Source organism: Siniperca chuatsi, linkage group LG7, assembly GCF_020085105.1.
Source record: "Siniperca chuatsi isolate FFG_IHB_CAS linkage group LG7, ASM2008510v1, whole genome shotgun sequence".
Lineage (NCBI taxonomy): Eukaryota > Metazoa > Chordata > Actinopteri > Centrarchiformes > Sinipercidae > Siniperca > Siniperca chuatsi.
Genome location: NC_058048.1, coordinates 31304502 through 31375909, shown reverse-complemented (window position 1 = coordinate 31375909; position 71408 = coordinate 31304502). Strand labels below are relative to the sequence as shown.

The window sequence follows — 71408 nt, the reverse complement described above, 5'->3', positions numbered from 1 at the left end:
GGTGTGTAACTGCTGTGGATCACAACGTGTCGGTATGGGATTAACCTGCAGATGCTCCGGTTCAAGTGGAGAGGTCAGCCTTGTTTTTAGCCTCGCAGTTGCTGAAGGCTTGCGGCTGGTTAGGAGGAGTGAGAGTCAATAAAATCTACCCTTCCCGGGCAAATTCAGTGTTCGTAACGGGCTCATCAAGGCGAGGAGGGAGAGCCGGTGACGAGTCCGATTTCTGATTCTGAGGAATTCAATTCTAATGACTTTTTAAGCACTTGTTAAAAAAGGGGCTTTTTTCAAGGCACTTGATTTGTGAATACTGCTATACCAACATAACAACCAACCGTCGGCGCGGCCGTGTGGCTCAAAGACGATGGGCAATCGGTATCTAGCATGAACACAAGAGTTCACATCAGTAACAGCTCCTCTGGTCTCCAGACGTTTTTATCAAACCAGGGTCCATGTTAAAACCACTTCTCCTTTTCTAGACAGGAGACACTCTGCTGCACAGGCGCTTCCTGTTGGAGGCTGTGACTGCAGGGTTACATAAAACCATCTTCATGCCCGCCGCATCTGCAGCAGAGCAGCCTCACGAACATGTTGTCGGGGCTGAATAACCACGAGATCTGCTCCGAGTGATGAAACGCTCACTGAGCCTGCAGCTATCAACACTATCCGGCACTCCGGCAGCGTCCTCTCGTACTGCGGCTGCTGATGATTCACTCATCGCTTCACATCTAATCTCACTGTGAAGAATTGTAGCCTCAGGTGAGTCGACAGCATCCAGAGAAAACTGATCCCAGTTCTGTGCACAGGTGGCGTGGTGGCTGACAATGACGAGCTGTTTTAACAATAAAAAGGTGTCAGCTGACTATACACACTGTATCTAATTACATTTAAGATATCTACAGATGCATTTTGACAAATATGACTAGAATACACCAATTTTCATTATCAATTAATCTGCTGATCATTTTCTCGATTAATTGATTCATTGTTTGGGCTATAAAATGTCAGAAAACGGTGAAAAACGTGTCCAGGCGACGTCTTTAAAGGTCTTGTTTTGTCCAAAACCCCAAAAGATTCAGTTTACTGAGAAAAGCTGAAAATGTGAGACACTGGAACAAGGAAATATTTGGCATTTTTTGCTTGAAAAGCAACTTAAACAATTAATTGTTTATCAAATTAGTTGCAGATTAATTTTATCATCTATCAACTAATTGATTGATGAACTAGCTGTCTCAGCTCTAGAGTAGCCTGAATGAAAATAATGATAAATAATGCTGAACTATAACTGGTCGTTTGCTGTCTGGGGAGAGGTTCAGTGAATAGTTATATTACAGTTATGTTATCTTAACTAGTCAATAATTCAAGAGTCACTAGTGCTGAGCAGCAGAAGCAGCGTCTTGTGGCCGTTAGAGGAACTGCAGCTTAAAAAGAAACAGCTTTTTTAAACATTTCTGCAGCAGTGTGACTCTCACTTCCAGAGATCATCATCTCTGACGTCCGTCCAGAATAAACCTCCATAACAGAATAGAAAAGAGCTGCTGCAGAACCTGCCTGAGAATCCTGCTGTTTCTAAGTTTCCTTCAGTCTCACAGTGATCCAGAGACAGCTGTCTGTCCGTCCACGGGTCCACTGCAGACAGGAGCTGCTGACTGCTGGTTCGGCTGCTCTGATGGGGACTAGTTGACTAAATGTGAACAGATACAGGCTAAAAAACATGGCTGAAAAGAGACTAGCAGCACCGACCTGCAGCTACCATCATATTGGTTCCCAAATAGGCCTATATGTTGGTGTTAGCATGTTTCCATCTGTCAGATTAGCAGAAACATTTTTGACTTCCTTCATTTTCACACTAGAGTCAAATTTGAGCTGATTAAAAAATGATGGAAATGATGGAAAAGGACGTCGCTCCGGACGGGATTTAAATGAGGAGCAGCCAGAAACACAGGAGGTCATGGTGGCTGTAATTATTACTGTTAATGTTAATGTTACCGTTAAAATCACCCCATTTCCCCTACAAACATAAATCCAACTAACGGGGCTTCTGTATATTTTAGAAACATTTCCCCAAAATTCAGCCTGACGTATCTGTTATATTTCGTCATGTGACTTTTCACACCACCAGCAGCCAATCACGGCTAAGTTACCACAGTTACGGAGCTTTTTAGCCTCTTTTTGCTCCTAGTTTTGGTTTAAACTCACATGCAGAAACTCCAGGTAGATTTATTTCACCTCTGCAAGCGATCCCACTGTAATTAAATGATGTTTGCTGTTTTAAATGTTGGTGCGATCGGGCCTTAATTATCTTTTTTGTTTCTCCCCATGCAGCTGAACTGTAAGCTGCCATTTTTGCTGGCAGCGGCTGAAAAGTTGATCTAGTTATATCACTGCGATAATGACATTTTAAAGCCTGATTCTGCTCTCATGTTGTCATGAGGTTTGGAGAAGGCGTCTTTGTTTGAGGACACATGACAGTCTTCATTAAGCGTAATCCTGCTGCTTCTCAGTGGGATGATCACGTCGCTCTGTGTCTGCTGGATGTGGAAGCAGGCAGCTGTTTGCTAACATGTTAGCATCCGCTACTTTATAACATGATAATATCTCAGAGCTGTGAATCTGTCAGCTTGAAATGTGAGTTTCTGTTCTTGTTTTTAGGATCTGGAAGCAAAAATGAAACAGAGCTTTAACAGTGACATCACTAACATTTACTGAACCAGTCTGACCTGATGAAAAGCTTGAAACGTTGTGATTAAACTGTGAGAGTTTCAGCTCTGGAGTCGTGTGATGTGTGAACACTTTGAAGCTATTAAAAACTAATCCTCCACGTCTAATCGGTTTGTTTCTGGGCCCGAGGCGGACGGTTTCATGTCCTGCTGACAGACTGAACTAAACTGAAGCTGAACATCATCACATCACTAACCAGGTCCTGCGTCTGTCGGAGCAAGTGGGGAACGTGTCAGTGAACGCACCGTCGTGCTGAATGTAGGCCTCCACTCCCAGCAGAAAAACCAGGTCAGCGTCTTTAATTACTGACGAGTATTTGCGTCCTTGTACCTGCACACTGGGACTGAGAGCAGAGAGGAAGACCATGACAAACATCTTCATCATTTACTCTGATCACCAGCTAAATCCTGTCAGGTCCTCATGGTGGTCTCTCAGTCTGTCCAGGTCTTTAAGGTCCGGTCACACCAGGATTTCAATTCAGTCCAGTGAAATCACTGCAGTCTGAGTATGGAGGAGGTGAAATTAATCAGCGCCAGTGTTCAATGTAGAGTTCAACTTTGGTGAACTTTGACACGCAGATTCGTTGACCAATAGTAACCCATTTTGACAGAGCCGACCTTTGAGGGGACGGAGAGCCGGAGGGTCCAAAATGGAGGAAGCTATCGTAGCTTATTAGCTCAGTGTCAGCATCCAGTTTTATTGAAGCTCCTCTGTCAGAGTTTAAACTGCTCCACCACAGAGATGGTTCACACACAGTTATTACACATAAACACAATATTCAGTACCATTTTTATGCAGATGACATGCGCATTTACATTTACCTCCTGTGTTTCTATGAACTGGCTGCTCCTCCTGTCATTTAAATCCTGTCTGGAGTGACGTCCTTGTATTTTAAAGTGGATCTCTGACTTTCTCCCACAGAAGAGCTGCTTGTTCTTTTCTTTTTAGCTCAATCTGAAACTTGACTTTTGTGTAAAAATGGAGGAAGTCAATAATGTTTCTGCTAATCTGGAAACATGCTAACACCAACATATAGGCCTATTTGGGAACCAATATGATGGTAGCTGCAGGTCGGTGCAGCTGTTCTCTTTTCAGCCATGTTTTTTAGCCTGTATTTGTTCACATTTAGGCAAACTGCCCCATCAGAGCAGCCGAAGCAGCAGTCAGCAGCTCCTGTCTGCAGTGGACCCGTGGACGGACAGACAGCTGTCTCTGGATCACTGTGAGACTGAAGGAAACTTAGAAACAGCAGGATTCTCAGGCAGGTTCTGCAGCATCTTTTTTCTCTGGTGTCTAAGTGGATTTCTGGAGGTTTATTCTGGACGGACGTCCTCTGGAAATGAGAGTCACACTGAATGATTCAATATGTTTTTTCACGTCTGTGAGTTCAGATCTGACTGAGTTATGACTCTGAGAAGGAGTGCAATTTTTGACCTCAATTCACCTCACGCAGTATCTTTGCCTCCCCTTCAGCTCTCCGGCGCCCCCCTGGGGAGGCTTCGGTCTTTCTCTGTTGTCTTTGTCCTGCTGAATGTCCACGTCTGCTACACACCAGGTCATTTCACCAGGGTTAAAATGCTGGGGAGCAGAGTGAAGATTTCTGTGATGTTAATTCTGTATAAATGGTTCTTCTTCATGGTTTTTAACAGGACACATAACCACCAAGGAAGTTCACAGGTGGAGACCCATCCTGGTCTTATAGTCTCAGACTCCAGAGAACATCTGCTGAATAATGTCAGTCTGATAACTTCATCTCTACGCACACACCAACTCTAGCTGGGTGTTAATGAGCCGTGGGATCGATTTTGGTGCAGCCACAGATGATTTCCTGTCCTTCAGTCCTGGACTCTCCCAGTGTGTGTGTGAGTGTGTGTACAGTTCAGGTATGTTTCCTGATCAATAGACAAACTGCCTCATCAGAGGGCAGGAGAATGTCAGCAGGACATGAAACCATTAAACCACCACAGACTGAGAAGTACTCAGTACTCGCAGCACACTCGGAGTACACGGAGTACTGGTGGTACTGGTGGGTGTGGTCACCTCACAACAGTTGAACTGAAGAAGCCTTTCAGATGAACAGTCTTCAGTCTGAACAGGGATTTAGACTCTGATGACTGAAACAGTCCTTTACGTACAGATCTAATAAACTAACAAGGTTGAAGTCTGGCAATAATCTGGATTTTTCTTGTTGTTAACAAATCGTACCACGTGCAGAGCCAAACCAATGGGAAGTATTGTGTGTGTGTCTGTAGAGGTGTGACGTTGTTGTGACCAGTTTATTATAAATTCCTGTAAAATCCTACAAAAGAGCTGCTGTCCTGCTGCTCCCAACGCACACTAGAGCACCACATGTGGATTCATCCGCCGCTGAAAACAGTCCCCAACAGATGCTCTGTTTCCTCCTGTTTGTTTGGTAAAAACTACAGCGAGCAGCTGTTTGAGGAAACTACCTTTTACTAAAAAAAAAAAAAAAAAGGCTCAGTAATTTCCTGTGAGTGTTTTTAAAGATTTATGTCTTCAGCATGTCTTCGTCATTGTCGGTCTGCACACCAGACTCGCACTTTAAAAACAACAAATTTAAAAGCACAGACACCTTACAGCGTGTTATACCGAAGCAGAGGACTTGTCACTGATTCCTTCATCTATTCATTCAGCTTATAAACCCCCACACACACATTCACACGCTGCAGCTAAACCCAGAAACAGAAGAGAGACGGAAAACAGTAACAAACAGCGGTGTGGGCGGCACAGAGGACAGCAGCTGGATGTTCAAACCAAACAAAGACGCTCGCTGCATGTTAACGGCATCACCAGCAGAAAACGCTGTATTGTTCCACCGTCTATTGTTATACGCCAAACATATATACAAAATATATTTTTATATCAAAATCTCTCCGTTTCTCCTCCTGTACAGAGTCCAGCTTCTGCTGATGACTCATCTCACATCGCAAATAGAAAAAATAATCCCTCCATCACAGGAATCCTGCAGGACCGTCTTCCTCCTTAAAGGAATAATCAAACACCTGTGAAAACATGGACGTCAGCAGTCGGTGTCCGCAGCTGCTCGGAGGTTCAACTTTTACATATAAAGCCAGTTTTCACTGAGTGCAGTTTCATCATCACTAAACTAAAACAGCTCACTAACTAGTTCTCACGTTGAGATCAGTTGTTACTAAATGTTTACAGCCACTAACCGCAGGTGTAGCTGTCGCTAGCTAACTGAGCCAACTGACAAAGCTAGCGCTAGCATGCTAACATCTGAGCCGTTTAGAGTGAAGAGTAAAAGAGGTGATGCGGAGCACGGTCTGGAAGATTTTAAATTACATTTCACTAAAATAACACAAAACACCTCAAATTATGAAACGTTATGCTAGCTAGTTAGCTTAGCATAATGAGATATTTCCCTCTCATTATAAACTGTTTTCACCAATAAGTCTGAAACACTGATTTCAGACAGAAATAAAACAAATACCTGCATTTACAAAGATTTTTCTTTTGAGCCTCTAAAACTGCTCATTTCTGGACGTTATGCTGAAAAATGAAGCCAACAGGAAGTGCCGAAAACTGCAGTATTTACAGAGACCCAACAAATCCCACCGTGAGCAAGCACTTGGCGACAGCGGCAAGGAAAAACTTCCTGTAAGAGGCAGAAACTTCGAGCAGAACCAGACTCAATGGGGGGGGAGAGGGGGTTAATATGAAATGGGATGAAACGACAGCATAAAGTTTTATTCAAGGAGGTGAAACATAAACTAAATAATCACAGAAGTAGAAGAGAAGAAGAAGCTGCAGAAACACTAGAAGTCATTTCCAAATATCAAAAGCGAGGCTATAAATGAGTGTGGGAGTTATGATACACGTCTTTAATACAGAGGGAGATGTTTTTGCACATAAAAAGTTCAAGTCGACTGTTACAGTAGTTCACGTCTGATGACTCCAGAGTTGTTTTAATAACTAACAGTGTGGATTATGTTTCTAACAAAAGACAACAGAGGGTTTTGTTTTGTATTTCTAATGATTGTTACGTCTCCTCGTGTTATTAGGAGCTGCAGTGGTGATAGAAGCGGCAGCTCTGGACTCCGGTCTGCTGGTCAAACAAAGGAGTGCCTTCAGCGGAAGACTCATCCCCCCACAATGCACCACAGAGCGCCACAGGAAGTCATTCCTGCCTGTGGCCATCAGACTCTTTAACTCCTCCCTCTAAGTGTCAGTCTGTGTGACCCGAAGTCACTAAACTGGACATTAATCATTAACATCTCTGCCATAATTAATAATAAGTGTGCAATATTCTGTGTAATACCTCCGTGCAATATTAGTTTTCCCATGTTAGTTTTTATCTTATTTATTGCTACTGATACTATATACCTCAATTACTCTTCGACAGTACATGCACCTCCGCTTATTAATATTATTTATTACATAAGGAGTTACATTGTATTCTAGACTGGACTTTCATCATCAACCAGTAAACCCACTTGGTACTTGACACTTAGTTTATCTTATACTTATACCGACCTGATACTTAATTTATTTCTGACCTGTTTTATAGTTTTTATAGTGTATTATATTGTTTGCTGGTACTTTCTCCTGTGTGCGCTGACGTAAAGGCGAGCTGCTGTAACACAGAGTTTCCCTTCGGGATCAATAAAGTGTTTCTGATTCTGATTCTGAAACAAGCAGCTCTGATCGACACTAACTGCTGTTTGTTAGAAGCCTTGAACAGCAAAGTGATGCTGCTGATATATAAAGATATGTATTGCTCTTTATTACTGGTCACTTTATTGCAAACTCAGTACTTTTGTCCCCGCCAGGACCCCGTAGGACCGACGAGCTCTCATTAAATCACCCCGAGCAGCTTCCTCAGCTCCGGGTCTGACAGAAGACTGGAGGCACACCGCCACCTGCTGGACGTGCGCACACCTGCAGGCTGGAGGCTGAAACCATCCCTGCCTGCAGACCGACGCGTGGTGGACTAACACAGTCTGATCACAAACCCTTCAAATGATCAATATTTACAGTTTAAAACACACACTGGTGTTTGGACGTGTATCCGTGCACGTGCTGTACATAAACACCTTCGTGTACAGAACTCAGACTCTGTATGTCGTTGCTTTCATATATTTCATATTTCACCTGCTTGTATGAACCGATGTGTTCACATACCAGAGCTGATTCTGATCACATGACTGCCTCCACACACACACACACACACACACACACTGCCGCTACTAGCATCACACACCCCAATCTCACACCCTGCCAGCTGTCAGAGCTGCATTGTGGGTAATGTAGGCGGCAGGTGTTGACGAGGAAGAGGAAACGCAGAGCGGTTCCAAAGAGAACCAAACCTGATCAAATTACAATGATGATGATGATGATGATGATGATGATGCATGAAAAGGATGATGATCTAATATCTGATGACCACATGATGACACAGCGGGCTGTCAGGTTAACGCCCCCCCCCCTCGAGGCACCGATGCTGTTCATCAGTTCCGCTCTGCTTCACCTCTTTACTCCACTTCAGGTGTGTTGACGGACAGCGGCCGCCAGAGGGAGACGCTGCATTCACACCGACACGGGGCTGTGGGTGAGACCGGCTCCAGACCGGCTCCAGACCGGCTCCAGACCAGGGTGGGAGGCTGGACCTGAGCTGAAATGATACTACGAAGGAGAGAACAGACAGGAGCGGAGGAGCTGAAACTGAACTTCTCTCTGGAGTCTTGAAAGGGGGGCCGGACTTCATCAGCAGCAGAAACATGAATCCTGAACTTTGTTTGAGGATCAACTTTAAGATCTTGTTGATTCCTTTTAAGGCTCTTCATGGCTCCAGACTATATTTTAGACCTTGTAATCCCTTATGAACCTTCAGGTAGTCTGAGATCTTCGGCAGGGGTCTCCTGTCTGTTCCTGAGTCCAGGATGGAAACTAAGGGGGACAGAGCTTTGGCCATCAGGGCCCCGAGGCTCTGGATCAACCTGCCCGAAGACATCAGGCTGTCTGAGTCAGAGTCTTCGTTTAAGTCTCGTCTCAAAACACATTTTTATCTGAAAGCAGATCCTGATTTTACCTGAACTGTTTATTTTACTGCTTTATGTATTTCATCTTTCACTGCGGTGTTTTATTTCTCTCTGTGAAGCACTTTGTTTAGTTTGTGCTCTATAAATAAAGTTTTATTCTTACTTCTTATTATAAAATCATCAGATTATCTGTGAAATCTGCCTGTTTACATTCTTAGAAACGTCTGACACTTGTGAACACACTGTGGTCAGGAACAGTTTGCAAACCCTCTGATATTAAAATAACATTATGATTTATATATATATATATATATATATACACACATGTATATATGTGCTGGAGGAAGGACCATCATGGGAGGACAAACCCCTACATGGGATGTACCACCGGAACATAACTGAAGTGGCTGATATCAAGAAGTCCTACCAATGGCTAGAGCGGGCCGGATTGAAGGACAGCACAGAGGCACTCATCATGGCTGCACAGGAGCAGGCCCTGAGCACCAGAGCAATAGAGGCCCAGATCTACCACACCAGACAAGACCCAAGGTGTAGGCTGTGCAAAGAGGCCCCTGAGACAATCCAGCACATAACTGCAGGGTGTAAGATGCTGGCAGGAAAAGCATACATGGAGCGCCATAACCAAGTAGCTGGCATAGTGTACAGGAACATCTGCACGGAGTATGGACTGGAAACCCTGAGGTCAAAGTGGGAAACACCTCCAAGGGTGGTAGAGAATGACCGAGCCAAGATCCTGTGGGACTTCCAGATTCAGACTGACAGAATGGTAATGGCGAACCAGCCAGACATCGTGGCGGTGGACAAACAGCAGAGGAAAGCCGTTGTGGTTGACGTGGCGATACCAAGCGGTGGCAACATCAGGAAAAAGGAACATGAGAAACTAGAGAAGTACCAAGGGCTCAGAGAAGAGCTGGAGAAGGCCTGGAAGGTGAAGGCAACAGTGGTGCCCGTGGTCATCGGAGGACTCGGGGCAGTGACCCCAAACTGGAGGAGTGGCTACAGCAGATCCCTGGAAGAACACCAGACATCTCGGTCCAGAAGAGCGCAGTACTGGGAACAGCAAAGAGACTGCGCAGAACCCTCAAGCTCCCAGGCCTCTGGTAGAGGAGAGCTCGAAGGACGAGACCACCCGCGGAGGGTGAAGGACAAAGTTTTTTATATATATATATATATATATATATATATATATATATATATATATATATATATATATATATATATATATATATGTATATATATATGTAGTAAGTAAAGTTATTCATGCTGTTCACATGATGCCAAACGCTGCAGATTCACGAGGTGCTGACAGGAAACGCACAGCTGTTCAGACAAAAATACATGATACTGTAAATAAAATATCCCTGTCAAGGTCACACACACACACACACACACACACACACACACACACACACACACTCACACACACTCACACACACACACACACACACACTCACACACACACTCACACACACTCACACACACGAACACTCACACACACACAGTAACACACACACACACACACACGCACACACGCACACACACACACTCACACACACGAACACTCACACACACACACACACACACACACACACGCACACACGCACACACGCACACACACACACACACGCACACACACACACTCACACACACACACACGCACACACACACTCACACAGGTGTTTGGTACTTTTAGCAGTGCGTTCTGTTTCTGTCTGAACACGTCGTCCTCGCTGTCGACACCGAAGCTCCGTGGAAACCAGAACATCAACCTGCAAGGCCTTCTGGGTATTTCTGTGGAGCGATGTTTAGTAAATTCACATCCTTTATTAAAGATTATCACGGCGACGATGGCCGAACAGTAACTTTGTCTGCGCAGTTCGTTACTTCTGCGTCGCGATGGGAACTACGTAACACCTGCAGAGTTCGTACGAGAACTACGACAGGCCTCGGGTCGGTTTGTGACAGCAGAGTCCGGCGAGGCTGACCTCAGGTCCCACATGGGTCCAGGTCCAGGTTCACGTCCGCGTCTGTCGGCTTGTTGCAGAGTTCTGCTGCGTTTAACAGCAGCGGCCCGTGGCGTCGCTGCGGACAGTAAACAGGAAGTAGCTTCCTTTGAATGTAACATCCAGGGAGAAGCAGTTTCCTGTCACCGGGCAGAAGGTCGGAGGTCTGAGTGAAGGACAGCGGCGGCGGCGCTGTCCGGTTTATAGAGCGCCGCCTGGGAGTCTGTATATAGAGACGTGAAGAGACATTTGAGAAGGGAGACGTGGTCGGCCGTGAGCCGCTGAAGGTGTGAGACACCGAGAGCTGATATTTATACACTACTACTAACATCTGCCACACCGAGGGGAGGAGGAGGAGGAGGAGGAGGAGTATAGCATTACACCAGCAACACTTGACTTATTTATCGTTTAGCAGCCCTGAACAAACATACAATAAATGCTTTAGAACTCACTGTACCGCCGTTACGAGCAGGAGGACGGCCGCGGGGGGGTTCGGGGGTGTGCGACGTCTCCTGTACCAGCAGATCTGATATTATCACAGCCGTGTTTTACTGCATTACCATCAGCGCCTGTCTACGCGGCAGCCTCCGCTTCTCTTACAGCTGCTGACAAAGACGTTCCAGCGTATTAAAGACCGGCCGCCGCCTCTCCGTACGCCCGTCTCTGCCGTTATACACGATAACTTCACACACTGTAAACTGCGCTGCACCTTTTTATTCCACTCTGCATCGCTTCACTCTGTCGAACTACAATGTTTGGATCTGTATTCTCCTTTTTATACGATTCTACGTTTGTGTCTCCGTGTAACTACTGTCAGTGTGTACAGGCTACAATAAATACTCATATCAACAGGATACACGAGTCAGCGCCCAAAGGTTACATCCCTGCACACACACACACACACACACACACACACCGAGGTTAAACATGCAAATACACACATTACACACACTTGAATATTATTTGCATGTTCTTTGCAAACTCTTAGCAGCAAAGAACAGACTGAACCCTGTTTGAGCCGTGTTCTTCCTCTCGGCCCTGCAGGCCGCTGAAACACCTTCATACTCAGACTTTATATTTGTGCTGCAGGTGAAACCGAAGATCCGTCGGATAAATAATAAAAGTAAAACACGCGTGAATAACCCGACGTCCAACACACGTCTGTCCACTTGTCTTAACGCTCGTTACGTATGAATGTATCGCACATGAGCACACTGACTGTGTCACTGTGTCAATAGTTGATTCGAAGCCTTTCTAAGATTTTGCTTCTCTCAACGCTCGATTTCATTCTCCAAGTGTGAACTAATCACTTCCTGTCGTTCCGGCTCCCGGAGAGGTCGATTTATTTTCACTTCGGGCACAAAGATAACACAACCAGACAACGAGCGGACGCCTTCCTCTCGCACCACCATCACCGATCACCATCACCGATCACCGATCACCGATCACTTTTCAAACTTATTTTATCTTATACTCATACCCAGCTGGTACTTCATTTACTTTCTGACCTGTGTTATAGTGTATTTTATCATATCGTTTGCTAGCACTTTCTCCTGTGTGCACTGACGTAAAGACGAGCTGCTGTAACAAAGAGTTTCCCTTCAGGGATCAATAAAGTATTTCTGATTCTGATTTTAAAGACTATTAAAACTTGAATCACAACAACAGGAGTGCTGGAGGGGTCCGGGGGGGGGGGGGACTCACCCTGCTGGCTGCTCTCTCTGTGAGCGCTGCCCTCCTCCTCGTCTGCCTCCTCTCCTTTAGGCTCAGCGGACAGCAGACGACGAAACAGGCTGCAGTAACGGGTCATCGTGCCCAAACGCCTGACTCAGCTCACACAGAGACCACAGAGACCACAGAGACTACAGAGACCACAGGGAGTCAGTTAATCAGCCCGTCAGTCAGGACCCTAATCCATGAGTCCCACTCAGAGAGGATCAGAGTCTGTCCAGTCCCTCAGTCCGTCTGTCTGTCTGCACATACCTCCAACAGCTCACGCCTCCGTGTGACGACACACGACTCTGCTGCGGTCGCGCTGAGTGTAAACAGCAGCGAGCCTTCACACAGAACACACTCCTGTCCTTTGAGCCTGTCAGCCCGAAGCTCAGCGTCGCTGCCCTCACGGCGGTCTGTTTCTGCAGCCAGAGCGTTGTGATGAATTAGGATCCACGCTGGCACGAGCGCCGATCCTTCCGGGCGCCGCACTCCTGCCTGGACGAGTCACAGGAAGTGGGCTGAAGGGTCTGAGTTGTGTTTACAGTCACAGGAAGACGCTCAGGCTCGCTGCTGTCTGGTTTGTGAAGCAGCAACCAAAGTACAAGGAGCTCAACAACTGAAACGGTAAAAAGACCGAGAGCGGCAAACGCACATTAAAGGGTAACTACACAGCACTGGTCGTGACGTCACTTCCTGTCCAGCCTCTGTTCCACTAGTGTCTGTAACTCAATAAATATCTCATTCAGCATTTCGTTCATCGGCCTTTCTGGAAAACACAAAAAAACGGCAACGAGCTCCACTACAGCAGCTCGACTGTCCCACCGTTATTACAGACACGTGAACTAACCACAGCTATTACAGACACATGAACTAACCGCAGACGCTCGACTGTCCCACCGTTATTACAGACACTTGAACTAACCAGTTATTACAGACACGTGAACTAACCGCAGACGCTCGACTGTCCAACCGTTATTACAGACACTTGAACTAACCAGTTATTACAGACACATGAACTAACCACAGTTATTACAGACACGTGAACTAACCGCAGACGCTCGACTGTCCCACCGTTATTACAGACACGTGAACTAACCACAGACGCTCAACTGTCCCGCAGTTATTACAGACACGTGAACTAACCACAGACGCTCAACTGTCCCACCGTTATTACAGACACGTGAACTAACCGCAGACGCCGACTGTCCCACCGTTATTACAGACACGCGGAACCAGCGCGCAGACGCCGACTGTCCCACCGTTATTACAGACACGTGAACTAACCGCAGACGCCGACTGTCCCACCGTTATTACAGACACGCGTGAACTAACCACAGTTATTACAGACACATGAACTAACCACAGTTATTACAGACACGTGAACTAACCACAGATGCTCAACTGTCCCACAGTTATTACAGACACGTGAACTAACCGCAGACGCTCGACTGTCCCACCGTTATTACAGACACGTGAACTAACCGCAGACGCTCAACTGTCCCACCGTTATTACAGACACGTGAACTAACCGCAGACGCCGACTGTCCCACCGTTATTACAGACACGTGAACTAACCACAGCTATTACAGACACATGAACTAACCGCAGACGCTCGACTGTCCCACCGTTATTACAGACACTTGAACTAACCAGTTATTACAGACACGTGAACTAACCGCAGACGCTCGACTGTCCCACCGTTATTACAGACACTTGAACTAACCAGTTATTACAGACACATGAACTAACCACAGTTATTACAGACACGTGAACTAACCACAGACGCTCAACTGTCCCGCAGTTATTACAGACACGTGAACTAACCACAGACGCTCAACTGTCCCACCGTTATTACAGACACGTGAACTAACCGCAGACGCTCGACTGTCCCACCGTTATTACAGACACTTGAACTAACCAGTTATTACAGACACATGAACTAACCACAGTTATTACAGACACGTAAACTAACCGCAGACGCTCGACTGTCCCACCGTTATTACAGACACGTGAACTAACCACAGACGCTCAACTGTCCCGCAGTTATTACAGACACGTGAACTAACCACAGACGCTCAACTGTCCCACCGTTATTACAGACACGTGAACTAACCGCAGATGCTCGACTGTCCCACCGTTATTACAGACACGTGAACTAGCCGCAGACGCTCGACTGTCCCACCGTTATTACAGACACGTGAACTAACCGCAGACGCTCGACTGTCCCACCGTTATTACAGACACGTGAACTAACCACAGTTATTACAGACACATGAACTAACCACAGTTATTACAGACACGTGAACTAACCACAGACGCTCAACTGTCCCACAGTTATTACAGACACGTGAACTAACCGCAGACGCTCGACTGTCCCACCGTTATTACAGACACATGAACTAACCGCAGACGCTCAACTGTCCCACCGTTATTACAGACACGTGAACTAACCGCAGACGCTCGACTGTCCCACCGTTATTACAGACACGTGTACTAACCACAGTTATTACAGACACATGAACTAACCACAGTTATTACAGACACGTGAACTAACCACAGACGCTCAACTGTCCCACAGTTATTACAGACACGTGAACTAACCGCAGACGCTCGACTGTCCCACCGTTATTACAGACACGTGAACTAACCGCAGACGCTCGACTGTCCCACCGTTATTACAGACACATGAACTAACCACAGTTATTACAGACACGTGAACTAACCACAGACGCTCAACTGTCCTGCAGTTATTACAGACACGTGAACTAACCGCAGACGCTCGACTGTCCCACCGTTATTACAGACACATGAACTAACCACAGTTATTACAGACACGTGAACTAACCGCAGACGCTCGACTGTCCCACCGTTATTACAGACACATGAACTAACCACAGTTATTACAGACACATGAACTAACCGCAGTTATTACAGACACATGAACTAACCACAGTTATTACAGACACGTGAACTAACCACAGTTATTACAGACACATGAACTAACCACAGACGCTCAACTGTCCCACAGTTATTACAGACACGTGAACTAACCGCAGACGCTCGACTGTCCCACCGTTATTACAGACACATGAACTAACCACAGTTATTACAGACACATGAACTAACCGCAGTTATTACAGACACGTGAACTAACCACAGTTATTACAGACACGTGAACTAACCACAGTTATTACAGACACGTGAACTAACCACAGTTATTACAGACACGTGAACTAACCACAGACGCTCAACTGTCCCACAGTTATTACAGACACGTGAACTAACCGCAGACGCTCAACTGTCCCACAGTTATTACAGACACGTGAACTAACCGCAGACGCTCGACTGTCCCGCAGTTATTACAGACACATGAACTAACCACAGTTATTACAGACACGTGAACTAACCACAGACGCTCAACTGTCCCACAGTTATTACAGACACGTGAACTAACCGCAGACGCTCGACTGTCCCACCGTTATTACAGACACATGAACTAACCGCAGATGCTCGACTGTCCCACCGTTATTACAGACACGTGAACTAACCGCAGACGCTCGACTGTCCCACCGTTAATACAGACACGTGAACTAACCACAGTTATTACAGACACATGAACTAACCGCAGACGCTCGACTGTCCTGCAGTTATTACAGACACGTGAACTAACCACAGACGCTCGACTGTCCTGCAGTTATTACAGACACGTGAACTAACCGCAGACGCTCGACTGTCCTGCAGTTATTACAGACACATGAACTAACCACAGACTCTGAATCATAGGAACAAAAGATGAACAACTGGGAGAAAATATCTGGTTCTCTGCTAAAAAGTCAAAGCTACACAGGTCTGGGTTCAGGTCTGGAGTCCTGCTCTGTGTTCAGGTCTGGAGTGCTGCTCTGGGTTCAGGTCTGGAGTCCTGCTCTGGGTTCAGGTCTGGCATGCTGCTCTGGGTTCAGGTCTGTGTTCAGGTCTGGAGTGCTGCTCTGTGTTCAGGTCTGGTGTGCTGCTCTGGGTTCAGGTCTGGAGTGCTGCTCTGGGTTCAGGTCTGTGTTCAGGTCTGCCGAGAACAAATAAAACACTTGGAGCCAACAGAGATACTCGTCAGGACGCGTCAACCTAACATGGACGCACCCGGCTGATTCCTGTGTCTGCGCGGTGCGATGGACGCCACTGATCATCCTGGAATGAAAGAAGTTTTAATTGTTTTGTTTGTTTTCAGATTTCTCACACAGGTCAGATGAGCGTCCGTCGGACAGACTCTGAAGGTTTAATCATCTCGGAAACGCTTTGTTAGTGGGGAATGAGCGAAACGCAGTAATGGCTCTAATGGTTGTAAAGTGATGATGAATATTTCAAACAGGTGATAAAAAATCAATACCTGAGCAGCGGTTATTGCTCTAATGTACATTTCAGCTTCCGTTTATTGATATTTCAGAGTTTTCTCACTTTGTCTGGAAGTAGTGTTTGTTCTGTGTCCTCCAGTTATAAAGAGGCAGCGCGTGTTTTATCAGTGAAATCAGGTGCGTTGGTTTCCTTTCTGCGCTGCCTTCTGATCTGGTGAACATGACCTTCATATGATCTGATCTGGGTCCACAGGTGACACACGTTGTTTCAGACTGAAGCACAGAAACCGTGTGTGTCACTGCAGTCTGTTCTGCGTCTGACCAGCGGGGGGCGGCGAGCAGCAGCACAGAGGCGTCGGGGCGCGACAGAGAGGAAGAGCTGCAGCAGACAGAGAGTGAATGACAGAGGGGGAGTCTTAGTCCGTCCCACGAGGACGTCAGGAGAGAGGAAGCATGTTTTTAGAGAAATGAGATGTTCTTTTCTGGATCACAGCTGAGTCACAGCCTGATCACAGCCGGATCACAGCCGAGTCACAGCCGGATCACAGCCTGATCACAGCCTGATCACTGCCGAGTCACAGCCGAATCACAGCCGAATCACAGCCAGATCACAGCCGGGTCACAGCCAGATCACAGCCGAGTCACAGCCGAGTCAAAGCCAGATCACAGCCGGGTCACAGCCGGATCACAGCCGAGTCACAGCCGGATCACAGCCGAGTCAAAGCCAGATCACAGCCTAATCACAGCCTGATCACTGCCGAGTCACAGCCGAATCACAGCCGGATCACAGCCGAGTCACAGCCAGATCACAGCCGGGTCACAGCCAGATCACAGCCGAGTCACAGCCGAGTCAAAGCCAGATCACAGCCGGGTCACAGCCGGATCACAGCCGAGTCACAGCCGGATCACAGCCGAGTCAAAGCCAGATCACAGCCTGATCACTGCCGAGTCACAGCCGAATCACAGCCGGATCACAGCCGAGTCACAGCCAGATCACAGCCGGGTCACAGCCAGATCACAGCCGAGTTACAGCCGAGTCAAAGCCAGATCACAGCCGGGTCACAGCCGGATCACAGCCGAGTCACAGCCGGATCACAGCCGAGTCAAAGCCGGATCACAGCCTGATCACAGCCGGATCACAGCCGAGTCACAGCCGAGTCACAGCCGGATCACAGCCGAGTCACAGCCGGGTCACAGCCGAGTCACAGCCGGATCACAGCCGAGTCACAGCCTGATCACTGCCGGATCACAGCCGAGTCACAGCCGGATCACAGCCGGATCACAGCCGGATCACAGCCGAGTCACAGCCGGGTGAAATGGTTTATTAGCACAAATGTTTTAGGAAAAGTGGGAATTAAGTAAACAACAGACTCTCCTCCTCTTCCTCAATTTATTATACTTGATACAGATTAAAAAGGGGAATAAAAGATGAAGAAGAGCGACATCCTTGTAAGGAATGAAGCAGTTAACACAGATCCACTGTCTTTAACTAGATGGTGAATCACAAAACAAATAAATCAAAGTCGGTTTTGGGGTGAACTGTCCCTTTAAGACGGACTGGCTTCACACACACACACACACACACACACACACACACACACACTGATATCCAGGCCTGAGTCTCCACCTGTGAAGGAATGTATTGATACTCAGGTTATTGATAATCCCTCATGTTGGGTTGATCACTGTGGGATCCCTCTGATCACCTTTACGCTGTGGGCGCTGTGTTTGCATGTTGCCGTAGCAACCTCAGCCACGTGGGTTTGTGGGTATTTGATGTCATTTGCATTGTTTCCTTTGTTTTATTAACAGAAACAGCCAGAAACTGGAGGCGCTGCGTTACTTCGAATCCTTTCCTGATGTGAACACTGTAACAACGAGACAATGCTGTGATCGTTACCGCGATATTGTTTGGGTCCAAACTGCCCACCCCAAATGGTAACCATGGTTACTGCTCCATCCTGCATCACTGCTCTTCAGCGTCTTCATCATCTCACGGGTGGCTCTTCATGTACTCAATGTACTGCATCGTTTTATACGAATGTATACAGTACGTGTGTCTCTGTGTGTGTGTGTGTGTGTGTGTGTGTGTACTCCATAAACTCACACCTGGAAGCATCCAACCACACACACACACACACACACACACACACACACACACACACAAGCGCACACTGGAAAGTACATGAGAACTTAAATCAGCATGAAGTCCACAAACAACGATTTCTATTTGTGCTGCGTTCACTTACCAACACATAACTCTGTATTTCCTGTCGCTGCTGGGAGAAAGTAAAGCTAACAGGACTTTCTACTCAGGAGGCTGTTGGTGTTTTCTCATAACAAACAAACATGGCTGACCACACAGACAACAAGTATTACTGCACTCACATGCAGCGACGGTGGAAATGGTGCTTTTCACGCTTTTAACATGAACAAACGCAGAGTTACGTAACTTTGGAAGGAAACAAACATTCAGGACGTCAGATTACTGCAACTGAATCCAAGCAAATGTAAACTAGCAGCGTCAGACTACACTGACTGTGTTTTTGCGCCACCCACACGGCTCCGTGGCTACTCTTCCAAGAAACCACAGAAACCAAACAGTAAGTCATAAATATATATACATACAGCAGAGTGAAAAAGTGTTTGCCCCCTTCCTGATTTCTTATTTTTTTGCATGTTTGTCGCACTTAAATGTTTCAGATCATCAAACAAATTTAAATATTAGTCAAAGATAACACAAGTAAACACAAAATGCAGTTTTTAAATGAAGGTTGTTATTAAGGGAAAACAAAATCCAAACCTACATGGCCCTGTGTGAAAAAGTGATTTCCCCCCAAACCTAATAACTGGTTGCTCCACCCTTAGCAGCAACAACTGCAATCAAGCGTTTGCGATAACTTGCAGTGAGTCTTTTACAGCGCTGTGGAGGAGTTTTGGCCCACTCATGTTTGCAGAATTGTTGTAATTCAGCCACATTGGAGGGTTTTCGAGCATGAACTGCCTTTTTAAGGTCACGCCACAGCATCTCAATAGGATTCAGGTCAGGACTTTGACTAGGCCGCTCCAAAGTCTTCATTTTGTTCTTCTTCAGCCATTCAGAGACCCCACACCAACATCCAAAGAACTGCAGGCCTCACTTGCCTCAGTTAAGGTCAGTGTTCATGACTCCACCATAAGACAGAGACTGGACAAAAATGGCCTGCATGGCAGAGTATCGCAAATGCTTGATTGCAGTTGTTGCTGCTAAGGGTGGCCCAACCAGTTATTAGGTTTAGGGGGCAATCACTTTTTCACACAGGGCCATGTAGGTTTGGATTTTGTTTTCCCTTAATAATAACAACCTTCATTTAAAAACTGCATTTTGTGTTTACTTGTGTTATCTTTGACTAATATTTAAATTTGTCTGATGATCTGAAACATTTAAGCGTGACAAACATGCAAAAAAAAAAAGAAATAAGGAAGGGGGCAAACACTTTTTCACACCACTGTATATATACACATATAACCAACATACACTGGCACATATACTGTAACGTACCTACATATATTCATCGACATGTGTTCACATATACTGCAGTACCAATACACACCTACTGATAATTCAATAGTGTGATGATAACTTCATCTTACACTCAACAACCTCCGTCCTGTAGTTACGTTAGTGTAATGAATTCCATTTAAACCGACTGCTGTCTCACAGGCTCTACTACTGTGGGCCATCCCATAATAATATGTAGTTCACTCCCTCCTTTTTCAAAGACGAGCGTTCTTGCTGCCTTGTTTAGCGTGATCTCATGTGTCTCTGAGCAATAATTAATGCGACGGTAGGTCAGACTATGAGATATTACCTTAAGAACCTCAACCTTTCAGCCATTTCCATCACTTTTAGAAAGATCTGTAATATGAGCCGGAAAGATTGTTTGTATTTTCATTTTAACTGGAGGTCGCAGACGGCCGACACGCAGCGATCGCAGGATTTTACTCACTGAAATCTCTCTAAACAAAATGCCAAAATGCAGAGGAGACGAGGCTACGTAGATGCTATGGCTCTTCCTCTCTCTCTGACCTCCAGCCTGAGAACACCTGCAGACAAAACTCAGGGATGTAAAGCACTTCAAACTCCTCTGCGTGTTTTTCCAGTAAAAAAAAAAAAGATTTAATGTGTGTTTTTATTTATAGTCAGTATTTTCCTAAACGGACACATCAAACATCAGGCAGTGACGTTTAATTACACCACAGTTTACAGTTTTTAACTTTAACTATTAATTTGGAAAGCCGTCAGTATTAATCCGCCGATGAAAGTAGTCCCCAACAGACGCACTACTTCCTCCTGTCTGATAAAAACTACCTTTTTCAACAGGAAACTATATATATCAGTGTTTTTAAAGATTCACGTCTTCAGCAGGAACCAATGGGCTCGGAAGTGAGACGGTGCTGAGAGACACAGCGACGCGTTGGTTAGTCTGAACATGAGGTTTGACAGCAGACCGGTCCGTTAATGTCATGTACAAACAGGTCCGAGGCTTCAGGTCGGGACTCGTCCTCTGACGAGGTAAATGCTTCCTCATGCCAGATCACAGCCGAGTCACAGCCGAATCACAGCCGGATCACAGCCGAGTCACAGCCAGATCACAGCCGAGTCACAGCCGGATCACAGCCGAGTCACAGCCGAGTCACAGCCGGATCACAGCCGGGTCACAGCCGGATCACAGACGAGTCACAGCCGGATCACAGCCTGATCACAGCCTGATCACTGCCGAGTCACAGCCGGATCACAGCCTGATCACTGCCGGATCACAGCCGAGTCACAGCCGGATCACAGCCGGGTCACAGCCGGATCACAGCCGAGTCACAGCCGAATCACAGCCGGATCACAGCCGAGTCACAGCCAGATCACAGCCTGATCACTGCCGAGTCACAGCCGGATCACAGCCTGATCACTGCCGGATCACAGCTGAGTCACAGCCGAATCACAGCCGAGTCACAGCCGGATCACAGCCTGATCACAGCCTGATCACTGCCGAGTCACAGCCGGATCACAGCCTGATCACTGCCGGATCACAGCCGAGTCACAGCCGGATCACAGCCGGGTCACAGCCGGATCACAGCCGAGTCACAGCCGAATCACAGCCGGATCACAGCCGAGTCACAGCCAGATCACAGCCGAATCACAGCCGGATCACAGCGGGATCACAGCCGAGTCACAGCCGGATCACAGCCGGGTCACAGCCGGATCACAGCCGAGTCACAGCCGGGTGAAATGGTTTATTAGCACAAATGTTTTAGGAAAAGTGACACATCAAACATCAGGCAGTGACGTTTAATTACACCACAGTTTACAGTTTTTAACTTTAACTATTAATTTGGAAAGCCGTCAGTATTAATCCGCCGATGAAAGTAGTCCCCAACAGACGCACTACTTCCTCCTGTCTGATAAAAACTACCTTTTTCAACAGGAAACTATATATATCAGTGTTTTTAAAGATTCACGTCTTCAGCAGGAACCAATGGGCTCGGAAGTGAGACGGTGCTGAGAGACACAGCGACGCGTTGGTTAGTCTGAACATGAGGTTTGACAGCAGACCGGTCCGTTAATGTCATGTACAAACAGGTCCGAGGCTTCAGGTCGGGACTCGTCCTCTGACGAGGTAAATGCTTCCTCATGCAGGAAGCGGTTGGCGCTGCGTACAGTCATTGTTGCAGTGTGTGTAGTTGGAGGCTGATGGGGGTGTTAATGCAGCGCTGCAGCACTCAGACATCCACCCTGTTCATCTGCTGCAGCCGCATTACATTAGACCGTTCATCAACCCAGCTACAGCAGGGAGTGTGTGTGTGTGTGTGTGTGCGAGTGTGTGTGTGTGTGTGTGTGTGTGTTGCAGAGACCATTTGCAGAAGAGCCTCATAAATAATTGAAAGGTCTGCTGACTGACTCTCTCTCTCTCTCTACATGACTATACACTTTAAGGTTATGCTCGCTCGCTCGCTCCCTTATTCTCTCATTCGCTGTCTCTCGCCCCTCCACACCGTCTCCATGGCGACACTCTTAAAGGAACACGCCCCGTTTTTGTAGACTGTCCCGCTGGTCAACACGGAGGTTACATCGTGAGAAATTAGACGACATCATCATCCATCAATGCATCCATTAGCTACATGCTAACACTTTAGCATCGATTATGTTGAGTGATATTAGGCTCCATGCTAGTACTGAAACACACTGAGAGGAGACATGATATCACCTTTATATTCGTTTAGACTAAACATTTCATTAGAAACACATCTTTCAGAATGACCACAAAGCTGAACCAACATCTCTCCAAAACAGTTTAACAACTATTTTTCTGACCAACATCGTGATTATCTTCCTGAAATTAAACTCCAGGTCTGTATTTGTGATCTGCGTAGTTTTAAACAAGAAAGGTTTGTACCGAACATGTTGAGGGTTCAGACCAGAGAGGAGTCAACATAGTTTTCTACTGAAAAATGTTTAGCTCATATTTGATTAGTTACTAAAGTTACGAAAAGCTAAAGCTACACCAACGGTTATCCGTGTTTGTCCTCGGCGTCCATCGCTTCCTTGTTTTTAGCAATCCTTCGTCTTCTGTGAAACTTTTCTTGGACTCTTCTTAGGTTTTGCTCCCAGCGGCTGCAGGCCACTGCGTCGCTGCGGTTGCTCCAGAGCCGTGTAGAGAGAGAGTTGCGTCAACTCTGTTCAATTTCAATTCAAGTGGCTTTATTGGCGCAACTGCAGACAATACAAGGTTGCAAAGCAGATTAATACAAACTATACGATCATAAGAAACTAAATACACAGTAAACAATTCTCAATAATAATACGTTCTCTCCAACTGACCTTTGTTTTTATAGCAATGGCTCCTGACGGACAAGAGTCATAAAGTGTACGACCACTAGGAGGCGCTGTCAGTGAAACAGACGTCGTCTTTCTTGCACAGCCTCGCGACAGTGACGGCACACAGAGCTGCGGCTGGTTTGCAGTAACGCTAATTGTCACCAAAATGACCACATTTGTGGCGTTTGGCCCCGAGTTTGCATCGCGTCAAACAAACTTTCACCTGCTTAAGGACGGAAATATTTTAGCTGAGCAGGAGCTTCTTAGGGGAAGAAAACGGCTGAACTCACTGACTCGCACTCTACAGTACGACTTCACGTCCTCTGGGAAGCTCTGGGTTTGAATAAAGTTTAAATTAAATGCAACTAAGTAAGTTATTATGTCCAATATCGATTAACCTGCCGATTATCTTTTAATCGATTCATTGTTTGGTCAATACAATTCAGAAGAAAATCAGAAAAATGCCCACCACATAAAACAGAGACTATGACACCAGATGGAGGGAGTTTTTCTGTCAATCAACCGATCGATTAATCTACTGATTCAAAATGGCTTACTGTTAAATTGTGTAAAAAGCCTTAATTCAGACGTTTCCTTGTCAGCAGCCCCCCGGTCCTGAAGCACCTGCTCCTTTAAATGGACATGTGCATGATGTCATGCGCCATCAGCTGTTGGATGGTTTTAGAATCAGGCGTATGTGTTGTTTTCCTCTGTGCGTTTAAATAAAGTTGAAATGAAATCAAATACAAACACAACCGCCTCTCCGAGGAGAGCTGCTGGGAACGATGGAGACCAGAGAAACCAGTAAAGAGAACAAGCGGCCATAAAACAGGGAGGGCGCACACACACACACACACACACACACACACCCCTGGGAGGTGAACATAAACAGCACGAGATGCTGAGCTCAGCACAAACAGGCCGATGAGTGTGTGTGTGTGTGTGTGTGTGTGCGTAGTTCATTTTTTGACACATCAACATGGCCGACACTGGGAACACTTCCTGGGATTAACTGATTGTTTTCTCTTGAATCCTGACGGACGCCGGTGTTTTAAAAGGCCGGTGCGTGCGAAGCAACAAAAGAACTGCAGCTCTTGCAAAGCCGTCATCATATGTTGATTTTAAAAACACGTATCCCATACGGCCGTGGATCATCGCTACCAGAGACTGAACTGGAGCGCATACTGTCCGCCCTGGCTGTTAAATCATCCCTCCCCAGCACCGCGATGCGGCCGGGGATAAATCTGAGCCGAGACCGTTTCCACAGGACTGCGCATCAAGGTCAAAGGGCCAGTAATTCCATTCCCCACAGTGACGGTGTTACACTCTGTCATCCACTCAGAGACAGCGGGAAGGTCCACCTCGCTTCTTTACAAAATATGAGATAGAGTTCTGCACGGCCCTTAAACCGAGACCTGAACCCGGCCCGTACCTGCACCTTTCAGACCCGACTGAACCCGCCCGGTATTTGAGACTCGACCCGAGACAGAGGCTGCGTTTCGAAGACAAAGTTATATGCAGCTTCGGAAAGACTTTCTCACAAATAAAAAATAAGTAATCTGACAGCAGAACACGGCTCGTCGGCACACTGCAGCCAACTACCAGCATGCAACACTGCAGCGCCTGCCCGACGGTCCAATCGTTTGTAATCCAGAACAGACTTTGACTCCAGCACCAGGCTCTTTAATAATAATACCAATACATCTTGTTTAATGGCGCCTTTATGGCACTTCCCAAGGTCACCTTACATCATACAAGACCAGTATTAAAACATACAATAAACAACAAAACACCAGAACAACATCAGTGCAACCAACAGAGCGCGGCTCAGCAACTCGACACTGTGGTATGAAATAAGATGCAGAAGCAGTTAAAGAGGGCGAGCTGGTTCAAAAAGCTGGGTTTTAAGGGCAGTTGTGACTTCTGTAATGTGGACTCCAGTAGACCTGCTGATGAAGACCGCAGGGAGTCTGAAGGAGGGCTGCGAGATCAGGACCTTTAAATGGAGCCAGTGTCGTTTTTACCTGCTGTCACAACGAACGCATAATGTTTCCTCCCTGAGTCACTGGCGGTTAGCTCGCCAGGCTAACGCAATGCTAACGCAACACATTGGCTTCGCTGTCTGTCCTCCTGCTTCCCAGCAGGCAGTGCGCATCTACCTGCGACACATGACACGCATCGACACATACGATTGGCCGAGTCAGAGAGAGACAGAGCGAATTTGATTATTAAGTAACATTTGAAAATAATCCAAACCGAAGCTTTACGCAACAAAACGGCCCGCCGGCTTCAAACGCTCTGTTGTGGTTATAGACTGTAAACTCTGAATTCAAACTAGATTATTACAGTTTGAATTCAGAGTTTGGTCCCACATTCGAACAGAAGTTTGAATTTGGAATAAAGAGCGGAGGGAGGATCCTTTAAATAAGTTGTGTTATTATGTTGTGTGTTTTGTGTCTGACAGCCAGTACACACACACACACACACACTGACTCAGACAGTGTTTGGGTGTTTCTCAGCTGATCAGCAGAAACACAAACACAAATCGACAAGAAATGCAAACCTCATCTGGGACACTGTGTGTGTGTGTGTGTGTGTGTGTGTGTGTGTGTGTGTGCGTGCGTGCGTGTGCGTCCATTCAGTCTCTCAGGTTTCTCTGTTCTGGGCAGCAGGTCACTACAGTCCTGAATCGTGTGGATCTGATCCCAGAATCAATACAACACGCTGATCTGACTGCTGTAAACAAACTGTGCTCGACCTGCAAACACACAAACACATTACTGTTCTCCGCGGTAGCGTTAGGCCACGCCTCTTTAGGCCCCGCCTCCTGTCAATCACATACCAGTAGATCCAGCAGACGAACTCCTCTACCAGCAGCTGGAAACTGGAACTCTCGTCAGTCTGAACTAACTGTTGTTAAAATAGAGAAAATGTAGTATTTTCTCAGGCGATGGTTCCTGGAAACCTCACTGTTGACGACAGGAAGTCACTGCTCCCGGCCAAGAAGCGGTCCGGCACGTAACCCCCGTAAAACCACAAACTGTCATTTCGCTTTGTTTTTGAGCAGATTAAACATGTGACATGTTCATCAGCGAGCTGTAGAGCAGCTGGTAGGAGGATTGTGTTACCTTTAGACAGAGCCAGGCCAGCTGTTTCCCCCAGCTTCCAGTCTTTACGCTAATATAGCGGCTCTAGTTGTGAAGACACAAAACATTCCCAGGGTTGCTCTCTGTGTCTGCGTAACATCACGAGCAAAGTCACTAAACACCCCACGCTAGCAAACATGGTCCCAACACTCGTATTTATGCATGAGAATAAATAAAAGTGCAGTTCTAAAACGCAAAAATGTCACCACGCTTGTTTAACTTAACATCACATGTGCAACAAAAGCACTGAGAGTAAACAGAGCGGAGAGGAAGTAAAGCTCACGGAGGATTGTGATACTTCCTGTTATTACACTGAACATTTCCTTTTATAGGAAGGCGTCACATATTCACGTGAAACCATGTTGACGCCCATAAAACATATTTGCAACATATTAAAAGGTGTGGTCAGCGATTCTACTCCAATACACGTCTTTTTGTCAGATTCAGCAAATATCTCCTCCAGTCCGCTAGCTGTGCGTTCAGTGTGAGCGCTGAAAACCCTCCGGTGTTCGTACTCTGTGAACAGGAAACACACAAAGAGGCTCGGACCGAGCCGCACAACACTGTTCCAGCCATGATTTGTGTGTCAGGTGACGTTAAACGACTTGCCCGCGGACATTTAGCTGACTTTCTAGTTTGCCAAGATCTGTTGTTGTTGTGATGTTAGCTGTAGCAGCAGGAGAGTTGTGAGCGTCGCTGTCTGGAGCTGCTGTGCTGCTCTGGGAAACCGTCTCGTCCTCTCTGGCTGTTAGCTTCGCAGCAGCAGCTGTAGCGACAGTTTGCTAACCCACAACCTAGCTAAGCTAACCAACAACCTGGCTAAGCTAACAACAACCTAGCTAAGCTAACCCACAACCTGGCTAAGCTAACCAACAACCTAGCTAACGTTAGTTACATTACTTGCTGTATCGTTGTTCGCTCTGTATCATGGTATTTGTCGTGCATACCCCGCCTTTAACTACATAATAGGAATAAGACGGTGTAGTCCCTCATTCGTCCAGCAGTGTTCTATCGTAATCTGCCCAAAGTTTACCACAGTGTATTAACACCGTGGTCAAGCCAATCACATGCTAATCAGGTACTTAACAGTGATGAGGGAGGTGCAGCCAGAAAACAATAGGCCTGATTACTGATTACTGGGCCATCATGGAAACTATTAGGTCAGTTTCAGGTGAAACTAGCTATTAACAGATACTCAGGTAGACTCCTTCCTGAGGGCGGGGCTTATGTAACACAGAGTAGCTTAAATTTCTGAGTTCTCAGACCATTTTCACAATTGAGAATGACTTCCGGATGGGAGCCGAAACGTCTCGATTCTGAAAACAGTGTCCAGATGACTACGACTGAAACCTTTTCTACGATACATAATAGGAACATAGGAAATATAACAGGAAATGTCAACCTGTAAAATAAAAGTGTCTGCTTAATCCACATAGGACAACGCCCTGTTCATATCATCACACTACTACACTAAGCTAAGCTAACAGGCTGCTATATTTACGGTACAGACATGAGAGTGGTATCAACCTGAACATCTGAGTCTCTGCAAGAAAGTACGTTTTTACCAAAATGTCCAACTATTCCTTTAACACACAGTCATGCAGATCGACGTCCAAAAGTCTCATGTGTGCCATGAAATGTTGAACTATTCCTTTAGTTATATCACAGTCGAGGCGGGCTGAACGCTGGGCCGCAGTGTGTGATATTACACAGCGTTTGTGTTACGAGCTGCCTCATGAGCAGCAGAAGGCTGACTCACTCCGGCTTCTAACTCTCTGCTCTTCATCACGGGCTGACATCAGCTTCCTCTCGCGGCCACGAGACTCCGCAGACGGGACGAACTACAGTCCCAAAATATCTGAACCAAAAGGAATTCAGCTTGTTATTTACAGCAGCAATAAGAGTCCGTTCACACTGAGTCACTTCATGCGTCTCGGGCGGAGCAGAAGCATTCGAGACGGGCTGAAATCTGATACTGGAGGGGGTTGGAGACTTCAACAGATGTTGAAAAGGTGTAAACGCATCGTCTCTCAGAGGCACATCTGTAATCTTTCCTCCTCCCACGGTGCAACTGAGTCAGTCAGCCATCACAGCTGCCACAGTTACGTTACAATCACACTCTGTGGAAGCTAACGGGGATCCACATAAAGAATAAAGTCACAGTTCAGAGGGGGGATGTGGGTCAATGCTTTGCTCAAGGGCACAACAATTTAAAACCAGCAATCAGACCAGCAACCTTTCAATTACTGACCAGTCTCTCTGTCACCTCGAACGTCTCCCGCCGCTGGACTGAGACCGCAGACCGTCTCAGAGGCCTGGACGTGTGTCAGTCTGACAGTTGTGGTTCAGCTACAACTGATTCCCTCCTCTGAGGCGAGTCTCACTGGAAAGAACTGCACTTCCCAGAATGCATTAGTCCTGGGCGGTACTTGTTTTGCGTACCTTCCTGACATTTCACCGGGGTTTACGGTATATTTACCGTATTTGTGTAAATTTATTTTTTATGAAACGTAAACGCTGAGCTGCTGCTGATAGAAGTCATCAGCACGCATGACGCCGAATGTCTTCTGTCAAGTTTCAGTGAAGTGTGTTTTACGATGAGTAAGACGCCGATACCGAACGCATCGCTCCGTATGGACCCAAACACACATAAAAACACTCTGTCCTCAAAGCTGTCTGTCTGTTTCTGTCTCTCTGACCCCCCGTCTGTCTCTCTGACCCCCCGTCTGTCTCTCTGACCCCCTGTCTGTCTCTCTGCTCTCCCGTCTGTCTCTCTGACCCCCGTCTGTCTCTCTGCTCTCCCGTCTGTCTCTCTGACCCCCCGTCTGTCTCTCTGCTCTCCCGTCTGTCTCTCTGACCCCCCGTCTGTCTCTCTGCTCTCCCGTCTGTCTCTCTGCTCTCCCGTCTGTCTCTCTGACCCCCCGTCTGTCTCTCTGACCCCCCTGTGTGTCTTAAAGCTCTCCTGTCTGTCTCTTTGGCGTTTATCAAACTTTCCTGTCTGTCTGTCTGTCTGTTTATTTGTCTCTCTGCCCTCTTTTCTGTCTCTCTGTAGTCTGTCCCTAACCCTCCCTGTCTTCCTCCCTTATTGTCTGTCTCTCTACCTCATACCTGTCTCTCTGCCCTCCTGTTTCCGAGCTCTGCTGTTTGTCTTCCAACTGTCCTGTCTGTCTCTTAGACCCCCGACCATTTGTCAAACATCCTGTCTGTCTCTCTGTCCTGTTATCTGTCCCTACCACCCCCTGTCCACGTCTTCTGTCAGTCTCACTGCCTTGTTTTGTCTATTTATGCTCTTACCTGTCTGCCTGCGACATCCTGTCTTTCTTTCTGGCTAATCACCTGTCTGTCTCTCCCTCAGCCCACCTGTCTGTCTCTCTTTCAGCCCACCTGTCTGTCTCTCACCTGTCTGTCTCTCCCTCAGCCCACCTGTCTGTCTCTCACCTGTCTGTCTCTCCCTCAGCCCACCTGTCTGTCTCTCACCTGTCTGTCTCTCCCTCAGCCCATCTGTCTGTCTCTCACCTGTCTGTCTCTCCCTCAGCCCACCTGTCTGTCTCTCACCTGTCTGTCTCTCTGTGTTTTTGCTGCATCAGGCTTCAGCGTTTCTGCTGTCTGATTAAAAACAAACACACACACATCCTCGTACTTCTATCTTTGTGAGGACCGTCACGGACATAAAGCTACCCTAACCCTTCAAACAGCCCTTTGAAGTTGTGAGGACCGGCCAAAATGTCCTCACTCTGTAGGTAAAACAACGTGTTTCAGTCCTCACTAAGTACACACACACACAGACACACCGCACACCATCCCATAATAACCACACCTATAAGCTATGGTGCAGCTGCATTCAGGATGTGAGCAGCAGGATACCGCAGTACACTTATACCCAACATGCATCACCCCTCCATCCCTCCATCACCCCTCCATCCCATCAGCATCTCCACCCCAACAGCACCAACTTCCTCCAATCCACCCCTACAGTGTCAGGAAAGTACCAATCATCCTCCATCAGTATTCATCCCTCCATCCACCCCTCCAGTCTCCTACCTGCCGGTGCCTTCTCTTTGCCCTCCATCTCCCGGTGCGGCTCGGCTCGGTTCGGTTCGGTGGTCCTCTTGCTTCCGTCACAAATCCACTTGCCTACTTCCCTGTCCTTCCCGAATCAGCTGTAGTCAACAAGCGTCGAGCCAGAGAAAATCTGATCGGTAATCAGCCGCTGATAGATCGATACCGGCGGGAGGGAGGAGGAAGAGGAGGAGGAGGGAGGAGGAGGAGGAGGCACCGGGAGGAACCGACCCGCGCGGATAAAAACAGAGTTTTCTCTGAAAGCCTCCTGGCAGCGGGGGCTCCTTCTTCTTCTTCGCTGTTCGCTTCCTCCTGCGGACGTTGAGGCTCGTGCGTTCACCTGTGCTGTGTCCGCGCGCTGCTGCTCTCTCTCTCTCTCTCTCTCTCTCTCTGCTCGCGCCGTGTTGCTGCAGCTCACGTGACGTCACCGCCGGAGGAGTTTTTAAAGGTGACATGATGCTGATGATGATGATGCTGATGATGATGGTGTGAGGAGGGAACCTACGGGAGCTTTTAATATCTGGGGGTTCCACCGCAAGGCATCACGGGAGGATACGCAGAAGGACTTGAACCCCCAACCTGTTTAATTGCTCTAATATCAGCGGTGCAGGAAGTCCTCAGATCCTTCACTGCAGTAAAAGTACTAACACTCGTACAGGACTCGAGTAAATGTACTTAGTTACATTCCACCACTGGCTGACATCAGTGTGTCCCGGGATCCTGTCCTGTAGGATCAGGGGTGGACTCAGTGATTCGGGGGCCCCCGGGGCAGAGAGCGGCCCCCAGAACCAGCCACTGATTTAACCCTTAAATGCTCAGGCCTTTAGCGAGCCTCTCACTTCACGTTTACATCAGCAAATATTCCTTTAGATGGAACGACGAGACTTTGACCTTCAGAATAAAAAGGTGGAGGTCAGAGAGCTCAAAGGTGTTAGGTCTTCTACTGAGCATAACAGCGGCCAATCAGAGCCCAGTATAAGTGAGACGCCGTGAACGCCCTTATTGATTATTAATGAATCATTTACATGTGAGGATAAAGGGTCGGGTCAGCGATGTAGTCGTGTTTCCAACTCGTGTTTCAAGGGTAAATGGACGGCACTTTCTAGTCTTCTGACCACATTCACCCGGTCTGGACTGGCCACCTGGCAGACCAGCACTTTCCCGGCCGACGTGCCTTCTGGGCATTAAACTGGTAGATCCCCCCCCCCGTCCTTTGGGCTCAGTGCCTTCATTAACGTGCGCATCTGCAAAAACAGAGTGCCAAAATTATACAAGAGCGAGACGGATGCGTCAGTTCTTTCCAGCGTTACCGCTACCTTTGTACTTCGCATTAACAAATGAGAGGCAAACCATTTTTCTTGTACAAGGATGTAATGAAGGAACAAAATCTACGACAATTAAACTGCTGTGCCGTCCAACGGTGAAAGTGGTATACTGTCATACAGCGGTGTGCAAAAGTGTTCGCCCCCTTCCTGATTTCTTATTTTTTGCATGTTTGTAGCACTTAAATGTTTCAGATCATCAATCAAATTTAAATATTAGTCGAAGATAACACAAGTAAACACAAAATGCAGTTTTTAAATGAAGGTTGTTATTATTAAGGGAAAACAAAATGTTTGAGAATGTCCGGCCATCTGTTCGTGACCTCAAGCTGAAGCGAACTCGGGTTCTGCAGCAGGACAATGATCCAAAACACACCAGCAAGTCCACCTCTGAATGGCTGAAGAAGAACAAAATGAAGACTTTGGAGCGGCCTAGTCAAAGTCCTGACCTGAATCCTATTGAGATGTGGCTGAATTACAACAATTCTGCAAAGATGAGTGGGCCAAAACTCCTCCACAGCGCTGTAAAAGACTCACTGCAAGTTATCGCAAACGCTTGATTGCAGTTGTTGCTGCTAAGGGTGGAGCAACCAGTTATTAGGTTTAGGGGGCAATCACTATTTCACACAGGGCCATGTAGGTTTGGATTTTGTTTTCCCTTAATAATAACAACCTTCATTTAAAAACTGCATTTTGTGTTTACTTGTGTTATCTTTGACTAATATTTAAATTTGTTTGATGATCTGAAACATTTAAGTGACAAACATGCAAAAAAATAAGAAATCAGGAAGTGGGCAAATGTAATTATATGAATATACTAACATTATATAGTTAATTATATAATAATTAGTTAATAATTTTCAGTCCGGCCCTGCATCCACACACTGATGTCTCACCATCTACGAGAGAAAAAGGGGATTGTGGGAATATCCGGGAAGATGGCGGCAGCGGAAACAGCTGATCAGTCACGCGAGTTAAACGTTCACTACGTCAGAATTTTCGGAAAAAGGTGTTTCCATCCAATGCGATACTTCAAAATGCACACAGAAACACGACGGACGTGCTGCGACTCACTTGTTGTTACTGTATTTCTACTGAAGTGTCGTCATTAACCAGTTATTTCATTTAGGCAGGAAAATGAAATACTGCGTTACACTGCTTGAAAGCTGGAAGGCTTTTAATGTGAAACATCTGCAGGAAGTGTTCATAGAAACATTCAGTGAGTGAGAGCAGTGTTATTGTTAGTTACAGCGTCTGGACTCTGGACATGAAACTGAGACAGGACAGGTAAGTCCACCTCGTCCCGGCTTTATTCGTCCCCCGCAGCAGGAGAGGCTGCGGTCCTCAGTGCGGCGGCTTGTTGTTGCCCGACCGGCAGCACAAACACCTTATGTTGAGTTTATATTTGGAGGATGATGGATGGTTTCTGGTTGGCACGGCGACGGATCTGATGACGAAGAGGAAGAACTGAGCACGAGCAAAACGCAGCAGGAAGCAGTGAGACGGAGAGAGGAGAGCAGGTGGAGGACAGGTGCTGAGACAACAGGAAGCAGGACAATACCACAGAGGGGGAGAGGAGAGGAGGAAACAAGGAGAGGAGAGGAGGAAACAAGGAGAGGAGGAAACAAGGAGAGGAGAGGAGGAAACAAGAGAGGAGGAAACAAGGAGAGGAGAAGAGGAAACAAGGAGAGGAGGAAACAAGGAGAGGAGAGGAGGAAACAAGGAGAGGAGGAAACAAGGAGAGGAGAGGAGGAAACAAGAGAGGAGGAAACAAGGAGAGGAGAGGACAGGAGGAAACAAGGAGAGGAGGAAACAAGGAGAGGAGAGGAGAAAACAAGGAGAGGAGAGGAGAGGAGGAAACAAGGACAGGAGAGGAGGAAACAAGGAGAGGAGGAAACAAGGAGAGGAGAGCAGGAAACAAGGAGAGGAGAGGAGGAAACAAGGAGAGGAGAGGAGGAAACAAGGAGAGGAGGAAACAAGGAGGGGAGGAAACAAGGAGAGGAGAGGAGGAAACAAGGAGAGGAGAGGAGAGGAGGAAACAAGGAGAGGAGAGGAGGAAACAAGGAGAGGAGAAGAGAGGAGGAAACAAGGAGAGGAGAGGAGGAAACAAGGAGAGGAGAAGAGAGGAGGAAACAAGGAGAGGAGAGGAGAAAACAAGGAGAGGAGATGAGGAAACAAGAAGAGGAGGAAACAAGGAGAGGAGAGGAGGAAACAAGGAGAGGAGGAAACAAGGAGAGGAGAGGAGGAAACAAGGAGAGGAGGAAACAAGGAGAGGAGAGGAGAGGAGGAAACAAGGAGAAGAGAAAAGAGGAAACAAGGAGAGGAGGAAACAAGGAGAGGAGAGGAGGAAACAAGGAGAGGAGAAGAGAGGAGGAAACAAGGAGAGGAGAGGAGGAAACAAGGAGAGGAGAGGAGGAAACAAGGAGAGGAGAGGAGGAAACAAGAGAGGAGAGGAGAGGAGGAAACAAGGAGAGGAGAGGAGGAAACAAGAGAGGAGGAAACAAGGAGAGGAGAAGAGGAAACAAGGAGAGGAGGAAACAAGGAGAGGAGAGGAGGAAACAAGGAGAGGAGGAAACAAGGAGAGGAGAGGAGGAAACAAGAGAGGAGGAAACAAGGAGAGGAGAGGACAGGAGGAAACAAGGAGAGGAGGAAACAAGGAGAGGAGAGGAGAGGAGGAAACAAGGACAGGAGAGGAGGAAACAAGGAGAGGAGAGGAGGAAACAAGGAGAGGAGAGGAGGAAACAAGGAGAGGAAGAAACAAGGAGAGGAGAGCAGGAAACAAGGAGAGGAGAGGAGAAAACAAGGAGAGGAGGAAACAAGAGAGGAGGAAACAAGGACAGGAGAGGAGGAAACAAGGAGAGGAGGAAACAAGGAGAGGAGAGCAGGAAACAAGGAGAGGAGAGGAGGAAACAAAGAGGAGGAAACAAGAGGAGAAGAGGAGGAAACAAGGAGAGAGAGGAGGAAACAAGGAGAGAGAGAAGAGAGGAGGAAACAAGGAGAGGAGAGGAGAAAACAAGGAGAGGAGAGGAGGAAACAAGAGAGGAGAGAGAGGAGAGGAGGAAAAAAGGAGAGGAGGATGAGGAAGGAGAGGAGGAAACAAGAGAGAGGAGGAACAAGGAGAGGAGAGGAGAGGAGGAAACAAGGAGGAGAGAGAGGAGGAGGGAGGAGGAAACAAGGAGGAGAGGAGAGGAGAGGAGGAGGAACAAGGAGAGGAGGAAACAAGGAGAGGAGGAAACAAGGAGAGGAGGAGAGGAGGAAACAAGGAGAGGAGAGGAGAGGAGGAAGAGAGAGAGGAGAAACAAGGAGGAGAGGAGAGAGAGAAGGAAGGAGAGGAGAGAAACAAGGAGAGGAGAGGACAAGGAGAGGAGAAACAAGAGAGGAGGAAACAAGGAGAGGAGAGGAAGGAGGAACAAGGAGAGAGAGGAGGAAACAAGGAGAGGAGAGGAGGAAACAAGGAGAGAGAGGAGGAGGAACAAGGAGAGAGAGGAGGGAAACAAGGAGGAGAAACAAGGAGAGGAGGAAACAAGGAGAGGAGGAGGAAACAAGGAGAGAGGAGGAAACAAGGAGAGGAGAGGAGGAAACAAGAGAGGAGGAAACAAGGAGAGGAGGAAACAAGAGATGAGGAAACAAGGAGAGGAGAGCAGGAAACAAGGAGAGCAGGAAACAAGGAGAGGAGAGGAGGAAACAAGAGAGGAGGAAACAAGGAGAGGAGGAAACAAGGAGAGGAGGAAACAAGGAGAGAGAGAGGAGGAAACAAGGAGAGGAGGAAACAAGGAGAGGAGAGGAGGAAACAAGGAGAGGAGGAAACAAGGAGAGGAGGAAACAAGGAGAGAGAGAGAAGAAACAAGCAGAGAGAGGAAACAAGGAGAGAGAGGAGAGGAGGAAACAAAGAGGAGGAGGAGAGGAGAAGAGAAAAGAGGAAACAAGGAGGAACAAGGAGAGGAGAGAGAGAGAAACAAGGAGAAGAAGGAGAGGAAAGGAGAAGAGAAAGAGGAAACAAGGAGAGAGGAGAGGAGAGGAGGAAACAAGGAGAGAGGAGAGGAGGAAACAAGAGAGAGAGGAGAGAAGGAAACAGGGAGGAGGAAACAAGGAGGAGGAAACAAGGAGGAGAGGAAACAAGAGAGAGAGGAGGAAACAAGGAGATGAGAGGAGGAAACAAGGAGAGGAGGAGAGAGGAAACAAGGAGAGAGAACAAGAGAAGAGGAAACAAGGAGAGAGGAAACAAGGAGAGAGGAGGAAACAAGAGAGGAGGAAACAAGGAGAGGAGGAAACAAGGAGAGAGGAAAGAGGAGAAACAAGGAGAGGAGGAAACAAGGAGAGGAGAAAGAGAAGAAGAGAGGAAACAAGGAGAGGAGGAAACAAGGAGAGGAGGAAACAAGGAGAGGAGGAAAGAGGAAACAAGGAGAGAGGAGGAAAGAGGAAACAAGGAGAGGAGGAGAGGAAACAAGGAGGAAAAGAGGAAAGAGGAGAGGAGGAAACAAGGAGAGGAGAGGAGGAAACAAGGAGAGGAGGAAACAAGGAGAGGAGGAAAGAGGAAACAAGGAGAAGAGAAAAGAGGAAACAAGGAGAGGAGGAGAGGAGGAAACAAGGAGAGGAGGAAAGAGGAAACAAGGAGAAGAGAAAAGAGGAAACAAGGAGAAGGAAACGAGAGGAGGAAACAAGAGAGGAGGAAACAAGGAGAGGAGAGGAGGAAACAAGGAGAGGAGGAAAGAGGAAACAAGGAGAAGAGAAAAGAGGAAACAAGGAGAAGGAAACGAGAGGAGGAAACAAGAGAGGAGGAAACAAGGAGAAGAGAGGAGGAAACAAGAGAGGAGGAAACAAGGAGAGGAGGAAACAAGGAGCGGTGAAAAGAGGAAACAAGGAGAGGAGGAAACAAGGAGCGGTGAAAAGAGGAAACAAGGAGAGGAGGAAAGAGGAAACAAGGAGAGGAGAGGAGGAAACAAGGAGAGGTGAAGAGAGTGTTATGCTGGACTCATGAAGATGACATCACCACAACATGGCGATCTTATAGTATTTTGTTGGCGGTCCGGTTTACGCTGGCCCCCCCAGGATGTAAAGAGGGATCTACTGGTTTTGAACCCTGACAGTGAGGTCACACCTTTGGAGGAAACAAGGAGAGGAGAGGAGGAAACAAGGAGAGGAGGAAACAAGGAGAGGAGGAAACAAGGAGAGGAGAGAAGGAAACAAGAGAGGAGGAAACAAGGAGAAGAGAGGAGGAAACAAGAGAGGAGGAAACAAGGAGAAGAGAGGAGGAAACAAGAGAGGAGGAAACAAGGAGAGGAGGAAACAAGGAGCGGTGAAAAGAGGAAACAAGGAGAGGAGGAAACAAGGAGCGGTGAAAAGAGGAAACAAGGAGAGGAGGAAAGAGGAAACAAGGAGAGGAGAGGAGGAAACAAGGAGAGGTGAAGAGAGTGTTATGCTGGACTCATGAAGATGACATCACCACAACATGGCGATCTTATAGTATTTTGTTGGCGGTCCGGTTTACGCTGGCCCCCCCAGGATGTAAAGAGGGATCTACTGGTTTTGAACCCTGACAGTGAGGTCACACCTTTGGAGGAAACAAGGAGAGGAGAGGAGGAAACAAGGAGAGGAGGAAACAAGGAGAGGAGAGGAGGAAACAAGGAGAGGAGAGGAGGAAACAAGAGAGGAGGAAACAAGGAGAAGAGAGGAGGAAACAAGAGAGGAGGAAACAAGGAGAGGAGGAAACAAGGAGCGGTGAAAAGAGGAAACAAGGAGAGGAGAAACAAGGAGCGGTGAAAAGAGGAAACAAGGAGAGGAGGAAAGAGGAAACAAGGAGAGGAGAGGAGGAAACAAGGAGAGGTGAAGAGAGTGTTATGCTGGACTCATGAAGATGACATCACCACAACATGGCGATCTTATAGTATTTTGTTGGCGGTCCGGTTTACGCTGGCCCCCCCAGGATGTAAAGAGGGATCTACTGGTTTTGAACCCTGACAGTGAGGTCACACCTTTGGTCAAACTCAGATTGGTCTGCAAAACGATTTGCCCAACGAACGGAGGCCTCTGACTCGCTGGAGCTGAAACTAGAGGGCGGGGCTAGACCAACCCAGTGCTTCAACAATCAGCGCTGAGACCAGTTGACTACTACGAAGCGAGATTAACGAGGTACGTTGAGCCTAACGCCAGAGTCTTCAATGTCACGAAGGTGGCTCTGTTTTAACCTGCTAGATCACCACGGTAACTTATGCTGCACACCTGACCCGCTCCGGAGGAGGTTGCGTTCAGAGTTTCGGATTTAAATCGGCTGTAAAAAAGCACCGCCCTTTCACTTTTCCCTCAGCAGCGTTCTGCCAGCATTCCTCTTCTGCCTTATTTGCAGCAACAGTGTTGCTATTTGCTGTAATTATTTGTTTTTATATTCTTCACAGCTCTTGACTGAAGTAGGCGGCACGCGATTGGTCCATTTTGTGTGGAAGAAGAGTAAAATGACGTGTTTTTTACGGCAACGCGCACAGAGCCTGATGAAGAAAACCTGCTTAACGAAGAAAGTTGATCACCGCCGTCGTGATACCCCCTCTGCCCTCGAATGACCTGGACTGAAAGTGTTCTGGACCGAGACTCAGGAACAATCAGACAGGAGTTTAAGTTATTTTATCAAGTGCTATTTACAACAGTAGTTACACATTACAGGAGGAGATAAAGTCACTGTGCGTCTACAGAGGGCAGCCGGCCAGATGACAGCTCCCTCCATCTTCATGACACTAATGTCTGACAGAGCTGCTGCTGCTTCTTCTTCTGCACAAATCTACTTTTCACACAGGTGGCAGTGAGCGGTAACTGCTTGAATATTGTCTACTGGACTTATTCAGGATTAGACTTTACTGATCCCCCGTGGGAAACATTTACAAAAAACAGAACAACACGTCTAAAGGTGGATTTGAACCACTGACCATTGAAGTTGAGCTTGCAAACCTCTTGGCTGAACCTAAATGTCTAAATGGCTATGAAATGAAGTTTCCATGACGTTTTCTGACAGGATTGTATGCTTTTTAAATACATCTGAGATAAATTTATCAGCATACCACTACCTTCACATTGGCTTTAAACATTAGCTTTAAATGGTAACTGTTAAACACTTACAGGCATCCATGTTTTTCCACTTTGACAGCTAAACTGACGTTAGCAGTGACGTGTTTCCCTTCTCTCACCTTAAACGAACAAAGAACTGAACCAGTGTAGTAACACAGGATTTATCATCCTGCCATGCAGAGAATTTGACTGATAAGATATAATTTTAACAGTAAGATTTAATCATTTCCATTGCCAGTACACTGCAGCACAGCAGATTGTATTTTTTATATATTGGGCGCACAATAAAGGAAGTGTAATATTAAGATTTTCTGAGTGGTCCTGAAGAACACATTTGTGTGCACCAGAAAACAGAGCACTCGACTGTTGCTAATAAGTAGATTTTTAGCTCCAGTAACTGTAAAACTGAGTGCTACGTTTTAGCTTTCAGGTAATTGGTGCCTTGCGCTGTTGAAAATCATAAATCTGAGCGGAGTTCCCCAGGGTTCGATCACGGGGCCTCTATTGTTCAACCTGTGCATCCACTAGACCAAATCCTGCAGGATAACAAGACTGCTCATCATCGCTATGCAGATGACACCCAGGTTTACTTCTGTTACCAAATCACTATTGTACCACAGACTTTGTGTTAATAATTACAGCAAATAAGTAACTGAACGGATCTATATTTCCTATATAATCTATATAAGACTTAAAGTTACTGTTGTTTGGTTTGACTAAAGGTCCTGAATTATTTACAACTAATTGCCCAAATGAAGAGTTTGTGTCGAGAGAAGATTTATAGTAACTCACGGAGAACAGATTGTGAGACTGAATGTTACAGCTTCTGGTTAAAAGACTTTATGATGACGCTACTGTACAGTGATTTATAGCGGAGAAACTTCATAGACGGGGGAGGAGCTGCCATCTGAAGGGTTAACCCATGAAAGTCAACAGTGCATAAAGGAATCCATCATCAGAATAAAGCAGAGCAGCAAGATACAGAGAAAATAAAAACTCACAGTCGAAAGGTTCTGAACAAACAGACGAGTAAGGTCAAAGGTCATGGAGCTCAGAAGAACAACACCTTGATTACATTTCCACCGAGCAGGAGAGTGTGTGGCACTTCGATGGTGTGAAAAACCTCTGAGTGTGTGTGTTGGTTTGTGGGATTCAGCGGAGGGTTTAGCGTCCTGTGGTCTGTTTGTGTCTTCATTAAAACCAGTTTTAACAGAGTTTTAGTGTCTTTTAGTCTTAATGCTACACAATGTATATATGTGTGTGTATGTGTGTGTACTTGTGGTGTGTGTGTTTTCACTAATTGCACTTGAGGATGAGGATATGGAGATCACATTGCCGGTCAGATCTCTGCAGGTTTTTTTTGGCATTTTTCTGGAAATGTTTGGGACAGTTGAAAACACAAAGAAAACAAAAACTGGGACCGACTCGTCTTCGAACTCAACCAGCGCAGGACCAACTACAACTCCCATGATGCTTAGACACAGGCAAAATCACAATGACAGTCTCATGGTAGCTATAACTGTTGAACGCCAAACATGTTTTGTCTTGTGTTTAATCTGTTAAAATAAAAAGATTTTTAGATGTGATGCCAATACAGTCGCAAATACTTGTTTTTCTTTGAACACGGAGAGAAAATTCAAGTATCTTGTTTCACCTTTTTCGAAATACTAACTTTTAGACTCAGTTTTAGTGTTTCTTCTTCCTTTATTGGGAGCTGTAGTGTACTGTAAAGGTAATGTGTCATTAATAGTGACAGTTTCTGGTCTGATTGGTAGAAATGATCATTTAATGATGTTTGGAAGCCAAAAGAACGAGGCCAGTAATCAGCACACCTGGAGCTGAATCAACCTGTCCTTTGAACCAGATGACCATCAACATCAACACCACTGCTAACTAACTGCTAACTAACTGGGTAACTAAACTACTGGGAAGCTGGTTGTCCAGACATGTTGGCTAAATTAACCCTGTTTGTGCCAACTGTCCTCTGCCAGGTAGGTTGTTGCTTTATTTACTTTATCTGGATTAATCAAACTGACTCTACCTGAGCTGCAGGGACATATGAGATGGATATTATTATTGAATGTGCGCATCCAAACTTCAAGCCCTGTTCTTGGACTAATATTACTCGTTTTGTATTCAAGATAGCCAAATTATCGGCTGAATTTAGATCACTGCGGATATTAGTATCGGTGTTGATGTCAGCTGATCAGTAACGGTAAATGTCAGGTTTGAGATAATTTACAAACAGTTTCTCCATTTCAGAGTTTGTTAAAAACCCCAGTATCGGATAGGCTATATTCTGACCTCGTCAGCTACTGGACAATATGCAAAGTGTCCTTGCTATCAGACGGCAGTGTGTGCTTCATGGAGTTGACTCGGCCATGTTGTTGACAGAAAGTTGTCTGACAGTGAAACGCTCAGTTGAAACTGGGAGTCACCTAACAGACGGGATAAACATTCACATCCTGAGCTGGTTGTATTGAAGGAGAGTTGAACCCTTGACACGTATAAACGCTGCCTAAAGCAGCTGAAGAGAAAATAAAACACATGAGGTCGTACAGATACAGTGAAGCTTACCGAAACGTGCGATCACTTCTGATCAAAACAGGAATAAGTGGAAAGAGATGCCAGTGATATCATGTCTAAAGGAATATTCTGTGACACTTCACCTGATAATGGTCATAATGCAGCAGATTAGTGTTAAACTGTGGAGAAGACGGGCTGCAAGTACACAGTAATGCTGTTCGATGTGTTCACAGGGAACGCGTTCAAAGTTCATGACAGAGAAACGTTTCTGCGGTTACACCTCGTTCACACATACCGGTTCAAATCTAGCAGTTCTTTGCTCTCATGAGTCTGTAGCTTTCAGGCGTGTTTAATGTTGAACACGTAATTCACAAACCCAGCTCGGATTGGGCAGTTATTGTCGGATGTTAACGCTCAACTGGCGCCCAACAAAGAAGTTCATTTTCCACGCGAGGTACGTTTAAAGCTCCTTTACAGAGTGGAGTAGAAAACGCTTCCTGAGGAAACCAAAACGAGTGCTTTTGGTTGTCGATGCAGCACATCGGAGAAGTCTTCGGGATCTGTTTGGGGAATTTCGTGCCCAGTGCGCTACACAGCAAATGTGGAAGGAGAGCCTAAAATAAAAAGGGAGTTTAATATATGAACCAACGTAACAAAGTCCCACGCGGTCCGAGCGCTCAAGACCTCTGCGTTGGTTTTTACTAATTGCTTAGTGGAGGTGGTAAGCCACCTAGTCAACTCTGTGCTTCTGTTTCACACGATTGATTGCCATGCTCCTTTCCTCGCGTCAGAGGACATTTGCATAAATATGGAACCTTTATCGACTTCCCAACGTTGTGCCTCTGGGCGACTTTAGAGTCTTTGAGTAGTGGCGGCCAGCACGAGCATGTTTTTTGAGGTTCAATTTATAATGAACGGCATCATGTAGCGTCTCCAGGGAGCCTGTATGTGTGAACGAGGCGTAACATTAGACCAATTCATACATTTTTTGGGGAAAAAACTAATCACCAGTTTTCTCTCATGCATCACTCAGACTGCCTGTGATAAATTCGCTCACTTTATCTCAGAGTTTTACATGAGATTTTCAAAACCATCCACAGACTCCACATGGGAATTGTCCAGCTTCTGTTCACACTGGCGTTGAAAAGACTTTGACCAGGTCCTGAAAGACGAATGTTGCCAGATCAACATCTCTGAAATCACTTAGGATGAAGCTGCATGTTTGGAGCAGAATACTCTCTGGTCAGCACATTACGTATGAGAGAGACTCTGATGAAGTATTACTGCAGTATCACTGTGTACTTGGTGCTATTCCACCGGTTAGTATGCACATTTAAAGCGTGCAGTACGACCATTCTTCAGTAGTGGCACCCGTCTACTGATATGATAAACCATTTCAGAATCAGGACGAACACAACGTCCACCATCGAGAGGAAAAGTGGTGGCGGGTTTTACATTCTGTGCAAAATTTGACGAAAACACATCATCATCAGTCTCTATCTCTTTCTAACACACATCAGTGTTCAGTCAGTTTTCTTCTATTTACAGTTAGTTTCTAAGACGTTAGTACCATCATCCCCCAGCGGGACTAAGACATTCCTCAGAGGGACAAAATCCACCTTCAAACAGAGCTCTGTTATCTTTACTCCTGGGTTTGAGACTTCTGTTCGTGCCATTTGGCATCCCCAACTCCTGAATGTGTATACAATCTTATACAGTACAGTCTTGTTCAACAATCTTGTTGCTGTTCCAGGCTTGGTGTGAAATCATGAACGACGCTGAGCTGTTGCAGATATTTGAGCCGTTTAAAAGAGCAAAGTGAGTTTCAAATGTTTAAGTTTGTGTCTGAAGCCACTTGAAAAAACAAAAATCCTGAGCTTTAGCTTGTTTTCATTTTAGTGTTGTGTGTTTTTAATAATAATTAATAATAATAATTCTGATTTAGTATGTCATAAGATACTATAACAGAATTGAGATTACTTCTAGATCTTTTAATTCCTGAAAACTTCATAATAAATCTCATAATTTAGTTATGAGGAATGAGTACCTGTAAATTATGAGATACTGAATTAGTATGAGAAGTCTCAAGTAATAATATTGGTCTTGTATATCTTAAGTATCTCACAGTTATGACTTTGTAGCAAGGTCACAATTATGAAATAATAGATGCTCATCTTTAATTATGAGGGAACATTTCTCATAACTGAGTGTGTGATAATTATGAGGATAAGTAATTTTCAGAATTATGGAAATTTCATAATATATTACTGAATTATGAGAAACTTTACTATGAGAAACTGAGTCTCGTGATTATATTCTTCTTATTATTAATTCTTATTATTATTATTATTATAATAAGATGTGAAACAGAACATATACGCGATCTACTGAATATTTAGCGTCATTTTTGCAAAGTTAATATGTAATATGAGTTTTTATTCTTTCAGTGGCGATGACTGGCCAGTGATTACATCATATCGTAAAGTGGAAAATATTACCTTCGTGTTACCTGATTTCTTCAGGCTACTACAGGCTTCACGTTTGACCATCAACTGGATCAGGGAACTCAAAATATACTTTCAACAAGCTTATGTGACGTTTTCAGGGGTTGTTGGTTTCGTCTCATTTCCAGGATCCCTGATAATTAAACTACCGTAACATAGGAACAGCAATTCCATCTTAAGGTGGATTTTTGCCTCATCCTCCAGTTTTAAAAACAACCTGCTGCTATTCAGCTGTCTATTTAAAAGGCATTCAGCAGGTAAAAAACACAGGGCACACAGTGAAAGAGGAGGGAAGAGGGGAAAGGGAATAGAAAAATAAAAATAAAAAATTGTGGCAGACACAACTAGACGATTACCTCACTTCACTCTGTGGCAGAGAAACATAAAAAATGTAAAAAATAAAGTTTCAGAGGAGGTGGGGCACCAGGCGAGGAGAAGGAAGGCAGAGAGTAAGAGGAGGAGGAAGAGGTCTGGGAGAACGTTTCTCAGTCTCAGAAGAACTTGTCATCGATGCGGAAGTGCGGCCGCGTGACGTCGTCCGGGTTGATGAAGACTGAGATGGATTTCCCAGGATTCTCCGTGACCAGCTGCTGAAGCTTCTTGGCCAGCCGGTCATCTGGCTGGTTCTCTCCACCGGCGTCGGACTGCGGTGAAGGCAGGTTGTTTGCACTGCCTCGCCACTGCAGGTCCACCGTCAGCCTGTTGGCGGCCTTGGCGTGCTCGATGGTGGTGCGGAGGTGCTCAGCCGGGTCGGAGCGCACCGAGGAGAGTTTGCGGGCGTGCAGCATGGCCGTCTCGTCTGACAGGTGTTCCAGCATGTTGCACTGGGGAATGAAGTAATTGGGACACATCTTGTTGACGAGGCAGTGCTGCAGGTCGTCGATCAAGCCTAGCAGGAAGTGGGCAGAGAAGTCGTCCTGGGCCAGGTAGTTGGCGGGGAGACGGTCGCAGGCCCACAGCATGATGCTGCGGAGGTGGTAGGGGCTGATGGCTTTGGGGCGAGACAGCAGCTTGATGATGATGGCTTTGCAGGCCTGGTATGCCTGCATCAGGCTGGACGAGATGCACTTCTTCAGCTGCACCTCACTGCGGGCGAACGACAGGCGCCACTCGTTCTCCTTGCGGCCTTTGTAGGAGCAGGCAGGGACGAGGTAGAAGCCACTGATTACCTCCTCCTCTGTGATCTTCCCATCCCAAAAATGGTTCTCCATCAGCCAGCTCTGAGCAACGGCTGGCCAGCCTTTAAACGACACCACAGGGACGATGTCATAGAGCATCCGGCTGCTTCCGACGCCAAGGATGACGGAGATGATGGTGCCGTTCCTCTCCACCTTCTCCACTCTTGGCATCCCTCTCTGCGGCTTCTTCTGCACCTCCAGCAGCACCAGGGAGATGGACTGGTAGAACCAGTCGGCCACCAGTGTCGGAGAGAAGAAGTAGTTGGTGGTCCCGTTGATGTGATCGACGATGGTGCAGCAGTCCTTCCACTTGTTGATTGTTCCTTCGTCAAAGAGGCGCAGGCTAAGCCAGGAGTGGCCCAGGGCCGAGTGCCTCATATCCAGGGTCACCGGCTGGTTGCGGTCGTGAAGTTTGAGCGCCGGGACCAGCAAGGTGAAGTCCATGTCGTAGTCTGTGCCGCGGGCATAGACGCTCAGCTCATCCAGGTCCATGTCCACCACACCCTCCCGAACGCCTCCAGACAGGAGGAGGTACTCGTTGGCCACCGGGAGCTTCTGGTCCAACTTCTGGACCATTCCTGAGAGACAGAGGAGGAAAGACAGGACTAGTTAAAGAACTATGACATGACATAACGGCAAAATACGGACACAACAGAGCACGCAATGTTGTCTTGTCGTGTTACTACATCTTGTTCAGGCATCAGTCTGCTTAAAACAAATTACTTTTTGGATCGTCTAACAGCACCTGAAGCCCCCTCCTCCCACACCTTTCCAACATCAGAATCGGAGGGTCTGTATCTGACAACTTTGAAATACTTTCTGAAAACGAAAATCCGACAATCACAGCCATTTTGCGCAGGTGACAAAGTAAGCTCCTCATGTTATTTTGTATTACCCTGTACACAGGGTACGGCTGCAAAACAGAGCTCGCTCTCAGTCTCAACGAGTTTCCCCAGTAGTTTCCCCTAATGACAACATTTTGGAGCAAACTCAATATACGTCAATGGAATTGCCACAATCATTGGATTTGTTTGCAGGAGTGACGTAATCTTAAACTTTGTCAACTTTGATACGCAAAGTCAAATGGTAATCCGTCTTGACAGTGCTGACCTTTGAGGGAACGCAGAGCTAAAGAGTAGAAAGTGTGTCCAAGTGTTCGCTTGCTAACTGGCATGTATCAAGCTTAGATGGTGTGCAATTGGGACTAGCTAGTGCTAGCATGTTACCGATTAGTTCGCCAGCCACAATAGTTTGCCAACTAGCCTCCGCAAGTAGCCACTACTCCACCAAACCTTTAGCATCAACTGATTCATCGAGATCCACAGATTAATTTTGCAGTGCCACCTTCTGGGAGACGGGTACACCGAGCACACCAGTAGAGTATGATATGCATCATTGCGGTTAGATGCCATATCAAGTTGAATCAACTATCCAAAAAAGCGTAAATTTCATCACATTCACTCCCCGGATGAGCACATTTCAGCTACTTTACACGGACTACTCTTTCTGGCTGTATTGCATTTCTGGCGTGTAGGGCTGGGTATCATTTGAATTTTTTGATATTGGTGCCGATATAATACCTGACATGTACATGTTTTTCTACAAAACCCATTTTTAAAAATCACACTTTTCAAACACTTTCAAGGTACCTAAACCAAAAATTTCCAGACTCACGAAGCCTACATCATCACATCTAAATTGTTACTATAATGCAATTGTGAAAAATAAAGTTTACAGAATTCCTTTATACCCACAGAAATCAATGTATTGTCACTTTATTTTACCAGCTGTTCATATTAACATTGAATGTATGTTTTGATCATGATTATTTAATGCTTGCTAATTTCAGGGATCAACAGAGGACTCATCTAGCTACGAATTAATGTGGGTCCTCTCCGGAAATTACTCTCCGCAGCCATTATTTATATTTTTCCATTAGCCAGCCGGTTGTCATTTACACGACAACCTAGCATGTTGCTAAAGTGACAACAAAATCCACCTGTTCTCTAGTAGCTGATTAGTTAGCTAGCTAACTATTGTACCTGCAACTGCTGTTTGGTCAATTTTCACAACCACCACAACTAAAAGAAAAACTGTCACGAGGTAATTTCAGTTTCACTTCAGCTTCTGTCGTTTTCAGTGAGCTTGGCGTTTGCCCCCTTCTCAAGGGACATAATCAGGCTACTGTAACAAGCGTTCTGCTTAACTACGTCAGAAGTAACATAGGTCCATGTTAGCTAGGTTAAATGTCTATGCCGTTGTCTCATGAATTAGTCTCACGTTCCAAAACAAATCCAAAACCAAATTGTTTAGTTACGTCGTGGTTATGACAGTATTAGCAGAGCTCGAGACTAAGGGCATCCCGGGTACGAACAGAGACGAAAGGGATTTTTATATGTTTAAACTATCGCTTAGAAAATGACATTATGTAAGTCTGAATGACATTCAGCAGTTCTCTGTCTTACCAATCTCCCTTGACTTGTTTGTGTTTGTATGGGCCATGTGGTTGTGGTGACGTAAACGCTGCTGTTGTGTAACTATATTCTGTGTCCTATTTATTTTTTCTTAATTCTGTTTATGACAGTTTATAGATAACTTTTCAAGTTTTGTTTTAAACCTATTTCTTTGAATGGTGCAAAATGAATATAATTATATATTTCCTCAACATCTTAATGGTGTTTTTATTATGCCACTAACAACTATAGATGCTACTAACAAAGTAAAGAAACAACATTTTGAGTTTGGGACGGTTTACATTCACTTCGGGACGGTGGTGAAATTTTTTTGTCTGGAGCCCTGGTATTAGCATTGCTAATATCTTAGCATAAATAAAATAATAACGTTAATGTTAAGTTGGCACTTTGGCTGAGGAGCTCAACTTATGTTGTAATTGTCTGCAAAATGGTAACGTTAAACTCTGTCCTCGCCCCCCCCCCAAATATCAAAAGATTTTTGGTTTACATGAGTGATTGTGCAGATGAAACACCAGATTATGTTGAAAATCAAGCATTTTTCAAGTATATTCAAATTCAAGCAAATTCTTAACCTTGAAAACATAATGGTTAAAATTAAGCATTTTCCAAACTTTCAAGACTTTGTACGAAGCCACAGTTCTTGATACTCGTAACCAACAAAGTATTGAGGTTTGATACCCAGCTCTACCGTGTGTGGGACAGGCATCGAATGACATGAAGCTATGCGATGCCACCGGAACAACTTACAATCTAAAACCCCTCTTTGAACAGAAATGGTGGTCTGAGATTCAATCTGCCCAAAGTTTACCACAGTGTGTTAACACCTTGGTCAAGCCAATCACATGCTAATCAGGTACTTAACAGTGATGAGGGAGGTGCAGCCAGAAAACAATAGGCCTGATTACTGATTACTGGGCCATCATGGAAACTATTAGGTCAGTTTCAGGTGAAACTAGCTAATCAACAGACACTCAGGTAGACTCCTTCCTGAGGGCGGGGCTTATGTAACACAGAGTAGCTTACATTTCTGAGTTCTCAGACCATTTTCACAATTGAGAAAGACTTTCGGATGGGAGCCGAAACGTCTTGATTCTGAAAACAGTGTCCAGGTGACTACGACTGAAACCTTTTCTACGATGGAACAATCCTGGACGAAAGAGGGACGACACCGTCTTACAATCAAATGCAATACATGAAGACTAAGGTCTACAGCCTCAGAAAAGCTGAGTCAGAGGGGGAATTTATTGCAGGGCTGTTAGGGTTAGTCCAGACTAGAGTTCTTCACAGGTTCACAAAACCAGAGCCGGGACATAAGTCGGACCAGGTTAAAAGTCTCTTCAGTCGAATCAGGTCTGGTAAGGTCCCGTTGTACTGCTGCAGGTCTCAGGTCTGTGTGTCAATATGTCTGAAAGCTGATTGGATCCAAGGTGACCATCAGTTCTGATCAGTCGGTGCATCGTTGTCGTCATCATCAATGAGAAAAACGTGAGCGTCGTGCTACTGACAGTGTTGCTGTGCTTTCTCTCTTTGGGTTTGTTCAGGTCTGGATCAGGACTGATTACCCTCAGGTCCCGTTCAGACTGGGTCTCCTGTTTTGGACAGTTCATTTATGAACGCTATGTTTGGGTCAGTTTTTAGGTCATTTTTTGGGTACGTTTGTAACCTCGAAGAGTCTGGACTGGGTCAGACTGGAAATGTTATTGCATTCACCCCCAACCGTTGGACTGGATCGGTCTGGACTGGTTTTCCGCTGAGCTGAGCTAAAAGTGAAGTGAAAAACCACACACACACACACACACTTCTTGGCTGACGAGTGCATTCCTGAGCTGTAGCGGACAGACACTGATTTGTTGTTTGTTTCGTGATTTTCACTGTTTCTCAGACACAGTTTGAACTGAAAGATCACAGGCAGACCCCTGTTCAGGATGGTCACTTTGTGAGTTTATTATTATTATTGATTGTTTTCACTCTTCATCTTCCTGCTGCTGCGTGAGCTGACCTTCACCAGTACAATAATCCATTACTACTAGCTTACACCTTTGTACAAAAGGTAATAAATAAAAAGGTCTAAATAAAACAGGCTTGTGTTGACTTCCAGTTTACATGTTTCAGCTCATTAAAAGACAAATCTGCTAGCTTCACATTCCCAATAATCCACACGTTTGATTTTCTTCCTTCGAGGCAGCCATTGGTTTGACTTGATTTCTATAAAAATCAATCTGCAGGGGGCTGAAATGTGTAAAATCTGCTGAATGGTGTTTTACAGACTTAGTTCATGCTTGAGGGAAGAATATTCCAGATCTGAATTGAAGTAGCTCGAGCTTTGTTTGCTCTGATCCGATCCGGATCAGTGGACGAGTTGGTAAAACCTCTCGCGTTTTTCCTCTTGGCTCGGTTTCTTTTCACACAGAAAAACATTCAACCAAACTGAAACGCGTCAGTAGAAGCCAGGTGGCAAACGAAGGTCCTGAAGAAGCTCCTACCTGCCCAAACATCAAGAAGGCAACGTACTGCGTTGCTAGTCCAGGTTGGACCTCGATTCGTTCCCCCGGGCTAGCTGCCAGCACCTGTTGATTTCGCTAATCCATATCACAGAATGCAAAGCACACCTGGCTACGGGAGCCACTTAGGTCAAACCTGCCTCGTAGTCGGGTCAGATCACGTTCCCACCACAAATTAACCGCTCCTGAATTAGTCTGTGACTGAACCGAGACCACTTTACCGTGTTCAGATCTGCCCAAACGAATCGTACCGAGAGGGAAAACGAACCCGATTGCACCCGGACTAAACGGACAGATCAGAATTATCTAAAAAAGGACCGATTCACCAATTCGGGCCAATGCTTCAAAAAGAAACGGCCACATTAATGTCTCCAAATGACCCCTGTGCACTTTTGAGAAGTGTGCTCCAGGGTTAGGACTCAAGCTTTAGTGATGCCAAAACATCGAATTTTGCAAGAGACAGAGCCGGACTCATCAGATAAACAAGTACGACGAGGGTACGGAGACGGCGATGCATCGAGCGGCTCTGCTCTCCTTTCCCACAACTCTTCTGTTTTCTGTTGGTGGTTTTGTTCGGTTACTTCAAGTTTGTTTAAATGTACAGCCTGCCACGCTGTCGCTCCGTTTACAGCGATTAACTGACTATTAGACTAACACGAGGTTCCTATCGGGGGCTCCTAGGCCGAGGATCTGAATCACTGTCAGCCCGAGGAACGTCGCGATGAACGTTGGTCGATTCGTTGATCAGATGTCTGATAAACCGGATAAACGCAAGCTCTGAGAACATCAGGAGCTTCTGGTGTTGTTTCCTGTGAGCAGACAGGATCCGACACATCTGTCCACAACACGCAGGAAAATCTCAAGAAACGCAGCATTTAATGACCAAATTTAACCGTCAGATGGACATTTTTTTTTGCAGTGTGTGTGTGTGAGTGTGTGTGTGTGAGTGTTTTTAATCCAGATCCTGGAGGAGATCCAGCGTCATAATGAAGCTCTGACAGGAAGTGTTTTTGCTGATCAAGCCTCACGCTCGCTACGGTTCATCCTCCGGGTTTCCTCTTCCCCCTCGCACCGTTTCGATCACGGTGACGGAACTTTTACTGCTGTTAATAAAGTTTTATTTAAAAAGCAAAGAGGAGTGACCTCACTCTGCCTCTAACTCAGCAGGAAGAGTCGGTGACGACTAATTTAAACTTTTAAAACTGCGATGAGGATCGTGCTTAAGTTAAATTTATCGCCATTAAATCCCGGAGGTGTAGTGGTGCGCGTACGCCCCCTGTGGGCAGCGGCGTGTACTGCACCCCTGTCGTGTAGCTTTTAGCCTTTAAGGCAGCGTCTCCTTCCAGGCTCAGCGCCATGCCGCATTGGCCAATCACACACATGCTGTTCACCTGGCGGCAGGTGAGAGAAAAGATACAATAACTGCTGCTATCTCAGAATAGCAGAAACCTCAAACTGTATTACCTGAAACATCACACCTCGACTAACAAAGACCCTTCAGTTTTTTAATCACTTTGACAGATGTTGCACTTGGGATGTGAGAAAAATGATGAGATCTTTACCTTTATCAATACATATTGGATGTCGCACCTGCTGATATATTCTTCCAGCTGATCGGATTGTTTGAACCAAACCCAGCAGGCAGCAGCTAAACGTTGGGAGGAAACCCTGAACGCATCCCCGCCATGCTCTGAGCAGGTGCGGCAGGTCTGCATCTCACCTGAGCTGCGCACAGGTAGAGCGGCCTCGGCACCTCTGGGGGGGGGGATGAGCGCGAGCTGCTTATAATGTTTAAATGCAGCAGGTGGAGTCTGCAGGTCTGGGGGTCTGGGGTGGGCATCCTTCTACCAGCAGCTCTCCGTTTACCGTAAAGCCCCGCAGCCCGGTGTGTTTTCCCGTTAAATAACGGTGTGTGTGTGTGTGTGTGTGTGTGTGTGTGTGTGTGTGTGTGTGTCCTCACCCAGCATGGAGAAGATGAAGTCCTTGGCCGTGTGGATCTCCAGAGCCCGCTGGTCGTCGTACTCCCGCTGGTCGTGCTTGCCGAACTCCTGGATGAGCCGGGTCAGGTCCTCCATGCGGGCCGCCGACCTGAAGTCGAGCTCGGGCCCGACGCCGACGCCTCCGCCGCCGCCGCCGTGCGGCAGCCTGCCGGCGGCCATGGTGGGGCTGTTCCCGAGGCTGCCCGCCGAGCCAGCCCGGCTGGAGAGAGCAGGGGCCGCCATCTTTCCTCCGCGGTCACACACACAGGTTCACTACAGCTGATACTGCTGCTGGTCTGTGCCGAGCCGAGCCGGACCACGCCAAATACAACCACCGGAAACAGCTGCTGCACTTCCGCTGCTCGCCGCCTTCAAAATAAACGCGTTGCTCAGTTTTTCCTTTAAGTTTTGTGAGATTTTCTCCACTCTCATTTAATTTAACGTATTTTATTTAACAAGCACGTTAATAAACATCGCTGTAAGTGTGAGACAGTCAGCCAAAGGGCTGTCTGTCACCTGGTTTTAACCCTAAAAGAGAATATAAAATTATAATAAAAGATAGGATATATTTAAGAGGAAATATTAATGTGCAACACGTGTATAAAACAAATAGATTACTCTGGTACAAGAAAAGCAACCTCAAAATGTGGATTAATTTAATAAATGCAGGATGTGATTAAAAAACACTTCCAATAATAATTATTTATTAATTGTTACACTCCAAATACTAATATTTACATTATAATCTACCTAACACTTTGAAGTTGGGTTTAATTATTTTGAAAATAATACAATTATGAAATATTTGATAAGATATTTGTCATAAACAATAAAACTGGAAATTACAAATAGATCTGAGTGAAACTAAATATTAAAAAACAATAAATAAGGAAATAAGGAGGAAAATAAAGTTATAAAAACGCATTTTTATTTCTGTTGTTCGGGTGCAGACTAATATGTCACAGCTCCAGTTTCAGTGATAAGGAAATACAGCTGAAATATCATTTCTCTGGGGACCAGGGTATAAAATCTAACAAACACAAAAACACAAATATAATACTCCATAATACTAACAAACAATACCAAATGATAGTCATTTTACAACATGTTTCAGGGGCAGATATGTAGTATAGAATGAGCATGAATGTAAGATATCACAACATTTGTAGCCTAAACTAATCTGTAATGATACCCTCGGCTAATAACAGATTACTAGTCATAATAAACAACAACAAAGAAACAATTAAGATATTAAATGTATGTCACAAACTACCAAAAACAGAAAGAAAACAAAAGTAAAACGGATTTTAAAAATGCTTATGATTGAAACGAAAGCTTTAACACTACAAGGCCTTGATAATGTTAAATAATTGTGTTTTAGATTGAATTTTACGACTATACCCCTGATTGTTCTTTACATTAACTCTTGTATATAAAAAAAGGTAAAATAGTTGATTAATGTGACAGTGTTTTACTTTGAAAGTCATGGGCGGAAGCTGTGGCTCGTGTTGTTTTGTTATTCCAGGTGTGCCGTGTCCGCCGCTGCCCTCCAGGTGGCGCTGTCACTCCTCCGGTCGGCTCCCGGAGCTCCGTGTTGACCCGGTAATGATCGACCTGCCGGGGGTCATCGGGCTCCACCATGGCGTGGAGGAGCTGCTCCGTTCTGCTCAGACTGGCCGGAGACGATGTTTTACGGAGCTCCGTGAGGGGAGGCAGGTCAGTCACCGCAGCCGGAGGGAGACAGCCTATTCCGGCTTACAGACAGACAGAGCTCCGCTGCTCGGAGTTAGCTTTGTTAGCACTCGAGGACGGTTAGGTTTAACTGGGTGTTAGCTGGCTAACGCTAGCTGGGTAGCTAACAGAGCTAACGGCTGTTTGTTTCGGGACTGTTTTTGATTTGTCTACGTATTGTAGTAATTTTAATAATCTGTTTCCTGTTAAAATATAGATAAATATTGGTGTTAGTTCAGTTGTGTCTCTGTCAGCAGCTGTGAGTGTAATATCACCCCGTTTAATATGCGTCCGCTGTTTTTATGATGTAAAAATATCGTGTTTTTACACTGTAAACGCTTAAAATGGCGCCCAGCAGTTTCAATAAAAACACAGTATTTGTGATTGGCTGTATTCACATAAATCCTGTGTCTTACCGGACAAGATAAGCAGCAGGTGTTTGTGACTGTAAACATGCCAAATTTGACAAATGCAGTTAACAATAACTGCTAATAATATACTCCCGTGTCGCCCGGAGAGGAAGTCACCAGACTCCCTTCAAAAATCGTGTAATTTGTTTGATTTGGTGAGTTAGTGGAAACGTTATACACTACACAATGTTGTCCACAACAAATTATTAATTCCTCATGCCTTTAAATGAATTCTGCATTGCATGTAATACATCAGTTTCTTTCTTTCTTTATGTAAAACACATTTTACTTACAGTTTGTCTGTCCGTTTCTTACCGCACGTACTTCACGTTTCTTGGCACTTTTAGCCTGGGGGGGTTTTGTGAAGGGGGCTCAGGTCTTCCCAGGTGGTCTGTCTGGTGTTGAAGTTCTGTGTCTGTCCTGCAGGTGGCCTCACAGCTTTCAGCAGAGATGCGGCTTCAGGAAAGCCGCCAGGAAACCAGAAACCAAGAAGGTGGAATCGGAGCTGGGACCCCCCCACGCAGAGTCCTCCGAGGCTGCGGTCCCCCGTCGGACCTCCACCCCCCACTGCGACCAGCAGGCTCCGCCCAGCTCCCCCCGGGCCTTCGGCCGGCTCGTCAGGCCGCTCGTCTTCACCGTGGGGGTAGGTGATGCTTACCTGTTGGCGTAGGAGATGACATCACCGGCGGTGTCACGGACAGGTGTTAACTCCATGTCAGTTTACAGGCTGCTCCTTCGGCTCGGCGGCCATCTGGCAGTACGAGTCCCTCAAGTCTCGAGTCCAGAGTTACTTTGACGAGATCCGAGCTGATTGGCTGGAGAAGATGCGGCCTCAGAAACGAGGAGACCTCCGCAAAGAGGTGAGTCCCGTGTCACGGCTCCGGCGTCAGGCGCTTCTGTCGCAGGTTCAGGTGTGCGCTAGGCCCGAAGCGATTCCTAAAAGTCAGATGATTTGCATCGACTCTTCGTTTAATCCATATAATTACATACGTGATCGGAGGCGTTCGGAGCAGGAAACGGCGAGCGGCGCAGAGACAGGAAGTGTCCGTGAAAACTCTGCGTCTGTTGTGAAGCCGAACCAGCCGACCACGACGCTTCAGCCTCTCAGCAGAAAGCCTGACGTTAGTCTCTGCGTCCCGACACACGGAGGCCGGTGGAGGCTGTCGGCTGCGTTCGTTATGGCCGCACGTCACGGCCCGTTAACCACGTAAATCGGCGCGGCGGCTAGTTATGGCGTCCCCGAGTTATTAACCACAGGAACTAAAATGCTGCGGTCGGTCTGTGGAAGCCGGAGCTGCATTCATGTTACCATTACGATGATGTCACACTTCCTGTGCGCTGGTTTCTGCTTCCTGCAGAAGCCACGAAGAAGAAGACAGTAGAGCTGTAGTCCGGCTGAAACTTGTAGTTCTCAAACTTCAGCATATGAACCTTTTTAATGTTTCCTTTAAAACCCAGAATGTAACGCGACGCTTAAAGGCACTGAACGTGTTCAGATCTGTATCGTGTTCAATTTAAGCAATAAAAATGTAGATTTTTCTAAAAAAGGAAACCAGTTATTGTTCACTTTAACTGTCTTGTTTTCTCTTTTGCATATTTACGATCGCTCTTTAACAAAGCAAAAGTTTTTCTTAAAAAACCTAGGTACCCCCCCGGGAGAAACGTCGGATCATCGCAGGTCGGCCTCGTGGCTCGCAGACGTGATGGTCTGAGGTCCTCTTGTGTGTTCAGGCCCCTCAGATTCTGGCTGGATTAGAATAATAACACGTTTTACGATGTCTGAAAAACACGAGTAGAAATGCAAAACGGTTGCAAACGCTTTAAGGGTTTAAACTGCAAACTGCGATCTTTCATCTGCCAACTGTGTCAGTGTCTTCTAACTGGTCTCTAATGGTCTCGGGGGCGTCTGGTCGGTCGTTCGTACTGGTGCGCATTTCATTTTTCTGTCCTCTCTGAAGACGTCTGTTAATCAGGTGATCAGTAGGAGTGATTTTATGATCATGAAGTCGTCTGACAGAATCGTGAATCCAGACTGATGACATCAGCTGTAGTGACATTTAAAATGATCAGAGGAGACAGGAAGTTGTCTTTATGGGCCACGCCGTCGTTGTCCCCGTCCGCGCTGAACCGCCAGTCTGAGCTTTCGACGCCGAAAGCGGAGCAATCGGCAGCTTCCCCGACTGATTGAGATTATAACGGTGTTCACAGTTTGAGCCCTGATTGGCTGTTTGTGTTTCAGATCAACCAGTGGTGGCACAGCTTGAGCGAGGGTCAGAGGACGGTAACAGGTGACACACACACACACACACACACACACACACACACATCACCTCCGCGGCGGCTGGAAAACCAGCGCGAGCGGTGCATCGCCGCCACCGGCTGTCACTTTCACGTCACGTTACGGGCGGCAAGCAGTCCCGCTGCCCAAAATCACGTTACCTTGCCGGAGTCACGAGATCACGTGAGAATATACAGCAGGGACAGGAAGGGACAGCCGAATCTCTACCGGCGGACGCATTTCTACCGCCGCACGGTATAAACCGTCATATCGCCATAACTCCATAACTCTTTCACATTAAGATTCATACGAAACAGAAACGTTACAGACGAACGCGTTTACATCCTTATTAAACTTTATCACAATAATCCTGACCCCGCTGTCTCTGTGTTGTTGTTGTTTTTCCCAGGGATCATTGCTGCTAACGCCATCGTGTTCTGCTGTTGGAGAGTACCGTCTCTGCAGCGCTCCATGATCAAGTACTTCACCGCCAACCCCGCCTCCAGTGAGTCCGTCCGTCCGCTCGCAAGAGCTGCTGTTTTAAGGTCAAATGTGTCCGATTGAGCCGACAAACTAACCGTCTGTGTTCGTCCTGCAGAGACGCTCTGCTCTCCGATGCTTCTCTCCACATTCAGCCACTTCTCTTTCTTCCACATGGCGGCCAACATGTACGTCCTCTGGAGCTTCTCCACCAGCGCCGTCTCCATGCTGGGCAGGGAGCAGTTCGTGGCCGTGTACCTGTCCGCAGGTACGGCACCAGGACACGCCACGCGTTGGTGAAGTGCGGCGATGTAGAGTCTGTGTTCACGCTGGCTTTGTTTTTCGTTTGTTCAGGGGTCGTTTCTTCGTTTGTCAGTTACGTGTGCAAGATGGCCACCGGGAGGTTTGGTCCGTCTCTGGGAGCCGTAAGTAACAACATTTCGGTTTTTTGATTTTTCTGGAAATAAAAATAGAAATTCACTTAAGAGAAGTGTGCTGCGGTGGTTCCCAACCTCTGGGTCGGGACCCGCCAGGGGTTCTGCGGTGATTACTGGATTATTTTGCTTCTTTCTTGTCAAATACTGGATGAGACGGTGTCGTCCCTCATTCGTCCAGGAGTGTTCTATCGTAGAAAAGGTTTCAGTCGTAGTCGTCTGGACACTGTTTTCACAATCAAGACGTTTCGGCTCCCATCCGGAAGTCATTCTCAATTGTGAAAATGGTCTGAGAACTCAGAAATTTAAGCTACTCTGTGTTGCTTAAGCCCCGCCCTCAGGGAGGAGTCTACCTGAGTTTCAGCACAGACGGCACGCTAACTCGGGATTGCAGAGCGCCGTGCGTTTGCATCTAAAAGCTACAAACCGCACATTTGAAGACAGCGAGGTGGAGATTCTGAGTAGAGAGAAGAGTTGGTTTGAAAGACGAGTCAAGGAAGCCATTTTTGTGAAAAAAGAAAACCCCTCTTTGAACAGAAATGGTGGTCTGAGATTCAATCTGCCCAAAGTTTACCACAGTGTATTAACACCGTGGTCAAGCCAATCACATGCTAATCAGGTACTGAACAGTGATGAGGGAGGTGCAGCCAGAAAACAATAGGCCTGATTACTGATTACTGGGCCATCTTGGAAACTATTAGGTCAGTTTCAGGTGAAACTAGCTAATCAACAGATACTCAGGTAGACTCCTTCCTGAGGGCGGGGCTTATGTAACACAGAGTAGCTTAAATTTCTGAGTTCTCAGACCATTTTCACAATTGAGAATGACTTCCGGATGGGAGCCGAAACGTCTTGATTCTGAAAACAGCGTCCAGACGACTACGACTGAAACCTTTTCTACAAATACTGGATAGTTTTACGTCTTCAGACTTTTAAAAATGATTAAAATCTTCAACTTGAGCTGCTCACAACTCACAGATTAAGTAAATATTTCTTTACATCACTCACTGCTTCTTAGTAACTGCTTCGTCTCATATAGTTTGTTTGTGTGTGTTTCCAGTCGGGAGCCATCATGACCGTCCTGGCTGCTGTTTGCACCAAAATGCCAGAAGCCAAACTGGCCATCATCTTCCTCCCCATGTTCACCTTCACCGCTGCCAACGTAAGACACGCTTCGCCTGGTTCAGCTGTCTGACTGTTTCATCATTAACTGATCCTCTCTCTCTCTCTCTCTGCCTGCAGGCTCTGAAGGCCATCGTTGCCATGGACACAGCAGGTGTGGTGTTGGGGTGGAAGTTTTTTGACCACGCGGCTCATTTAGGAGGAGCCTTGTTCGGAGTGTAAGTCGCCGTTTCGACCAATCGCAGCAGCCGCTCTGCGCCCCGGACTCCCTTCCTAACGTTCGTTTTCATTTATTTCTACAGAAACAACTCGGATGAACGCGACTCGTTATTTTGATCGTCGGTGACGTTTTAAACGTGACGTAGCAGGGTCTAGGCGTGGGCGAAGCGTTCGGTCAGTTCGGCCAGCAGACGTTTAGTGGACGGGGTTGTCGGCCGATATTTATTGTCCCAGTCTTCATTGATTAGATGCATCAGACAGATGGTGACACGTGTCTGATCATTAGCCTCGTTAATTAAATATGTGTCCATGAAGCTTAATATTAATTATACTTCATTACAGTGAGCTCATTTCTTCTGGCGGCAGCGAGGACGGGCTCGGCCCAGTTAGTGCTGTAATACGCGGCTGTTGCCATGACGTCTGCTGCGCTGCGATTGGTGGAGCACAAACAGAACGATGAAACGTTTCAGTTACACTTTAAATCCGTCTTTGTGTCTTTTAAAAGCTCTGAATATTGTTTTTACGCATGTTGAATAAATGTTAGCGTTTCTCGGGTGGTACAGTCTGAAATCATTTCCCATCATGCTCTCTGTTCGTCTCCTCCAGCTGGTACATCCTGTTTGGTCACGAGTTGATCTGGAAGAACCGAGAACCTTTTGTTAAGCTTTGGCACGACCTGAGAACTGGAGGAGGGCCGGGCGGAGGTGGTGACGGAGGAGGCTCCCTGTAGGACGCTGAAACGCCGGGGCTGATGGGAAAAAAAACAACCATGTAAAGATGTATAGAATGTACAGACGTGTCGCTGCACCGTTGGGCTTCCCCAGGACTAGTTACCAGGAAGCAGGTGGGCGTCACGGTGACTTCAGCTGGTGATGTCACACAGACAACACCTGGATTTGAAATATTGATTCATATTTATAAAAAAATAATCGACATGAATGATTGAGATGTTTTGTGTTTTTGCCTGTTTGTGTTCACATTTTGTTTTCCTGTAGAGACAAACACATGCTTTATGTAGTCGCCGTGGAGACGGAGCAGAAATCAACCCTGGGACTGAAAATTATTATTTTATTTTCAACTCATTGTTCAGCCAATAAAACGTCCAATAAAATTTAGTTCCTAAAGAAATGAAACTGAACTTCTCACTTGATAAACTTGTTAAATTCTCTCGTTAGTCGATTAATTGATTAATTTAAGGCTTTAATGAAAGCTCGTGCTCGGTGTTATATGTAAGAAATGTAAATAAGAGTCCGTCTGGTTCAGCAGTTAGTGAGCGGCTCTCTTCTGACGCGCTCTCGTCTTTCTGTCTGTTGGTTTGAAATAAAACTGAAACGATGTGAAATGCTGACGCTGCGTCGACTGTAGCCTCTCCGTGGGGATCGCGCTGACTGTTCAGACAGCTGCATACATAAAGCTCTGCTTCATGATGAATGCAGTGTTATATGATACACTTTGTATTTTCAGCGAGGGTGAATTCTGCCGCCTGTTCTCTGATATCTGACATGTACAAACTGAATGACCGGATTCCTGTTAGCTACAACTGAGAGATTCATATTAAACTGATTTTGTGCGTAAGAGACGGTGGTTGAGATGATGCGTTTGCATGTGAATGTGTGTTTCACCTTGTGCCGCTGCAGCCTTCGTGTTAATCCGACACCGAAATGTTGACTCGCCGTCAGGTTAACGTAAAGGGCTGCAGCTTATGACTAAATAAGCAACAGTCTAACTTAACGTTTGGAAATAAATGTTATGTATTAGAGTATAGATAGATTATAAGAGGTTAACAGACAGAACGTCAGCTCGCTCCATCAGGACTGTGTTGATGCTTTGATCAGATCTGATCGACCACAAACGAACACACAGCTGTCAGTATGTTTTGATTCAAATGTCGCTGAATCCCAATTGGTGCACAGAAATACACGACGTTACCTTCCTCCACCTGAGCCCCGCCCACTTCAAACCAGTGAGGAAAAGCTCAGAAAAAAAAACACAAAATGCAGAAAATCTCTGCTGTAAAATAACTAAAGAGATCAGGCTTCCAGGGTCTCTGAGTCGTAAGAAAAGTGAAGGATTTTTACTTTTATTTTTCTCTCGAAGCAGTTCGATAAATTGGGGCCAAATAGTTAACTGTGACTCGCAAACATGAAGTCAGTTTGATAAACAGAGAGAGAGTTTAAAGTCCACAAACTGTCACACAGACAAACACAGCAGAGTTTAGTCTGTTTGTTGATCTGTGTGTGGACCTGATTATAATACTGTCATTACTGTCACTACTCCTACAAATACTGATACAAGGAACGTTTATGGAGCGCAAACAAAAAAAAAACAATGTCAGAAGAAATGAATAAAGTGAATTTAGAGGAGAATATAAATGGAAATATATGTTACTGCACATATATACATATTTAGATCATTTACTGGAATCAACAGCTAAAAATAAACTTACTTAAGAAGTAAAACTCAATTAAGTTCAATCAGTTTTATTTATGCGGCCCAAACTCATATACCACTAATCTGTACATGTCCTCAGGGTTCATAGGAAAATAAATATATTTCAATATTAAAAGAATACAAGCTCTTAAAGTTACTGTGTGTAAGAGTTTTATAGCATCTTCCAGATTATACTGTTGGTGTAACTTTAATAGTTTTCAGTTCAGCTCTGTTTTGATTAGACTTTTTTATCCCCTTCCCCAGGAATACCTAAACCACAGTCACCTGCTGTTTAAAATAAAATATAGTGATGTGCTGTGTTTTTGTTACTTAGCAGAAAAATGCTTCAGAAATAGGCACGCTACCTGAAAGCTACAGGAATATATCGATAAACTAAAGTCAAAAGTTGGAATTGGGGCTTTATATCTTTATCTCATTGTGCTTTTCCTACAGAGCAGGTCTACACTGTACTCTTTATAATATTAATTACACAGACCCAACAAATTCAAACGCCTTTGAGTTTTTAGCAGTTCCACCAAAGACACATTTTCCTCTGAATTTCTCACATGGTTTTCAGTAACTCTTCAAATTATCCAAAGTTTCACTAAAAATCAAAGATTAGGGAAAAGTCCAAAAACCGAAAACAGATTTGTGTCCGAACGTTTTTTGTTTGTTAGCTAACTTCATATAAAGTAGTTAGCTAACTGTATATAAAGTAGTTAAAACTAGCTAACTGTATATAAAGCAGTTAAAACCAGCTAACTGTATATAAAGTAGTTAAAACTAGCTAACTGTATATAAAGCAGTTAAAACTAGCTAACTGTATATAAAGTAGTTAAAACTAGCTAACTGTAAATAAAGTAGTTAAAACTAGCTAACTGTATATAAAGTAGTTAAAACTAGCTAACTGTAAATACAGTAGTTAAAACTAGCTAACTGTATATAAAGTAGTTAAAACTAGCTAACTGTATATAAAGTAGTTAAAACTAGCTAACTTTATATAAAGCAGTTAAAACTAGCTAACTGTATATAAAGTAGTTAAAACCAGCTAACTGTAAATAAAGTAGTTAAAACCAGCTAACTGTAAATAAAGTAGTTAAAACCAGCTAACTGTGTATAAACTAGTTAAAACTAGCTAACTGTATATAAAGTAGTTAAAACCAGCTAACTGTGTATAAACTAGTTAAAACTAGCTAACTGTAAATAAAGTAGTTAAAACCAGCTAACTGTATATAAAGTAGTTAAAACTAGCTAACTGTATATAAAGTAGTTAAAACTAGCTAACTGTAAATAAAGTAGTTAAAACTAGCTAACTGTAAATAAAGTAGTTAAAACCAGCTAACTGTATATAAAGTAGTTAAAACTAGCTAACTGTAAATAAAGTAGTTAAAACCAGCTAACTGTATATAAAGTAGTTAAAACCAGCTAACTGTGTATAAACTAGTTAAAACTAGCTAACTGTAAATAAAGTAGTTAAAACTAGCTAACTGTAAATAAAGTAGTTAAACCTAGCTAACTGTGTATAAACTAGTTAAAACTAGCTAACTGTAAATAAAGTAGTTAAAACTAGCTAACTGTGTATAAACTAGTTAAAACTAGCTAACTGTATATAAAGCAGTTAAAACTAGCTAACAGTAAATAAAGTACTGAACCACTGAATATAGTAACGTCTCTGTTGTTTTAGTTTTCGGTCTACAACATTTTAATGATCTGTGATATAATATTGTCATTTTCTATAGGCCGACCCATACTGGACTTTTAGAGCCGATACTGATATCGATATTTGGGATAATATCAATATATTGGCCAATAGTTTTTTTTTAAAATATATATAAACACAACAAAAACAAACAATGTTGATACGGATCCCTTCGATTTGTTTTTTTTCTGTAATGACAAAGATCCATACTTAATAAATATCAGTTGATCGGTTGTTTGTTCAGAGATATTAGTTATTTTTTCCTCCAGATTCATTAAATGAAGTATTAGATGAGTCAGTCGACTTTAAGGATCCTGAAACCGGCAAACCGAGTTGGAGGTGAAACTCTGTAATTCTCGTGTGTCAATAATTGTGTGTGTGTTCAGAGGCGGTTTGGCCTCCGCCAGAGTTCATCGACCCTGAAGACCAGCAGACCTCAGAGGACCAGATCAGGTTCACACAGAGACTCTCCCACATCACAGGAACAAACCTGACAAACAGCTGCAGACAAGAACCAACCGCAGAGACCCCAAAACCTTCACTTCGGCCTCCAAATCTGAGCTGACGGTAAGAAGCCGGTCTGCTGCGTTACCGGGAACAGGACTCGCGTGGTCGCTGAATGCGTTCCAGGTTTTAATGTGTTGCACGCGCGTGAACGAAAACAGGAAAGGTGGAATTTAACTGAAACCTGGAGCTGAACTGATCAAACTGTCACGGTTAAACTGGTCGACCAGGCGAAAGGTAGCGGAAGACGACATCATTCTCTAATCCTGTTTGTATTGGTTAACCCACCAGGGCCGGGATTCGATTGGTCCTCGCCAACCTGTTCCAATATATTTACCACGAACCTGGTTCACTGTTTGCGTGAAGGGAAACGTGACGAGCTGAGAATAGAGTTAAGGCCGGAGGTGTTCTGCTGTTTCTTATTGTCGACCCAATCGGAGACTGAGAGAAAACTAAATGTGGATTAATCCGCCGCTGAAAATAGTCCCCAACAAACGCACTGTTTCCTCCCGTTTGTTTGATAAAACCTTTTTTAAATGAAACCATATATTTATGAGGTCTTGCCGCCAGCGGGAGGACCATGTCTGCTGGATGCTAACATGTTAGCCACAACTGCTTTTAGGGGGTCTCTCCGCCCCCCCTAGTGGTTAAAGAGCAGTCACTCTCAGAGCCGGCCGGTGGTGTTGACATCCTGCTGTGTTTCCAGGTGTTTCCAGGTGTGCGCGGGGACGTTCGGCAGCATGGCGGCGGGCCTGCAGGTTGTGGGTCTGCTTTTGGGCGTGGTGTCCTGGTGCCTGCAGTCCAGCTGCACCTCCTCCCAGGTGTGGAAGACGAGGAGCCAGCTGGAGTCGGTCAGCAGCAGCCAGTGGCAGTTTGAGGGCCTGTGGATGAGCTGCGCCGCCACCTCGCTGGGGTCCGTTCAGTGCAGCAGCTTCAAGACGGTGCTGGGACTGCCGGGTGAGGGCTCGCCGCTCCGTCACCGCGCAGCCGCGCAGGAAACGTAGAAAGTGCCGGAGTTAAATTAATGAATCGGTTTCATCAGGTGTAGAAATACCATTAATTGACCTGTTATTAATGATGTAAGTAAGCTATTAATGTGATTTTGGGAGGATAAATGATTGTAATCTATATCATTTTTCTGCGTGAATTAACTTTTAAGGGCTAAAAATACCTTATAATTTACCAAATAACATTAAAGCTGTTTTAACATTGATTAAAATTATTAAGTCCTCTTAAGGTATAAATTAATGGGTGGCTTTAATGCTCTTTTTTTACCCTTTAAAATCTTGTTAAACTGTCCCGAAAACACATTAAAATGTCCTTAATTACCTTCAAAATCCCTTCAAATTGAACAAATAGCACGAAGGGTTTAAGTTAATTAACTAATTTAACTCACGTTTTAAAATCGCACTCCTCCTCTGAGTCACAACGTCCTCTTTTTAGGGCTAAAGGTGCGCGGGACAGGTGAAAAATGTGACGTTTTATGGGTTTCAGTAAATGGGCGGGGCAAAATGGCTCTATAGCGCCCCGCTTGAAATCTGAACTCAGCCCCTCCTTGCGGTTTCAGCCACATGTACGAAATTTGGGAGGCACGTGTAAGATGCCAAGACGAACGAAAAAGTCTCTCAGTGACGTGAGCTAAACCCGACGGGAAGTCGGCCATTTTGAATTCATTTTCGTATCTTTGGCGATTTACATTTTTAACAAGCTCGTCCCAGACCGTTAATCTGATCCTCTTCAAACTTGGACAACGTATATAAAAGAGCTTAACAATGAACAGTTGCTCAAAGCTTGCGTGGTCGTCGAACCATGTGGCTGTTATGGGGCGGCGAATTTTCGATGTTTCGCCATGAAACAGGAAGTGGTTTGTAACGCGACTGTACATGGTCCCATCTGAACCAAACTTCATATGTATGATAAGAGTCCCACCCTGAACACATCTATGTGACAATATTCAGTTATTGTCATTGTCCCAGCTGCCCCAAATGCTGGATCAGAGTCCAGGCCTGAACACATCCACATCCCCAAACTCAGTCATAGTCATAGCGCCACCTACTGGCAACAGGAAGTCAGCCTTCAAAAATTCAGCCCCTCCTTGCGGTTTCAGCCACATGTACGAAATTTGGGAGGCACATGTAAGATGCCAAGACGAACGAAAAAGTCTCTCAGTGGCGTGAGCTAAACCCAACAGGAAGTCGGCCATTTTGAATTCATTTTTATATTTTTGGCGATTTATAGGGGTTATATTTTAACACGCTCGTCCCAGACCGTTAATCTGATCCACTTCAAATTTAGTCAGCACACATAAAACAGGTTGCAGATGAAAAGTTATCAAAAGCTTTAGTTTTTGTCGAACCATGTGGCTGTTATAGGGCGGCAAATTTTGATGTTTCGCCATGAAACAGGAAGTGGTTTGTAACGCGACTGTACATGGTCCCATCTGAACCAAACTTCATATGTATGATAAGAGTCCCGCCCTGAACACATCTATGTGACAATATTCAGTTATTGTCACAGCGCCACCTACTGGCAACAGGAAGTCAGCCTTCTGTGAGAAACATCAGCCGATTTACATTGAATTTACATGGTGTGGTCTACACGTGATGTCCTTCAACGTGATGCATAAAGTGTGTTGTCTAGCGCCACATAGTGGACACAGGAAGTGACATTTAACTCCAGCAGTGTCCAAAACACATCACAATTCAGCGCTGTGTTGAACAGCGGCTGCAGCACGCCTCGACATGCGTGGGGGTGTGATCGTCACTGCTTGCAATTTAAACATTGTGTTTTCCGTCCTGGTTTGTGGTGGTCTCCAGCTCACCTGCAGGCCTGCAGGGCTCTGATGATCCTGTCCCTGCTGCTCGGCCTGGCCTCCGTCATCGTCTCTGTGCTGGGACTCAAGTGCACCAAGATCGGCAGAACCTCGGAGCACGTCAAAGACCAGATCGCCCTGACCGGAGGAATCCTGTTCATCCTGTCCGGTGTGTGAGCTGAAGTGGTTTTACAGTAGAAATGTTCATTTGCATATTCAATAAAAATCAAAAGTAGTTCGTAAAAAGCAGTAACAAATGTTGATAGCATGTCAAAAGTAGTTGATAACATAACAAATGTTGTAGCATCTCCAGTCTGATGAGAGAAAGGTTGTTTTGAAACCCGCTGGTGTCCCCGTACGTCTTTATATTATTATATATTAATAACACACAACAAGCTGCGAGTGTTTTCGGGAGGCTGGATGTGTTTCGTGTTCAGTGTGTGAGCAGCTGTTTCCTCCTCAGGTGTCTTCACGCTGACGGCAGTCTCCTGGTACGCTGCCAGAGTCATCCACGACTTCTACGACCCGCTGTACGGAGGGGTCAGGTCAGTCACGCACACACACACACACACACACACACCTCTACAGTGTGATGTGTGTGTGAACTCCTGCCGCTAACACTGTGTGTGTGTGATGCCGCTGCAGGTTCGAGCTGGGTACTGGTCTGTATCTGGGCTGGGCGGCCTCCTGTCTGGCCGTACTGGGAGGATCTATGCTCTGCTGCTCCTGCAGGAAGACCTCCCCCGCCCCCCCTGCACGGTAAACCCGCAGCACCACACAGGAATGCATCCTACTACATGTAGTACCGGTGTTTGTCCACATGGGGGCGCCACTGTGCAACCAGTGTTTCTGTAGCTCCAGCAGAGCGAGACGTCAGTTTCAGGAGTCACGTTCTCCAGTTAAACTTTCCTTAATAGCGGATCAATAATTTAAGCCGATCAACTTTATAGTTTTGAATCAGGACTTTCAGCATTTGGATAAAGAGAGTTTGTGAAAAACAAGCCGTGTCAGATTTAGTTATTTCAGAATCAGAAACACTTTATTGATCCTCGAAGGGAAACTCTGTGTTACAGCAGCTCGCCTTTACGTCAGTGCACACAGGAGGAAGTACTAGCAAACAATATGATACACTATAAAACTATAAAACAGGTCAGAAAATACGTTAAGTACCAGGTGGGTTTACTGGTTGATGATGATAATACAGTATAATAATACAATGTAATAATATAAGTAATAAGTAGTGGTGCATGTACTGTCGAGAGTAATAGAGGTATATAATATCAATAACAATAAATAAGAAAAACTAACATGGGAAACTAATATTGCACGGGAGTATTAAACAGAATATTGCACAATATATCAAGTATTGCAGAGATGTTAATGATCAATGTCCAGTTTAGTGACTTCGGGTCATACAGACTGACACTTAGAGGGAGGAGTTAAAGAGTCTGATGGCCACAGGCAGGAATGACTTCCTGTGGCGCTCTGTGGTGCATTGTGGGGGGATGAGTCTTCCGCTGAAGGCGCTCCTTTGTTTGACCAGCGCGTCATGGAGCGGGTGGGAGACGCTGTCCAAGATGGCGTGTAGTTTACCCAGCATCCTCCTCTCTGACACCACCGCCAGAGAGTCCAGCTCCACCCCCACAATGTCACCGGCCTTACGGGTCAGTTTGTTGAGTCTGTTGGCGGCCGCTACCCTCAGCCTGCTGCCCTCAGCCTGCTGCCCTCAGCCTGCTGCCCCAGCATGCAACAGCGTACAGGACAGCACCGGTCACCACAGACTCATAAAACAACGTGTCAGAGACATATTTGATCAACATTTACGTAAATATAGGCATCAGATCAGGCTCAGTGTCAGCAGATAATCAATATTAAAGAAAAAACTTGATCGGGACATCCTTATTATCTGATAAACATACACTGCAAGCTTATGTCTGCGCGATCAACCAAAGATGGATTGTTACGGAGAGAAACATGACTCCTTTTGATGTTTTAGAAGACTGGATTGTGTGTTTTTGCTGTCGAATAGCAGCTCAGAAGCCTCACGTTCTCTCCTGCAGGCAGTTTTCATACAACTTCTCCACAACGAGCCGAGGACAGAACATCTACAGAGCAGCGCCGGCCTCCGACAGCAGCAGCTCCAAAGCCTACGTCTGAACCTCCTCGGCACTGCTGCTTCCTGTCTGAAGCGCCGGGGGGCCGGGCGGACGCCGAGGGCCGAGCGCGGCGGCATCGCCGTCTAATTCAGGATCGTGCTGGATTTTAAAGAACTTTTTTTTTTTTTCTAAACGCAAAATTAAACATGTTTTTTAACTGAATTTTATTGTGAAGGGCGCTCATCCTTTGATTTATGCCTGAACGTGTTGTACTATTGATGTCACTGTCTGCCAGAAGGAAAAATTAAAAAGTGGATTTCATCGGGTCAGAGTTCAAAACATTTCCCAGAGCTTTCCAGTGTGTGAACAGTTTCGTTTTGACACGTTGTAAATAAATGTTTCCTGAATCAGTGCGAACGTTTTCCTCTCCGCTTCCAGACAGAGCCATCGGACCACAGACCAGCCTTCTCCTCCGAAAAGATGTCCGACAGGTGTTCGACCATGTTCAGTCGGTGTTTAGACAACTATATTTATGGATTAGCGTAGCTAATATTAATAACGGAAGAATTTAGCCATGCTTGTCAGTCGGTCCTGACTGAAACGTCAGCAGCTGCTGGACTGTGATGAAACGTGCTCCCCTCAGGATGAACTGTAATAACGCCATCTAGCGCCACCATCAGGTCGACGTGTTAACCCGTCCGACGCTTTGGTTTCTGACCTGCAGAGCTGACGGCGTTCCCATCAGCCTCAGCTGGCGTTTACTGCTAATTAGCTAATGTTAGCATGCTAAACAAATGCTAAAGGATGGAGGACAAACGTTATACCAGCTAAACATCAGCATGTTAGCATCCACGCGTGTTAGCATTTAGCTCAAAGCAGCACTGTGCCCAGTACGGCCTCGCAGAGCTGCTAGCATGTCGACTCTTGTTGTTAGGAGCAGTTAGCGTTTCGTTTGTCGTGTTGACGGAAGAAATCTGTTAATGTCGGAGCACAGGAAGATGATCCCGCCTACAAAAGCTCTGATTGGCTCGGTTTTTCCAACCAGGAAACCAGCCGTCCATGAGCACGACACCAGGGGCGCGATTAGCCCCCAAAAATGTTTCGTATTATTTAGCATAAGTTAGATATACCAGAGCTTTCAAAAAAATGTAAGTTTCCCAGTTTAGATGTTAACATGCCATTATTTACAAGTCGAACGGGTAATTACGGTGACTTACATTTGAACGCACATCATACTGTCAGGAGCCTAACTATGAGCAGCCAGGTGGGGAAAAGCAAATAACATAATGATTAAATAACAGTGGCTAAAAATAAATAAAATGTGTAGTAATAATGGCTAGTGGAATCATTAACGCTGCTACATTTGCTCAATTTGTACAAAAACCAAAATTAACATTTTTATTATCAGTAGTTTTGGTATATATTAATGTTCCTTTCCCGTATTTTTTTATTTTGATATAAATCTCTGATCTATCGTGTGTAAATTATCTCACTTGTTTCTGTCAAAAACAGCAAAGTCATTTGTCCTTTCCGTCTACCTGGATAGCAAACGGGTCAAAAATACTTTTTATTGTGCTACAGTTTTTTTCGAAGATCGGCAGGTATTTATTTTTTAGAATAACAATATAATAATAATACATTTTATACAGAACTTTTAAAAACAATATCAGATGCTTAGCGCTGTGACTCGAATGGTAATACACGAGAAGCACAAACTGGGGCTAGACAGGGCCAGGCTAGCTGTTTCCCCCTGCTTCCAGTCTTTATGCTAAGCTAGGCTAACCATCTGACTCCAGCTCTGTACTGAACACACAGATAAATAAGTATATTTCCCAAAATGTTGAACCTTTAACTTGAACCGTTAACAGCTACTTTACCCTCTGTTTGTTCAAGTTATCGTAATATCTTTTAGTTGACACATCGGGAAGACTTGCAGCTTCCTCACATTCCCAAATTTACTTTCCACGACGTGCGACTCCGTCACGGAGGGAAACTGAATACATGAATTTATTCCCTCCGTCAGTCCGTTGGTATCGGCCCGTGCAGTGTGGTGGATGCACATCGCACTGTTGAGTCAGATGGAAACACCTTTCAAACCCCCCTTAGTCACACCTGCGTGCGAGAGTGAATCCAAACCCTGGATTTCTACTGGACGAGCCGCCAAAGGTGGGAAATCCTGGCGCTCCAGCCACGACGTCATCACTTCCTTAAAAGCAGAGCGCTCGCTGCCTTTCCGCTGTAGCTTCGGTCGCTTCAGGTGACGCACCACGCGAACTTTAACCCCCCACAGGTAAAGTCTTAACTCGCTGGACGAGCAACAGCTCCACTGTCCACTATTATTAATGTGAGACTTTAAATATCAGCATTTATAGGTGGACAGCCACCTTTCAGGCCGGTTTTCACGTTTGGTTAATGGTCCCTGATCCCAGGATGGTGCCCCGTAATTATTAATCCATATGAATAATTTTGATAATATTAATCATTTTATTAATATGTATAAATATGTTGCGCTGCCTAAATCCTAATGTTGTTTTTACTCTTAACGCCCCACTGTTAGTGAATACTGACTCGACTTATTTTACACAAACAATCCCGTATCCTTTGGTTTCGTTTGTGTCCAGTGAAAGTACATGTCTGTGTTTAATAATAACAATAAAACTTTATTTACAGAGCACTTATCAAAACAAAGTACAAAGTGCTTCACAACAAGAGAAATAAAATACATAAAAGCAATAAAATAACCAGTTCAGGTAAAATCAGGATCTGCTTTCAGATAA

General features: G+C 45.6%; 4 protein-coding genes across 6 annotated transcripts in view; 2 read left to right on the top strand and 2 right to left on the bottom strand.

Moving 5' to 3' along the window:
• LOC122878576 (fibroblast growth factor 12-like) overlaps positions 1-31248 on the bottom strand; it is a 56594-nt gene extending 25346 nt beyond the window's left edge. The window contains exon 1 of one of the 2 annotated variants that reach the window (XM_044201480.1): positions 30862-31248. In XM_044201480.1, the coding sequence (XP_044057415.1) occupies positions 30862-30889 (28 nt within the window). In that variant the 5' untranslated portion in view covers positions 30890-31248. Of the gene's footprint in view, positions 1-12466; positions 12622-30861 lie in introns of those variants that run through there. The other variant, XM_044201479.1, reaches the window with a different exon arrangement.
• Positions 31249-38801: 7553 nt separating this feature from the next.
• On the bottom strand, positions 38802-52785 carry LOC122879253 (protein MB21D2). Its single transcript, XM_044203157.1, has 2 exons — positions 52398-52785; positions 38802-46040 (listed from the first exon to the last, which is right to left on the bottom strand). The coding sequence occupies exons 1-2, from the start codon at positions 52657-52659 to the stop codon at positions 44776-44778; spliced, it is 1527 nt and encodes a 508-aa protein (XP_044059092.1). The 5' UTR covers positions 52660-52785; the 3' UTR covers positions 38802-44775.
• A 1101-nt stretch (positions 52786-53886) lies between these two features.
• On the top strand, positions 53887-60667 carry LOC122879255 (presenilins-associated rhomboid-like protein, mitochondrial). 2 transcript variants are annotated; one of them, XM_044203159.1, is made up of 10 exons: positions 53887-54132; positions 54984-55200; positions 55284-55417; positions 56797-56845; positions 57245-57340; positions 57434-57583; positions 57670-57740; positions 58810-58911; positions 58992-59089; positions 59697-60667. In XM_044203159.1, exons 1-10 carry the CDS (start codon positions 53902-53904, stop codon positions 59818-59820), a joined length of 1272 nt encoding a protein of 423 aa, XP_044059094.1. In that variant the 5' UTR covers positions 53887-53901; the 3' UTR covers positions 59821-60667. The 2 variants fall into 2 exon arrangements, with proteins under 2 accessions (XP_044059094.1, XP_044059095.1); XM_044203160.1 differs by having other exon boundaries at positions 53959-54132; positions 55277-55417.
• A 2962-nt stretch (positions 60668-63629) lies between these two features.
• On the top strand, positions 63630-68972 carry LOC122879256 (claudin-1-like). The gene is made up of 6 exons (XM_044203161.1): positions 63630-63786; positions 64430-64680; positions 66540-66704; positions 66999-67080; positions 67181-67294; positions 68596-68972. The coding sequence occupies exons 2-6, from the start codon at positions 64464-64466 to the stop codon at positions 68690-68692; spliced, it is 675 nt and encodes a 224-aa protein (XP_044059096.1). The 5' UTR covers positions 63630-63786; positions 64430-64463; the 3' UTR covers positions 68693-68972.
• The last annotated feature ends 2436 nt before the right edge of the window (positions 68973-71408 follow it).

Excerpts from the sequence above, each read along its gene's own strand:
- LOC122879253 (XM_044203157.1), bottom strand. The coding sequence starts at position 52,659 with ATGGCGGCCCCTGCTCTCTCCAGCCGGGCTGGCTCGGCGGGCAGCCTC. Across the intron at positions 46,041-52,397 it reads CTTCATCTTCTCCATGCTGG|GAATGGTCCAGAAGTTGGAC; the intron begins GTGAGGACACAC and ends TCTGTCTCTCAG.
- LOC122879255 (XM_044203159.1), top strand. The coding sequence starts at position 53,902 with ATGGGCGGAAGCTGTGGCTCGTGTTGTTTTGTTATTCCAGGTGTGCCG. Across the intron at positions 55,201-55,283 it reads CGCTCGTCTTCACCGTGGGG|GCTGCTCCTTCGGCTCGGCG; the intron begins GTAGGTGATGCT and ends GTCAGTTTACAG. Across the intron at positions 55,418-56,796 it reads GAGGAGACCTCCGCAAAGAG|ATCAACCAGTGGTGGCACAG; the intron begins GTGAGTCCCGTG and ends TTTGTGTTTCAG.
- LOC122879256 (XM_044203161.1), top strand. The coding sequence starts at position 64,464 with ATGGCGGCGGGCCTGCAGGTTGTGGGTCTGCTTTTGGGCGTGGTGTCC. Across the intron at positions 66,705-66,998 it reads AATCCTGTTCATCCTGTCCG|GTGTCTTCACGCTGACGGCA; the intron begins GTGTGTGAGCTG and ends TTTCCTCCTCAG. Across the intron at positions 67,295-68,595 it reads TCCCCCGCCCCCCCTGCACG|GCAGTTTTCATACAACTTCT; the intron begins GTAAACCCGCAG and ends TCTCTCCTGCAG.